Source organism: Zea mays, chromosome 4, assembly GCF_902167145.1.
Source record: "Zea mays cultivar B73 chromosome 4, Zm-B73-REFERENCE-NAM-5.0, whole genome shotgun sequence".
NCBI classification, from domain to species: domain Eukaryota; kingdom Viridiplantae; phylum Streptophyta; class Magnoliopsida; order Poales; family Poaceae; genus Zea; species Zea mays.
In genome coordinates, this window is record NC_050099.1 from 247,442,539 (window position 1) to 247,511,480 (window position 68,942).

General features: G+C 51.7%; 5 protein-coding genes and 1 pseudogene across 8 annotated transcripts; 3 read left to right on the plus strand and 3 right to left on the minus strand.

Moving 5' to 3' along the window:
- The first annotated feature begins 19,549 nt into the window (after positions 1 to 19,549).
- LOC100279826 (Bax inhibitor 1) lies at positions 19,550 to 21,731 on the plus strand. The gene is made up of 6 exons (NM_001152780.1): positions 19,550 to 19,791; positions 20,080 to 20,223; positions 20,429 to 20,520; positions 20,890 to 21,076; positions 21,180 to 21,335; positions 21,429 to 21,731. Exons 1-6 carry the CDS (start codon positions 19,648 to 19,650, stop codon positions 21,483 to 21,485), a joined length of 780 nt encoding a protein of 259 aa, NP_001146252.1. The 5' UTR covers positions 19,550 to 19,647; the 3' UTR covers positions 21,486 to 21,731.
- Positions 21,732 to 24,815: 3,084 nt separating this feature from the next.
- Positions 24,816 to 26,275, plus strand: LOC103654948 (light-harvesting complex-like protein 3 isotype 2, chloroplastic). The gene is made up of 3 exons (XM_008681752.4): positions 24,816 to 25,461; positions 25,573 to 25,710; positions 25,819 to 26,275. Exons 1-3 carry the CDS (start codon positions 24,984 to 24,986, stop codon positions 26,064 to 26,066), a joined length of 864 nt encoding a protein of 287 aa, XP_008679974.1. The 5' UTR covers positions 24,816 to 24,983; the 3' UTR covers positions 26,067 to 26,275.
- Positions 26,228 to 37,876, minus strand: LOC100192494 (RNA polymerase II transcription factor B subunit 4). Of its 2 annotated transcripts, none has more exons than NM_001137714.3 (11): positions 37,528 to 37,876; positions 37,337 to 37,425; positions 36,916 to 37,186; positions 36,785 to 36,831; positions 36,606 to 36,643; positions 36,482 to 36,527; positions 36,020 to 36,073; positions 35,860 to 35,928; positions 30,300 to 30,376; positions 30,024 to 30,119; positions 26,228 to 26,467 (listed from the first exon to the last, which is right to left on the minus strand). In NM_001137714.3, exons 1-11 carry the CDS (start codon positions 37,556 to 37,558, stop codon positions 26,410 to 26,412), a joined length of 876 nt encoding a protein of 291 aa, NP_001131186.1. In that variant the 5' UTR covers positions 37,559 to 37,876; the 3' UTR covers positions 26,228 to 26,409. The 2 variants fall into 2 exon arrangements, with proteins under 2 accessions (NP_001131186.1, NP_001352354.1); NM_001365425.1 differs by having other exon boundaries at positions 26,239 to 26,467; positions 36,785 to 36,840; positions 37,528 to 37,764.
- LOC103654947 (nucleobase-ascorbate transporter pseudogene) lies at positions 30,396 to 34,966 on the plus strand (annotated as a pseudogene). The gene is made up of 8 exons (NR_163862.1): positions 30,396 to 31,829; positions 31,913 to 32,083; positions 32,976 to 33,076; positions 33,162 to 33,297; positions 33,606 to 33,893; positions 33,997 to 34,206; positions 34,293 to 34,573; positions 34,657 to 34,966. The product of NR_163862.1 is annotated as a nucleobase-ascorbate transporter pseudogene (transcript).
- Positions 37,877 to 39,400: 1,524 nt separating the features above from the next.
- Positions 39,401 to 42,636, minus strand: LOC100381554 (65-kDa microtubule-associated protein 3). 2 transcript variants are annotated; one of them, XM_008679266.4, is made up of 10 exons: positions 42,222 to 42,636; positions 41,923 to 42,147; positions 41,578 to 41,838; positions 41,280 to 41,483; positions 41,041 to 41,196; positions 40,766 to 40,919; positions 40,538 to 40,686; positions 40,374 to 40,461; positions 40,223 to 40,280; positions 39,401 to 40,101 (listed from the first exon to the last, which is right to left on the minus strand). In XM_008679266.4, the coding sequence occupies exons 1-10, from the start codon at positions 42,258 to 42,260 to the stop codon at positions 39,915 to 39,917; spliced, it is 1,521 nt and encodes a 506-aa protein (XP_008677488.1). In that variant the 5' UTR covers positions 42,261 to 42,636; the 3' UTR covers positions 39,401 to 39,914. The 2 variants fall into 2 exon arrangements, with proteins under 2 accessions (XP_008677488.1, NP_001167852.1); NM_001174381.1 differs by having other exon boundaries at positions 39,658 to 40,101; positions 40,207 to 40,280; positions 42,222 to 42,526.
- A 1,140-nt stretch (positions 42,637 to 43,776) lies between these two features.
- Positions 43,777 to 48,811, minus strand: LOC100283421 (phosphatidate cytidylyltransferase). The gene is made up of 6 exons (NM_001156322.2): positions 48,274 to 48,811; positions 46,651 to 46,841; positions 46,344 to 46,468; positions 44,838 to 44,971; positions 44,424 to 44,539; positions 43,777 to 44,290 (listed from the first exon to the last, which is right to left on the minus strand). Exons 1-6 carry the CDS (start codon positions 48,723 to 48,725, stop codon positions 44,199 to 44,201), a joined length of 1,110 nt encoding a protein of 369 aa, NP_001149794.1. The 5' UTR covers positions 48,726 to 48,811; the 3' UTR covers positions 43,777 to 44,198.
- Between the last annotated feature and the right edge of the window lie 20,131 nt (positions 48,812 to 68,942).

Genomic DNA, 68,942 nt, shown 5'->3' on the forward strand with positions numbered 1-68,942 from the left:
ACGCGATCTGTCCCGCCGAGCGGCAGCCTTGTCGCTGCGCGTCGGAGCTCCGAGGGTCGGCGCCAGTTGCTCCGGTTCCGGACCCGCGGGGCCTTGGATCCCTTCTTCGTTCTCGACGATGAGCGGGAGGAGCAGTCCTGGGACGAGCTCCGCGAGTGTGCCGAAGCAACGGTGGGGTCGCTCCGGTCGTCGCTGGAGGTTTTCTGTAGGGACGTCCCCAAAATCCTCCAAGTAATGGTTTCAGGCATACCTTTTCTTTTTTGTGGCCAAGGCGTCTTTCGTGACGCCCCGCTTCCTTTCCTCAGGATCTGACGGATCTGAGCGCCGCCAAGTCGTCGTTCATCCGCCGCGAGGTCGACGTCTGGGGCTCGCTACGATCCCTGAGGACCTCGCTCGCCGGGGCTACTGCGCGCCTCTCTCAGCAGGGTGCCGAGGCGGCGGACCTTCGGTTGCTCTGCACCGATCTGAGAGCCGAGGCGGCAGCGGCACGCGCGGAGGCGGCCGCGGCGCGCGCAGAAGTGCAACGACAGCAGTTGGAGTTCGACCGGATCGTCAATGAGCAGGACCAATCTCGGGGCTGGGCTGCCGAGGCCGAAAGCCGGGCTGAAGCCCTTGCAGCCGACCTAGCCGTAGCCCAGGTCGCAGCCTCGGAGCAGCGTGCCCGAGCCGGAGGTACGCCTTGGCCATCTTCGGTTTTTGTTTCTGCTTGTTTCCTCCGCTTGTGTTTGAGATCTTTCTTCTGGCTGTTCGCAGAGCTCGAGTCCGCCCTTGATGAGTCCGCCAAGGCGCTTGCCGGGGTGGCCGAGCAGAGGGAGGCCGACCACGCGGCCATGTCCGAGGCCGTCTCGGACTTTTGCCGGGTCCTTGGCTCCGGCGACGTCCCCTCAGGAAGCTCCCCTCAAAGTCGCCTGCAGGTCTTGGGGGATCATGTGCGCGGCAGACTCCGCGAGGCGCTTCACCACGGCGTCAGGCAGGCCTTCGCCGTGCTCGCTTCCCACTACGTCATGGACCTGGAGCGGGTCAGCGAGGGGTATTGCCTTCCTGACGAAGATGAAGCCGCCCTGGCAGAAGTCCAGAGGCTCGATGCGGCAGCCGCGGGTCCGAGCGTAGTGCTGGCGACCACCTTTGAGGCAGAGATCCTCCCGCCTGCGCCGTCGTCCGAAGCCGGGATGGACTTTGCCGAGGGCGGGGACGAAGCCGAAGGCGCGGCTCCTTCCCGGGGCGACGCCTAACTCTGTCGGAGCAGTTTCTGTTGGATGCACGTGTGTCTTTCTACGGCCGCTGAGGCCTTAACACTTTGTTACCGTTGCATGAAGTCATACTCCTTTCCCTTTCATTTTGCGTGTCCGGCCCCGCCTGTCAGTAGCAGGGTGGCTTCCCCAAGTAGGGGTCACTTTTCGTGGTGGGTGACGAGTGAGGTGTCCGTAACCCGGAGGCGTAGGAGTCCCTCGGCTCAGTCTGCCTTGCCACTTACATGCACCCGCGTTCGCTCCTTGGGGTCCTGCTTCCGACATAGCCGGGGAACGCAAAAGCCTTTTCGATTGAAAATTTTGACGCAGAGGGGTTCCCCCCTTTTTAGCCCCCGAGGGAGGGTCGGGCTCTGCCGAGGCAAGGCTGACCCTTCCTTGACGACTAAAACTAGCGTGGGGGCAAGGTAAGGGGACAACTTGAAAGCATCTTAAGGGTAGAAGCAACGTAGCTGTTAGACTTTCGAAGTGTTGGTGTAGGCCTCGCCTTGACTGTCGGCCAGTTCGTTTGTCCAGGGCTTCAGAACTTTGGCGATGACAAGCGGCCCTTCCCAGGGGTGCGTGTAGCCCCCGGGTGTCTCCAATAAGGGCTTGGGGTGCTGCGTGATGGCTGCGATCTTCTCCGGGTTGGCTTCGATGCCCCGCTTGGAGACAATGAACCCCAAGAGCATGCCTCGGGGCACCCCGAAGACACACTTTTCGGGATTGAGCTTGACACCTTTCGCCTTGAGACATCGGAATGTCACTTCAAGGTCGGAAAGGAGGTCAGAGGCTTTCCTCGTCTTGACTACGTTGTCATCGATGTAGGCCCCGACCATCCGGCCAATGTGTTCGCCGAACACATGATTCATGCACCGCTGGTACGTCGCGCCCGCATTCCTCAAGCCGAACGGCATGGTGACATAGCAGTACATGCCGAAGGGTGTGATGAAAGAAGTCGCGAGCTGGTCGGACTCTTTCATCCTGATTTGGTGATACCCTGAGTAGGCATCGAGGAAAGACAGGGTTTCGCACCCAGCAGTGGAATCCACGATTTGATCGATGCGAGGCAGAGGGTAGGGAACCTTCGGACATGCTTTGTTGAGACCAGTGTAGTCTACACACATCCGCCATTTTCCCCCTTTCTTTCTCACAAGCACAGGGTTGGCAAGCAATTCGGGATGGAATACCTCTTTGATGAACCCTGCCACCATTAGCTTGTGGATCTCCTCGCCAATGGTTCTGCTCTTCTCCTCGTCGAATCGGCGCAGAGGCTGCTTGACGGGTCGGGCTCCGGCTCGGATGTCCAGCGAGTGCTCGGCGACATCCCTCGGTATGCCGGGCATGTCCGAGGGACTCCACGCGAAGACGTCGGCGTCCGCGCGGAGAAAGTCGACGAGCATTGCTTCCTATTTGGGATCGAGCTCGGAGCCGATCCGGACTTGCTTGAAGGCGTCACTGCTGGGATCGAGGGGGACGAACTTAACCGTCTCCGCTGGCTCGAAGTTGCCGGCATGACGCTTCATGTCTGGCACCTCCTTAGAGAGGCTCCCCAGGTCGGCAATGAGGGCCTCGGACTCGGCGAGGGCCTCGGCGTACTCCACGCACTCCACGTCGCATTCGAACGCGTGTTTGTACGTGGGGCCGACGGTGATGACCCCGTTGGGGCCCGGCTTATTGAGCTTCAGGTAGGTGTAGTTGGGGACGGCCATGAACTTCGCGTAGCATGGCCTCCCCAGTACCGCGTGGTAGGTTCCTCGGAACCCGACCACCTCGAACGTCAGGGTCTCCCTTCGGAAGTTGGAGGGTGTTCCGAAGCAGACGGGAAGGTCGAGTTGTCCGAGGGGCTGGACGCGCTTCCCGGGAATGATCCCATGGAAAGGCGCAGCGCCTGCCCGGACCGAGGACAGATCGACACGCAGGAGCCCGAGGGTCTCGACGTAGATGATGTTGAGGCTGCTGCCTCCGTCCATGAGGACCTTGGTGAGCCTGACGTCGCCGATGACGGGGTCGACGACGAGTGGGTATTTCCCCGGGCTCGGCACGTGGTCGGGGTGGTCGGCTTGGTCGAAGGTGATGGGCTTGTCGGACCAGTCTAGGTAGACTGGTGCCGCCACCTTCACCGAACAGACCTCCCGACACTCTTGCTTGCGGTGCCGAGCCGAGGCATTCGCCGCTTGCCCACCGTAGATCATGAAGCAGTCGCGGACCTCGGGGAACTCTCCTGCCTGGTGGTCTTCCTTCTTGTCGTCGTCGTGGGCCCTGCCACCCTCCGCGGGTGGCCCGGCCCTGTGGAAGTGGCGCCGAAGCATGACGCACTCCTCAAGGGTGTGCTTGACGGGCCCCTGGTGGTAGGGGCATGGCTCCTTGAGCATCTTGTCGAAGAGGTTGGCACCTCCGGGGGGTTTCCGAGGGTTCTTGTACTCGGCGGCGGCGACAAGGTCCGCGTCGGCGGCGTCGCGTTTCGCTTGCGACTTCTTCTTGCCCTTCTTCTTGGCGCCGCGCTGAGTTGACGCCTCGGGGGCATCTTCCGAAGGGCGGCCCTGGGGCTGCTTGTCCTTCCGGAAGATAGCCTCGACCGCCTCCTGGACGGAGGCGAACTTGGTGGCGATGTCCATCAGCTCGCTCGCCCTGGTGGGGGTCTTGCGACCCAGCTGGCTCACCAGGTCGCGGCAAGTGGTGCCGGCGAGGAACGCGCTGATGACATCCGAGTCGGTGATGTTGGGCAGCTCGGTGCGCTGCTTTGAGAATCGTCGGATGTAGTCTCGGAGAGACTCTCCCGGCTGCTGTCGGCATGTTCGAAGGTCCCAGGAATTCCCAGGGCGCACGTACGTGCCCTAGAAATTTCTGGCAAAAGCTTGGACCAGGTCGTCCCAGTTGGAGATCTGCCCCGGAGGCAGGTGCTCCAGCCAGGCGCGAGCGGTGTCGGAGAGGAACAGGGGGAGGTTGCGGATGATGAGGTTGTTGAAAGGGAATTAGGCTTACACCTAGTTCCTATATAATTTTGGTGGTTGAATTGCCCAACACAAATCTTTGGACTAACTTGTTTGCCCAAGTGTATAGTATATACAGGTGTAAAAGGTTCACACTTAGCCAATAAAAAGACCAAGTTTTGGATTCAACAAAGGAGCAAAGGGGCAACCGAAGGCACCCCTGGTCTGGCGCACCGGACTGTCCGGTGTGCCACCGGACAGTGAACAGTACCTGTCCGGTGCACCAGGGGACTCAGACTCCAACTCGCCACCTTCGGGAAATTCCAAGGCGACTCGGCTATAATTCACCGGACTGTCCGGTGTACACCGGACAGTGTCCGGTGCGCCAAGGGAAGTCGGCCTCAGGAACTCGCCAGCCTCGGGTTCGCGCGGCAGCCGCTCCGCTAAAATTCACCGGACTGTCCGGTGTGCACCGGACTGTCCGGTGTGCCAGCGGAGCAACGGCTCTCTGCGGCGCCAACGGCTCCCTGCGGTGCATTTATTGCGCGCGCAGCGCGCGCAGACGTCAGGCACGCCCATGCCGGTGCACCGGACATCAAACAGTACATGTCCGGTGTGCACCGGACACTCAGGAGGGCCCACAAGTCAGAAGCTCCAACGGCTAGAATCCAACGGCAGTGATGACGTGGCAGGGGCACCGGACTGTCCGGTATGCACCGGACTGTCCGGTGCGCCATCGAGCAGACGCCTCCAGCCAACGGTCAAGTTTGGTGGTTGGGGCTATAAATACCCCAACCACCCCACCATTCATTGCATCCAAGTTTTCCACTTCTCAACTACTACAAGAGCTCTAGCATTCAATTCTAGACACACTAAAGAGATCAAATCCTCTCCAATTCCACACAAAGCCCTAGTGACTAGTGAGAGTGATTTGTCGTGTTCATTTGAGCTCTTGCGCTTGGATTGCTTCTTTTCTTTCTCACTTGTTCTTGAGATCACACTCCATTGTAATCAAGGCAAGAGGCACCAATTGTGTGGTGGCCCTTGCGGGGAAGTTTTGTTCCCGGCTTTGATTTGAGAAGAGAAGCTCACTCGGTCCGAGGGACCGTTTGAGAGAGGGAAGGGTTGAAAGAGACCCGGCCTTTGTGGCCTCCTCAACGGGGAGTAGGTTTGCAAGAACCGAACCTCGGTAAAACAAATCTCCGTGTCTCACTTGCTTATTCGCTTGGGATTTGTTTTGCGCCCTCTCTCGCGGACTCGTTTATATTTCTAACGCTAACCCGGCTTGTAGTTGTGTTTATATTTGTAAATTTCAGTTTCGCCCTATTCACCCCCCCTCTAGGCGACTATCAATTGGTATCGGAGCCCGGTGCTTCATTAGAGCCTAACCGCTCGAAGTGATGTCGGGAGATCACGCCAAGAAGGAAATGGAGACCGGCGAAAAGCCCACTACAAGCCACGGGAGCACTTCATCGAAAGAGTCCCGCACCAAAAGGAGGGAGAAGAAGAAGAGCTCCTCCAACAAAGGGAAGGAGAAGAAATCTTCTTCTCATCACAAAGAGAAGAAGGAAAAATCTTCTTCCCATAAGCCGCATCGGAAAGGCGACAAGCACAAGAGGATGAGGAAGGTGGTCTACTACGAGACCGACACTTCATCAACATCGACCTCCGACTCCGATGCGCCCTCCGTCACTTCTAAGCGCCAAGAGCGCAAGAAGTATAGTAAGATCCCCCTACGCTACCCTCGCATTTCCAAACATACACCTTTACTTTCCGTCCCATTAGGCAAACCACCAACTTTTGATGGTGAAGATTACGCTAGGTGGAGCGATTTAATGCGATTTCATCTAATCTCGCTCCACAAAAGCATATGGGATGTTGTTGAGTTTGGTGCGCAGGTACCATCCGTAGGGGATGAGAACTATGATGAGGATGAGGTAGCCCAAATCGAGCACTTCAACTCACAAGCCACAACAATTCTCCTCGCCTCACTAAGTAAAGAGGAATATAACAAAGTACAAGGGTTGAAGAACGCCAAGGAGGTTTGGGATGTACTCAAAACCGCGCACGAGGGAGACGAGCTCACCAAGATCACCAAGCGGGAAACGATCGAGGGGGAGCTCGGTCGGTTTCGGCTTCACAAAGGGGAGGAGCCACAACACATGTACAACCGGCTCAAGACTTTGGTGAACCAAGTGCGCAACCTCGGGAGCAAGAAGTGGGACGATCACGAAGTGGTAAATGTTATTTTAAGATCTCTCATTTTTCTTAATCCCACTCAAGTTCAATTGATTCGTGGTAATCCTAGATACACTAAAATGACCCCCGAGGAAGTTATCGGGCATTTTGTAAGTTTTGAGTGCATGATAGAAGGCTCGAGGAAAATCAACGAGCTTGGCGACTCATCCGAAGCCCAACCCGTTGCATTCAAGGCAACGGAGGAGAAGAAGGAGGAGGCTACACCAAGTCGACAACCAATCGACGCCTCCAAGCTCGACAATGAGGAAATGGCGCTCGTCATCAAGAGCTTCCGCCAAATCCTCAAACAAAGGAGGGGGAAAGACTACAAGTCCCGCTCCAAGAAGGTTTGCTACAAGTGTGGTAAGCCCGGTCATTTTATTGCTAAATGTCCTATATCTAGTGACAGTGACCGAGGCGACGACAAGAAGGGGAGAAGAAAGGAAAAGAAAAGATACTACAAGAAGAAGGGCGGCGATGCCCATGTTTGTCGGGAATGGGATTCCGACGAAAGCTCAAGCGACTCCTCCGACGACGAGGACGCCGCCAACATCGCCGTCACCAAGGGACTCCTCTTCCCCAACGTCGGCCACAAGTGCCTCATGGCAAAGGACGGCAAAAAGAAGAAGGTTAAATCCAACTCCTCCACTAAATATGAATCTTCTAGTGATGATAATGCTAGTGATGAGGAGGATAATTTGCGTTCCCTTTTTGCCAACCTCAACATAGCTCAAAAAGAAAAATTAAATGAATTAGTTAGTGCTATTCATGAAAAGGATGACCTTTTGGACTCCCAAGAGGATTGTCTAATTAAAGAAAACAAGAAACATGTTAAGGTTAAAAAGGCTTATGCTCTAGAGGTAGAAAAATGTGAAAAATTATCTAGTGAGCTAAGCACTTGCCGTGAGATGATTGACAACCTTAGAAATGAAAATACTAGTTTAAATGCTAAGGTTGATTCTCATGTTTGTAATGTTTCAATTCCCAATCCTAGAGATAATAATGATGATTTGCTTGCTAGGATTGAAGAATTAAACATTTCCCTTGCTAGCCTTAGATTAGAGAATGAAAGTTTGATTGCTAAGGCTAAAGATTTTGATGTTTGCAAAGTTACCATTGCCAATCTTAGAGATAAAAATGATATTCTTCATGCTAAGATTGTTGAACTTAATTCTTGCAAACCATCTACATCTATTGTTGAGCATGTATCTGTTTGTACTAGATGTAGAAATGTTGATATTGATGCTATTCATGATCATATGGCTTTAATTAAACAACAAAATGATCATATAGCAAAACTAGATGCTAAAATTGCCGAGCATAACTTAGAAAATGAAAAATTTAAATTTGCTAGAAGTATGCTCTATAATGGGAGACGCCCTGGCATCAAGGATGGCATTGGCTTCCAAAGGGGAGACAATGTCAAACTTAATGCCCCTCCTAAAAATTTGTCTAACTTTGTTAAGGGCAAAGCTCCCATGCCTCAGGATAACGAGGGTTACATTTTGTACCCTGCCGGTTATCCTGAGAGCAAAATTAGGAGAATTCACTCTAGGAAGTCTCACTCTGGCCCCAATCATGCTTTCATGTATAAGGGTGAGACATCTAGTTCTAGGCAACCAACCCGTGCCAAGTTGCCTAAGAAGAAAATTCCTAATGCATCAAATGAACATAGCATTTCATTTAAGACTTTTGATGCATCATATGTTTTGACTAACAAATCCGGCAAGGTCGTTGCCAAGTTTGTTGGGGGCAAACACAAGGGCTCCAAGGCTTGTGTTTGGGTACCCAAAGTTCTTGTATCTAATGCCAAAGGACCCAAAACAGTTTGGGTACCTAAAGTCAAGAACTAAATTTGTTTTGTAGGTTTATGCATCCGGGGGCTCAAGTTGGATACTCGACAGCGGGTGCACAAACCACATGACCGGGGAGAAAAGGATGTTCTCCTCATATGAGAAAAACAAAGATCCCCAACGAGCTATCACATTCGGGGATGGAAATCAAGGTTTGGTCAAAGGACTTGGTAAAATTGCTATATCTCCTGACCATTCTATTTCCAATGTTTTTCTTGTTGATTCCTTAGACTACAACTTGCTCTCAGTTTCCCAATTATGTCAAATGGGCTACAACTGTCTTTTTACTGATATAGGTGTCACTGTCTTTAGAAGAAGTGATGATTCAATAGCATTTAAGGGTGTGTTAGAGGGTCAGCTATACTTAGTGGATTTTGATAGAGCTGAACTCGACACATGCTTAATTGCTAAGACTAACATGGGTTGGCTCTGGCACCGCCGACTAGCCCATGTTGGAATGAAGAATCTTCACAAGCTTCTAAAGGGAGAGCACATTTTAGGATTAACAAATGTTCATTTTGAGAAAGACAGGATTTGTAGCGCATGCCAGGCGGGGAAGCAAGTTGGAGTCCATCATCCACACAAGAACATCATGACGACCAACAGGCCGCTTGAGCTACTCCACATGGATCTATTCGGCCCGATTGCTTACATAAGCATCGGCGGGAGTAAGTATTGTCTTGTAATAGTGGATGATTATTCTCGCTTCACTTGGGTATTCTTTTTACAGGAAAAATCTCAAACCCAAGAGACCTTAAAAGGATTCTTGAGACGGGCTCAAAATGAGTTCGCCTTAAGGATCAAGAAAATAAGAAGTGACAACGGGACGGAGTTCAAGAACTCTCAAATTGAAGGCTTCCTTGAGGAGGAGGGCATCAAGCATGAGTTCTCCTCTCCCTACACGCCACAACAAAATGGTGTAGTGGAGAGGAAGAATCGAACTCTATTGGACATGGCAAGAACCATGCTTGATGAGTACAAGACACCGGACCGGTTTTGGGCCGAAGCGGTCAACACCGCCTGCTACGCCATCAACCGGTTATATCTTCACCGAATCCTCAAGAAGACATCATATGAACTCCTAACCGGTAAAAAGCCCAACATTTCATATTTTAGAGTTTTTGGTAGCAAATGCTTCATTCTTATTAAAAGAGGTAGAAAATCTAAATTTGCTCCTAAAACTGTAGAAGGCTTTTTACTTGGTTATGACTCAAACACAAGGGCATATAGGGTCTTTAACAAGTCCACTGGACTAGTTGAAGTCTCTTGTGACGTTGTGTTTGATGAAACTAACGGCTCTCAAGTAGAGCAAGTTGATCTTGATGAGATAGGTGAAGAACAGGCTCCATGCATCGCGCTAAGGAACATGTCCATCGGGGATGTATGTCCTAAGGAATCCAAAGAGCCTCCAAGTACACAAGATCAACCATCCTCCTCCATGCAAGAATCTCCACCAACTCAAAATAAGGATGAGGCTCAAAATGATGAAGAGCAAAATCAAGAAGACGAGCCACCTCAAGATGATAGCAATGATCAAGGGGGAGATACAAATGATCAAGAAAAGGAGGATGAGGAAGAACCAAGACCGCCACACCCAAGAGTCCACCAAGCAATCCAACGAGATCACCCCGTCGACACCATCCTCGGCGACATTCATAAGGGGGTAACTACTCGATCTCGGGTTGCTCATTTTTGTGAACATTACTCTTTTGTTTCCTCTATTGAGCCACACAGGGTAGAGGAAGCTCTCCAAGATTCGGATTGGGTGGTGGCGATGCAAGAGGAGCTCAACAATTTCACGAGGAATGAGGTCTGGCATTTAGTTCCACGTCCTAACCAAAATGTTGTAGGAACCAAATGGGTCTTCCGCAACAAGCAAGATGAGCATGGTGTGGTGACAAGGAACAAAGCTCGACTCGTGGCCAAAGGGTTTTCACAAGTCGAAGGTTTGGATTTTGGTGAAACCTATGCACCCGTAGCTAGGCTTGAGTCAATTCGCATATTATTGGCCTATGCTACTTACCATGGCTTTAAGCTCTATCAAATGGACGTGAAAAGTGCCTTCCTCAACGGACCAATCAAGGAAGAGGTCTATGTTGAGCAACCTCCCGGCTTTGAAGACAGTGAGTACCCTAACCATGTCTATAGGCTCTCTAAGGCGCTTTATGGGCTCAAGCAAGCCCCAAGAGCATGGTATGAATGCCTAAGAGATTTCCTTATTGCTAATGGCTTCAAAGTTGGCAAGGCCGATCCTACACTCTTTACTAAAACTCTTGAGAATGACTTGTTTGTATGCCAAATTTATGTTGATGATATTATATTTGGGTCTACTAACGAGTCTACATGTGAAGAGTTTAGTAGGATCATGACACAGAAATTCGAGATGTCGATGATGGGGGAGTTGAAGTATTTTCTAGGATTCCAAGTCAAGCAACTCCAAGAGGGCACCTTCATTTGCCAAACGAAGTACACTCAAGACATTCTAACCAAGTTTGGGATGAAGGATGCCAAACCCATCAAGACACCCATGGGAACTAATGGGCATCTCGACCTCGACACGGGAGGTAAGTCCGTGGATCAAAAGGTATACCGGTCGATGATTGGTTCATTGCTTTATTTATGTGCATCTCGACCGGACATTATGCTTTCCGTTTGCATGTGTGCAAGATTCCAATCCGACCCTAAGGAATCACACCTTACGGTCGTAAAACGAATTTTGAGATATTTGGCTTATACACCTAAGTTTGGGCTTTGGTACCCTCGGGGATCCACATTTGATTTGATTGGTTATTCGGATGCCGATTGGGCGGGGTGCAAAATTAATAGGAAGAGCACATCAGGGACTTGCCAGTTCTTGGGAAGATCCTTGGTGTCTTGGGCTTCAAAGAAGCAAAATTCGGTCGCTCTTTCCACCGCTGAAGCCGAGTACATTGCCGCAGGACATTGTTGCGCGCAATTGCTTTGGATGAGGCAAACCCTGCGGGACTACGGTTACAAATTAACCAAAGTCCCTTTGCTATGTGATAATGAGAGTGCAATCAAAATGGCCGACAATCCCGTCGAGCATAGCCGCACTAAGCACATAGCCATTCGGTATCATTTTCTTAGGGATCACCAACAAAAGGGGGATATCGAGATTTCTTACATTAATACTAAAGATCAATTAGCCGATATCTTTACCAAGCCACTTGATGAACAATCTTTTACCAGACTTAGGCATGAGCTCAATATTCTTGATTCTAGAAATTTCTTTTGCTAGCTTGCACACATAGCTCATTTAAATACCTTTGATCATATCTCTTTTATATGCTATGACTAATGTGTTTTCAAGTCTATTTCAAACCAAGTCATAGGTATATTGAAAGGGAATTGGAGTCTTCGGCGAAGACAAAGGCTTCCACTCCGTAACTCATGCTTCGCCATCACTCCGAGCAACTCTCTATTCCTTGGGGAGAAATGAGCATCAAAGAAAAGGACTTCATCCTTGGGGGAGAGAGTAAAAGCTCAAAAGCAAAAGGACCGGACTTCATCTTTGGTATAATCTTAACTCGTTACTTATGACCAAAGGGGAAGAAATTACTTCGAGGGCTCTAATGATTCCGTTTTTGGCGATTCATGCCAAAAAGGGGGAGAAATGAGCCCAAAGCAAAAGGACCGCACCACCACCAATTTCAAAAACTTAGTGCTTTCCAAAAGTATTTATCAATGGGTATCCTATTGTGTTCAAAAGGGGGAGAAAGTAGTATTTCAAAAATGGTATATCAAAACCCTCTTGAACACTAAGAGGTGGATCTCTTTTAGGGGAGTCTTGTTTAGTCAAAGGAAAAGCAGTTGAAACAGGGGGAGGAAATTTCAAATCTTGAAAATGCTTTTGCAAACTCTTATTTATTTACCTTTGACTATTTGCAAAAGATCTTTGAAATGGATTTGCAAAAGGTTTTGCAAAAACAAAACAAGTGGTGCAAACGTGGTCCAAAATGTTAAATAAGAAAGAAACATTCCATGCATATCTTGTAAGTAGTTTTATTGGCTCAATTCCAAGCAACCTTTACACTTACATTATGCAAACTAGTTCAATTATGCACTTCTATATTTGCTTTGGTTTGTGTTGGCATCAATCACCAAAAAGGGGGAGATTGAAAGGGAATTAGGCTTACACCTAGTTCCTATATAATTTTGGTGGTTGAATTGCCCAACACAAATCTTTGGACTAACTTGTTTGCCCAAGTGTATAGTATATACAGGTGTAAAAGGTTCACACTTAGCCAATAAAAAGACCAAGTTTTGGATTCAACAAAGGAGCAAAGGGGCAACCGAAGGCACCCCTGGTCTGGCGCACCGGACTGTCCGGTGTGCCACCGGACAGTGAACAGTACCTGTCCGGTGCACCAGGGGACTCAGACTCCAACTCGCCACCTTCGGGAAATTCCAAGGCGACTCGGCTATAATTCACCGGACTGTCCGGTGTACACCGGACAGTGTCCGGTGCGCCAAGGGAAGTCGGCCTCAGGAACTCGCCAGCCTCGGGTTCGCGCGGCAGCCGCTCCGCTAAAATTCACCGGACTGTCCGGTGTGCACCGGACTGTCCGGTGTGCCAGCGGAGCAACGGCTCTCTGCGGCGCCAACGGCTCCCTGCGGTGCATTTATTGCGCGCGCAGCGCGCGCAGACGTCAGGCACGCCCATGCCGGTGCACCGGACATCAAACAGTACATGTCCGGTGTGCACCGGACACTCAGGAGGGCCCACAAGTCAGAAGCTCCAACGGCTAGAATCCAACGGCAGTGATGACGTGGCAGGGGCACCGGACTGTCCGGTATGCACCGGACTGTCCGGTGCGCCATCGAGCAGACGCCTCCAGCCAACAGTCAAGTTTGGTGGTTGGGGCTATAAATACCCCAACCACCCCACCATTCATTGCATCCAAGTTTTCCACTTCTCAACTACTACAAGAGCTCTAGCATTCAATTCTAGACACACTAAAGAGATCAAATCCTCTCCAATTCCACACAAAGCCCTAGTGACTAGTGAGAGTGATTTGCCGTGTTCATTTGAGCTCTTGCACTTGGATTGCTTCTTTTCTTTCTCACTTGTTCTTGAGATCACACTCCATTGTAATCAAGGCAAGAGGCACCAATTGTGTGGTGGCCCTTGCGGGGAAGTTTTGTTCCCGGCTTTGATTTGAGAAGAGAAGCTCACTCGGTCCGAGGGACCGTTTGAGAGAGGGAAGGGTTGAAAGAGACCCGGCCTTTGTGGCCTCCTCAACGGGGAGTAGGTTTGCAAGAACCGAACCTCGGTAAAACAAATCTCCGTGTCTCACTTGCTTATTCGCTTGGGATTTGTTTTGCGCCCTCTCTCGCGGACTCGTTTATATTTCTAACGCTAACCCGGCTTGTAGTTGTGTTTATATTTGTAAATTTCAGTTTCGCCCTATTCACCCCCCCTCTAGGCGACTATCAGTTGTCATCGTCCGTTCCACCCAGTTGGCAGGCCAGACGGTAGTCCGCGAGCCACAGTTCCGGTCTCGTCTCCCCCGAGTACTTCGTGATAGTAGTCGGGGGTTGGAACCGGGTCGGGAACGGCGCCCGTCGTATGGCCCGGCTGAAGGCCTGCGGACCGGGTGGTTCGGGCGAGGGACTCCGATCCTCCCCGCTGTCGTAGCGTCCCCCACGCCTAGGGTGGTAGCCTCGGCGCACTCTCTCGTCGAGGTGGGCTCGACGGTCGCGGTGATGGTGCTCGTTGCCGAGGCGACCCGGGGCCGCAGGCGCTGTGTTGTGCGTGCGCCCGGTGTAGACCGAGGCTTCCCGCATGAATCGGGAAGTCGCGGCATGATGTTCCGAGGGGTACCCCTGCCTTCGGGAGGCGGAGCTCTCGGCCCGCCGGACCGCAGCGCCTTCCAGGAGATTCTTGAGCTTTCCCTGGATTCGCCGCCCCTCGGTGGTTGATGGCTCCGGCATCGCGCGGAGGAGCATTGCTGCTGCAGCCAGGTTCTGGCCAACCCCACTGGATGCGGGTGGCGGCCTGACCCTGACATCGTCGGCGATGCGGTGCTGGAAGCCCTGGGGTAGATGACGTATTTCTCCGGCCGGAGGTTGGCCCGCCCATGCCTGCCCGACGTCCCGGCGGATCGGCTCAAGCGCTCCTGCTCCCTCGTCGAGCCTGGCCTGCACCCCACGGATTTGCTCGAGCTGTGGGTTATGGCCCCCCGCCTGAACGGGGACCACAACTAGCTCCCGTGGGATGTCAACGCGAGGCACCGGCCTAGGGAGATCACCGTCCTCCGGCATGCCGAGATGGTTGCCTTCGGAGGGACCCCCTAGATCGACGTGGAAACATTCGCGGCTTGGGCCGCAGTCCTCGTCGCCGAGGCTACGGCTACCGTCGGAACAGCCGGAAAGACAGTAGTCGCATGCGGTCATGAAGTCCCGCATGGCACTGGGGTTGCCAAGTCCAGAGAAATCCCAACAGAAGCTGGGCTCGTCGTCTTCCTCGGACCCAGATGGCCCGTAGGTCGAGACGTCCGCCAGCCGGTCCCAAGGTGACCGCATACGAAACCCCAGAGGGTTTGGACTTGCCTCTACGAGAGCGCCCGCCAAAGCGAAGCCGCTAGGCGGGTCGAGGCTGAATCCGAAAGACGTGGGTTGGGAATCGATCGGTACCTCTTGGTCGACGGGCGGTGATGAAGTCACGTCGGGGACTGACTGCACCGTCGTCTCAGGTACGAGGGTGACGTCCAGCAAGCCTTTCGCGAGCGCGCTGGCGTCGTCCGTTTGCCCGGAATCGGCGCGTTGCGGGGAGACAGCGCTCGTCTTCGTCTCAAGCGCGAGGTCGATGCCCGGTGCGCCCCCCGTTGGGGTGCTGGCGCTATCGACTCGCTCGATAGCCGATGAGGCGCTGCCTCCTGCTTGGCCTTGGTTGCCCCGCCTCCCCCTCCGTCGGCGGGGGAGTGGGCGGGGTGAGCTCGAAGGTTGTTCTTCCACCACGCGGGGAAGACGTCGTCGATTCCGCCGCCGGCGGGCGGGCTGTCGGCCGCCATTGTCGCTGTCGCCCGGCGGTGGAATGAGTATCATGTCGTAGCTGCCGTCGAGGGACATGAACTCAAGACTCCCGAAATGGAGCACCGTCCCGGGTTGGAGAGGTTGCTGGAGACTGCCCATCTGGAGCTTGACGGGAAGCTGTTCGTCAACACGCAGCGTGCCCCTACCTGGCGCGCCAACTGTCGGCGTTTCGAGACTGGGGGGGTCCCTAAGCCGACGAGTGAATGTCGCCGCGTGCCTCAGCCCAGATGGGTCGACACGAGGCCGAGCGCGAAGGGGGGAAGTGAGGTGGCCGGAGACAGGCGTGAGAGAGGTGGAAATCCTGCGGCCTTCGTGTTCGTCCCGCGCCCAGGTCGGGTGCGCTTGCAGTAGGGGGTTACAAGCGTCCACGCGGGAGAGGGAGCGAGCGACTTCAAGCGAGCGCCTGTCTCGTCCTCGTCCCCACGCGGCCAACCCCCTCTAAGAGGGCCCTGGTCCTTCCTTTTATAGGCGTAAGGAGAGGATCCAGGTATACAATGGGGGATGTAGCAGAGTGCTACGTGTCTAGCGGGGGAGAGCTAGCGCCCTAAGTACACGCCATCGTGGCGGCCGGAGAGGTTTTGGCGCCCGGTTTGTGTGATGTCGTGGTCGTCGGAGGAGCGCTGGAGCCTGGCGGAGGGACAGCTGTCGGGGCTGTCGAGTCCTTGCTGACGTCCTCTTGCTTCCGTAAGGGGGCCGAGAGCCGCCGTCGTCACAGAGTATGCGGGGCGCCATCATTGCCTATCTGGTGGAGCGAGCCAGATGGGACGCCGGTCTTGTTCCCCGTGGCCCGAGTCAGCTTGGGGTAGGGTGATGATGGCGCCTCCTGTTGACGTGGCTGGTCTGCGCCCTAGGTTGGGCGATGTGGAAGCTCCTCCGAAGCCGAGGTCGAGTCTGTCTTCCGTGGCCGAGGTCGAGTCCGAGCCCCTGGGTCGGGCGAGGCGGAGACCGTCGGCTGAGGCCAGGGCAGAGTCCGAGCCCTGGGGTCGGGCGAAGCGGAGTTCGTCGTCTTCTGGGGCTGAGCCCAAGTCCGAGCCCTGGGTCGGGCGGAGCGGAGTTCGTCGTCTTTCGGGGCTTAGCCCGAGTCCGAGCCCTGGGTCGGGCGGAGCAGAGTTCGTCGTCTTCTGGGGCTGAGCCCAAGTCCGAGCCCTGGGTCGGGTGAAGCGGAGTTCGCCGTCTTCCGGGGCTTAGCCCGAGTTCGAGCCCTGGGTCGGGCGGAGCGGAGTTCGCCGTCTTCCGGGGGCCGGGGCTTAGCCCGAGTCCGAGCCCTGGGTCGGGCGGAGCGGAGCTTCCTATGGCGCCTGCGGCCGGGCCTGACTGCCTGTCAGCCTCACTCTATCAAGTGGCACCGTAGTCGGAGCGGCGCAGGCGGCGTTGTCTTTCTGTCAGGCTGGTCAGTGGAGCAGCGAAGTGACAGCAGTCACTTCGGCTCTGTCGACTGAAGGGCGCGCGTCAGGATAAAGGTGTCAGGCCACCTTTGCATTAAATGCTCCTGTGATTTGGTCGGTCGGTGCGGCGATTTGGTCAGGGTTGCTTCTTGGCGAAGACAGAGCCTCGGGCGAGCCGGGAATACGTTAGCCGCTGGAGGGGGGCCTCGGGCGAGGCGGAGATCCTCCGGGGTCGGCTGCCCTTGTCCGAGGCTAGGCTCGGGCGAGGCGTGATCGTGTCCCTCGAATGGATCGATCCCTGACTTAATCGCACCCATCAGGCCTTTGTAGCTTTATGCTGATGGGGGTTACCAGCTGAGAATTAGGAGCCTTGAGGGTACCCTTAATTATGGTCCCCGACAAATACCATCACATATTAATAGATTTTTCATATTTCGGATTATTAAGTCTATTCGGGTTTTAAAGGTTAGGAACCGAATCCGAACTCATACCCCGAAATATAGCACATATAGGAACCGAATTCGAACCCGAAAACCCGAATAGACCGACAATTCGGTCTATTCGGATTCGGTAAGTTTGGGTTCGGTTTTCGGTTTTAAAATGCCCACCCCTAGCCAGCAGTCAGCCCGTGGATGAATTCGTCCATCGGGTCCACCCACTCACTCGCGTTTGTATGCTGGTTTTGGCAGGCCACTGAAGCCCAACGACGCAGGGTCTCGACGGCCCGCTTTACGACACTGGCTGGCTGGAGCCTAATATGAACGAGGGTCAAATCGCAAATCACACCACCACCATGTATGTATGTGTTGCTATAGAATAATCTGTATGGTTTGACTTTACGTGACTAGAGACTAGACCAAATCATGACCGGGACCTTTTTCCACCTCTTGTGGGCTAGAAAAAAAGTATATATGGATGAAAATTATGTGTAGGTAGAAATCATACGTACGAAGATATACACCGATAGATCCTGGAAAACCAATGAAGGTACAATATAATTTAGGTCCCGTTTGTTTCCTTTTATTTTATGGAATTGGAATCTTACTATTAGAATAAGCTATTTTTTTAGAATGTGACATTCTACCACTTTCTAAAGTTATCATATAAGTCTATCTCAAATTCATGGGTTGAGAGATGGAAATTGATTCTATAGATTTACATACTATTTTTCCGATGTACAACTTATAGCACACTCTTCTACTTGCTTCGTTATAACATGAATGTAGTATATAACTATCTCTCTCATATTATTTAAGATAATATACAAATATATTATATAAATAAATATATAAACTTAATTAGTTTTGTCTAAATTATAATTATTAAAATGGAATTCAATTCCAACGAAACAAACGGGGCCTACTGGTTTACAATGTAGATTATCCAATTCTTTAATGGTGATGACATTTCTTGGCTGGCTTCGCCCCTACTAGCTTAATTGGAATGGAAAAGTACGTGTGGTTAATTACTACTCGATCGATGACTATCTTTAATGGTGATGACTAGCTAGCTCCCGAGCCACAGCGAATAGGGATGGCAATTCTGCTCGCGGGCACGAGTATTCGCAGGTTTCGTACCCGATGGACATGGATACGGGTAAGAAATCTCGCCCATGGGTAAGGATACGGGTAAGATTTCTCACTCGCGGGTAATTGACGGATATAAAATTTTGCCCGCGGGTATTACCCGTTACCCGCTTAATTTAATAGCCCTTCAAAATATCGCCCTATGTGTTCATTTTATCCTAAAACATTGTGTTGTAATAATTAATATCTTAAGAGTTTGAGACTTATGTTTGTGGATGATCGGTCATGTTTGTAGACTTTGAAGTTTGAACTATGTTCCTTGTCATTATATTATGTCTGTCAAGTTGTTGATGTTCTTGGTGAAATGAACATGACCACATACTCGTATGGTAATTTCTGGCGGGTAACGGGTTGCCCGATATCCTGCGGATACGGGCACGGGTCGAAAATTTTACCCGCAAGCTCTCGCGGGCACGGATAAACACTAGAGGCGCGGATATGTTGGCGGGCGAGTAAATGTCTTACCCGCACTTTACCCGACCCGCTGCCATGTCTAACAGCGAATCTTTGCGCCTGCCGTTGTTGTGGTATGCATGGCATGGCAGGCAAGTCGTGGTGGGAAGCTTCCTCCCGAGCTGGACCAGAACGCCAGCAAGAAGCCGGCCGCCGCCGCCGCCGCCAGCAGCGACCGTACGTCGGGTTCACCATCTCAGAATCTGTCGAGGCACTAAAGCATTGCCTGGACCTGGTCGGTCGATCGACACAAAGCAGCAGCATGCACCTTGGTTTTTCTGTTGGCGGCTGTGGCGCTCATACAACGAAATGAAGAAGGAAAGGAAACAACCTATCATATGCACTATCAGAACGCAGTTGAGTATGTAGTTGACACTTAGGGTCTGTTTGGTTTGTAGCTAACTGTGCCATACTTTGTTCTAGGTTAGTCGTCTGAATTGAAAAACTAACCTTAAACATAAAAATTAGATAAAATGTGGCAACTTAGTCATCAAACTAAACATGTCCTTAGTTCCCCCGCCCCCGCCGCCGATTCAGAGGCAACACCCGCCACCATCATCGAGGACGTACGAAGGGCGATCGAGAGGAAGCAGCCAGGCGATGCTTCACTTGAGTCAAGTGCACGCCAAGCAGAACCGGTATGCATGCTGTGTGTTGGTGGGGTGTTCCTTCGCGAGAAGTACCAGCCCAGTGCGCGGCCGCTTCCTTTCCTTTCCTTTCCTCGCGAATCCCACCCACCCAGTCGGCCACCCCCACCCCCACCACCGCACCCCACGTATATAAACCGCCTCGGCCCCCGCGGCATTCTCCCAGCCCAAAGCCATAGCCACCCACGACACGACTCGATTCCCAGATCCAAATCCATCCATCCATCCGCAGCGGGCAGGCACACACACACAGGCTTTGCGTTGGCAGGGATGGACGCGTTCTACTCGACCACCGCCTCCTCCACGTCGTCGGCGCCGTACGGCGGCTACGGCGGCGGCGGCGAAGGCTGGGGCTACGACTCGATGAAGAACTTCCGCCAGATCAGCCCCGCCGTCCAGACCCACCTCAAGCTCGTAATATACGCCCCCCCTCCTCCCGTATATTCCTTCCTTGCCGTTGAGAACTGCGAATGCCACCGGTTGGATTGGAATGGATGCATGATTCGTCGTAAGGACACGATTCGATTAGAATAATTACAATACGTGGCCGATATAATCGTTTTAGCAAGCCGATTCCATTCCATTCGTTGCGTTTCGGTCACGATTTAGTCTGCTCGAGAGACGACAATTTGATTCAATTATATTCTAATCTGATCTGACCTTGGCTGTTGGTTTCGATCGGTTCGCTTTTTTTTCCTGCAGGTTTACCTCACCCTATGCGTGGCGCTGGCCTCGTCGGCGGTGGGCGCGTACCTGCACGTCGTCTGGAACATCGGCGGGATGCTGACCATGCTCGGCTGCGTCGGCAGCATCGCCTGGCTCTTCTCGGTGCCCGTCTACGAGGAGGTCCGTCCGATTCGTCTCTCCTTCGTCATCAGTTCACCTACCTAGCTTCGCTCGCTAGCACATGCACAACCCGATGATGACGACCATTGCTCGGCATCCCCTGCGAGCCGTGCAGGCATGCGAGCGACGAATTTGACAAACGAAAAATGTCAATTCTCTCTATCTCACACGCTGTGTTGCCCTGATCGGTCGTGCGTGCGTGCAGAGGAAGAGGTACGGGCTGCTGATGGCGGCTGCCCTCCTGGAAGGGGCGTCGGTTGGACCCCTCATCAAGCTCGCCGTGGAATTTGACCCAAGGTAACGACGAAACGAACCTACCTAGCACCGTATACCTGTCTCTTCGGAAACTGTTTTAATCAAATCAAACACTGCGAGCTCGATCACGCATAAGCTGTACTAGTAAAGAAATGTGTGCCGTTATTGACCGCGCGCGACATACTGTTCCTATGGGATGTCAGATGTGTGCGTCGCTGTCCACTACTGTTCCTCCTGGCCGCAGTTTTTCTTCCGGTAGTAACTGGGATAGTTCAGAATGAGTGCTATAGAGGCAGAAATTCGTGATTGAACTGCTGTTGTTACTGCTCATCTCCAGCTAATTTTACATTTTCCCGTGTACTGACGGCAGTAGTTTTTATTTTCTCCCTGTTTCTCTGCTTGTGTTGGCAGCATCCTGGTGACAGCGTTCGTGGGGACTGCCATTGCGTTCGCGTGCTTCTCTTGCGCGGCCGTGGTGGCCAAGCGCAGGGAGTACCTCTACCTGGGCGGACTGCTATCTTCTGGCCTCTCCATCCTGCTCTGGCTGCAGTTCGCCGCCTCCATCTTCGGCCAATCCACTAGCAGCTTCATGTTTGAGGTGGGAGATCATATGGAACATATTCACTGATGGCATGCAGATCTGTGGAACGAATATATGCGCGCGGCGCGGCTTAATTAACTTGAGTACTTTGACGCTGCAGGTCTACTTTGGGCTGCTCATCTTCCTGGGCTACATGGTGTACGACACGCAGGAGGTCATCGAGAGGGCGCACCACGGCGACATGGACTACATCAAGCACGCCCTCACCCTCTTCACCGACTTCGTGGCTGTCCTTGTCCGCATCCTTGTCATCATGGTGAGAGCTATCTACTACTGAGCATTTCTTTTGGTGACATGAATTGGTGTACGGTGTCTGATTGACCGACTGAACTGCTGGTGTGCCATGCAGCTCAAGAACGCGGCTGACAAGTCGGAGGACAAGAGGAGGAAGAGGAGGAGGTGGTGAAAATCTGTGTGCGAACACAGCACTCAAGGGAAGGGAAGGCCACTGGTGCGTCTGAAATGAAGCTCCCACATAACTAGGTGTATACATACATATATAGGAGCGAGGAGTTACTTTGGGGTGGAACTGAACTGTGCAAGTGTCGTTCCTTTGTTTTCTCTTGCTCTGTCATCAGTGAGCCTGTTGATAGTTTTGTCCTGTCCTGTGAATGAATGTGACAAATCTCCACCAGTTTAGCGTCTGGCATTCTGACCAAATGGGAGGCACTGTTCCATCCTACTACTAGCAACACGGCTTCGTTTCAGTTTCTTTAGCTGCAGGACAACTACGTAGATCGAATCTCCACTGTGAGCGTTTCAGCGCGCCGCTACAATCTTCATCATCCATCCTCACCCAACAATTTTTTTTTTGCAATTTAGCTCTTTTCGGGTTTTTTTGCACAACTATACACTTTGCAGTTTAATTTCAAAAAATAAACCCCGAGCTCGGCGCCATTATAACTGATGCCGAGGTAATGTGTGACGGCGCCAACACAAATGGCGCTTGTCTGGCTGATGTGGATGGTGAGGTGGCGGGGACGTGTCAGGGGGTCGGCGCCAAGATCTATGGCGCCGACCCCTGGTGGCGGCGGCGGGTGTCAGGGGGGTCGGCGCCATAGATCTTAGCGTCGACCCCTGGCGGCGGCTGCGCACGTGTCAGGGGGTCGACGCTATAGATCTTGGCGACGACCCCCTTTATACCGCACTGGACAGCTTTCTTCTCCATTCTTCCTCAAGCAAGCTGCCACCGCCCCGGTTCCGCCCTGCCGCGCCGGCACCATGCCCCGCCGCTCCGTGCCTCGAGCCCCGCCGCGCCGCCCCTGTTGCCCGCGCCCCGTCGTGTCGCCGGCGTGCCCCGCGCCGCCCCGACGCCGCCGGCTCACCTCCTCTCGCCACCGTCCGACGCCGCTCCGCCGTCCCCGGCTAGGGATGAAAACGGGACGGATACAGCCGGATACAGGGTCATCCCGTATCCTACCCTAATGTATTTCTCTCGGATACGGGACCGGATACGGGTAGTTAAGATTCGGGACGGATATAGGACGGGATCGGGTAATAATCCGGACGGGTAAGAAACGGATAACGGATACTACTCGGGTAGGTACCGGATAATTGTCGGGTAGTTTATCCGATGATATTAATTGTCCAATCATCCATAAGTTAAGCAATACATAATCATGTATATGATAGATCAGATGTAAGAAAGGAAACCGGTAAAATTGACATCATGCAGTTCAAAGTTGCTTATCACAAGGACATTGTAGAACCAACACCGCAATATTTAAAATTCATAAATATTCTAGTTTCACTAAAAAATTGCAAATAAGTTACAAAAACTAATAAACATTTTATATGATGATAACTCAAGTCCTCGTATGAAAATGATAAAGTGAAGTACTGATTATGTTGAAACTTAGATACTTACACTAATTTCACATGTAACTCCTACAAATAAGCGAAAGTGAAAGGAAAGAAACGTGGACATCTTATAGATCTTATGATCCAAACATTTTTTATGGTTACATATGGACATATGTTGTATCTCCATAAAATTTCACGATTTTTTGAGGCTATTTATGTATTATTGATTTCTTGTCATAGAAAATCATCAAAATACAATTAAATCATTAAAATATTGTTTAAACAAAAAATTGATGTATTACAAAGTCATAGATCTCTTCAAGCTCTACAATTTTCATATAAACTTTATCTTCATCCGATTTCATATGTAAAAGTTATGATTTTATAACTATATTATGCAGAAAAAGAAAAAACGGGTACCCGAATTCCGGGTACCCGTATCCGACCCGGGATTTTCGGGTACTGACCGGGTATTAGTGATTCCGTATCCTACCCGTATCCGAGATTCAATATCCGGGTAATACCCGTATCCGTCCCGATAAACAAAATACCCGTATCCGTATCCGAAATTACGTCCCGTTTTGGTACCCGTATCCGATACCCGTTCCGGGTACCCGTCCCATTTTCATCCCTATCCCCGGCTCACCTCCCCACGCCGCCGTCGTCCGACCCCGCCCCCGCCCCCCGTCTAGGTAACTTTTTGAGTATTTAGTTAGTATTTTTAGTTAATGTGTTAGCATTTTTGTTAGGCATGTTAGATTTGTTGCTATAATTAGTTGTCTGTTGAATGTGAGTATCATGAAAATGAATGTGATAAATGCGAATTTGATCGAATATGATGAATGTGAGTTGAATGTGCAGGTTTTAGTATCCTCCCCATGCAGGGGAGGTGCTGTCAAAATTTATACTTAGTTATTTAGTACTTAATTATAAGGTGGTTAGTATTTTAGTGGGTTGTGGTTATAGTTATAGTTATGTAGCTAGTTATTAGTGGGTTGTGGTTAGGCAATAACCATCCATGGTGGATATTGACTGTTTAATTCGTGTTTGAAATAGATGGACAATTTTATGAGCTTATATCATGGAGGCAATGTGTAAGAAGATCTCTATGGAAATGCCAAGTTCATTGACATGCGACACGTGCATGTACTATTTGTTGGTAGACCCTCCTTGAGTGATGTGTTTCAAAGACTAAACAAAAGCTAGGTTACCATGAAGATGATGACATTGCGGTTGACAGAGTACTTAACATTGACCATCCACCAAATGTCATAAGACGAGTCATCCCAATTGATTCTCAACTGGATTGGGATAATTATGTTACTTCGGCTATGAAGACCCAGTTGCAACTCATGGAGGTTGTGGTACGACCGGTTGTAGTAGACCGCCCCCTGAAGACTATGATCATGTTGTGGATGACGTGCCAACTGTGACTGATGCTCAATCCGGTCACAATTTGATCCCATTAAGTCAGCCAGAAGATAGCCTGCAGACAGATTCTGCTGCGTGTATCCCTTTGGCACAAACCAATTACAGTAAGGGCCCGTTTGTTTCGTTGGAATTGAATTCTATTTTAATAATTATAATTTAGACAAAACTAATTAAGTTTATATATTTATATATGTAATATATTTGTATAGTATCCTAAATCATATGAGAAAGATAGTTATATAGTACATTTATGTTATAGAGGCGCAAGTAGAAGAATGTGCTATAAGTTGTACATCGAAAAATTAGCATGTAAATCTATAGAATCAATTTTCATCTCTCACCCCATGAATTTGAGATAGGCTTATATGATAACTTTGGAAAATGGTGGAATGTCATATTCTAAAAAAATAGCTTATTCCATTAGTAAGATTCCAATTCCTCGAAATGAAAGGAAACAAACGGGATCTAAGTTTCATTGGCATTACATTTTTATTTTGGACTATGAGCACTTTGCTTCTCATTGCTTTCTTTTTGCTCGGTTAACGTGATTTTGAAGTCCAAAAATTCTGTTTCTCTCCGCATCCACAGCCACACAGATTTTTTTTGTGTCCGGCCACAAACCAATGGACGCACAGCTCCGTCCACCTGGCCCGGACACGTCAGCGCGGCCATGCCACGTCACCCAAAAAGAGGGCTCGACCATGGCCCAAAGGCCAAAGCCCAACTGGCACCTGCCGGCCTGGCCGCACACTCTCCTCTCCTGTCTATCCACTTTCCACTCCTTCACTGCCCTCCGTCCCCCCCTTTGCTCGCCATGGCCATGGCGACCTCCACCTTCTCCCCGCGTCCCGCCAGCCTCAGGCCCCTGCGGGCGGGCGGAAAGCCCGTCGGACTCCTCCCCTTCCCGCGCCGCCTCGCCTGCGCCACCGCCTCCGGGGAGGCGCCGCCCGTGGAGCAGCGGGACGAGGCGGAGCCGGCCCTTGCCGCGGCCTCCAACGGGGCCGCCGTCAAGTCCGAGGCCCCGCCGCCGCCGCCCGCGCCAGCGCCGGTCCCGGCCTTCCGGGACGCCAGGTGGGTCAACGGCACCTGGGACCTCGCCAAGTTCGACAAGGGCAGCGGCGTCGACTGGGACGCCGTCATCGACGCCGGTGAGGGGGCTCAGGACATGCTTTGTGTAAACTCGGTCAGACATTTGTTGTTTTGCTGCAACGAGTGGGACGGACCGCTGATGCCAGTCATCTTTATTTTTCTGATTCCAGAGGCCAGGAGAAGGAGATGGCTCGAAGACTATCCGGAGGCGACTAACACAGACGAGGCTGTCGTCTTCGCCACTTCCATTATTCCATGGTGGGCTTGGATGAAACGCTTCCACCTTCCCGAAGCCGAGAAGCTAAATGGTATGAAAAAACAGTTGAAATATGATGCGGGTGCATATGGCGTTTCTTTGCCCAGTGATCTTGCTTGCATTCAGAACCGGCGGCTCTTCTCCTCGTCTAATAATGCAGGTCGCGCCGCCATGGTCGGCTTCTTCATGGCCTATTTCGTGGACAGCTTGACGGGCGCGGGCCTCGTCGACCAGATGGGCAACTTCTTCTGCAAGACGCTGCTGTTCGCCGCCGTCGCCGGCGTGCTGCTGGTCAGGAAAAACGAGGACGTCGAGTCGCTGAAGAAGCTCGTCGACGAGACCACGTTCTATGACAGGCAGTGGCAGGCGACCTGGCAAGATGACTCCGCTGGGGGACCAAACAACTAGTTCAGCGTTGTGGTACAAAAAAAATGCAAAACGCTTTCTTGTTACGTAGCTTATCTATTTCCTCGGCCTTCTTGTTTTCCCTGTGTAGTGAGAATTTTTTTGTTTTTGTTTTTGACAAACGCAATGATCTACGTCATGTTGTAAAATTGTATGGAAAATAATTCTGCAGTTTCAGTTTTTTTTAAAAAAAAACCGATAATATTCAGACATGGAAATTGATTCACATATCGACCAAAGAAACGTCTCGTACACACTGCACACGTGAAGGTGCTAGTCCGAAAGGAACCTGTGAGACGCATAGAGAAAAGCGTTGTCTGTTGATGGGTTAACTTCGCACTGGACACTACTTGCTTTGATCCGGCACGGAGTTCAAATCAGGCATGGCACGACTGAATTCTGACCTGCAACCAAAGCAGGCAAATGAAGTCCCGTGACTAGATCTATTGTACCAGAGGAAAACAACAGCTTATACAAGTATCTTCATAGAATCGTTTTGCAAGCAGCAACACAAAATCACTAGTAGTCTAGTATAAAAGACAAATGCTAACATATGCTAAAAACTAAATTAGTTGTAGAAACTGCTGGACAAGACACTTTTGTGGTCTGCTTATATAAACTGCAAAGGATAACTGAAATTGAGATTTTCTAAATTATACACAAGGTTTGTACAAAACATAAGGGAAAATGACACTGCAAGTCAGAGTAAAATTATTCAGACATGAAAGGAAAATCAGGAGAAAACTTGTTAAGCATCTTCTTGTTTCTTTCCTAACCAAATTTTGCTGGCCAAAACCAAATTGCAGGAATTGTGGGAAACCCTAACCCTAACTCAGGGTTAGGTGATGTATTAATAGACCAAGGTTATTGGGTCTGGCCCATTACACATGGGTGTGACGGTAATTATAAGGGGCTAACCCCAAAATCCTAAACAGGTACTCTAACACCCCCTCTCACGCAGTCTCAACTCTATCATGTACAGATGTTCAGACTGGATCGAAAATCGGTGAATACACTCGACAGTAGCCCCTTGGTGAAGATGTTGGCGAACTGCAGCGTGATGAGGACGCTGAGAACCCGAACGTTACCGACAACGACATAGCCGCGTACGAAGTGCAGGTCGATCTCCACATGCTTCGTGTGTTGATGCTGCACAGGATTGGTGGAGAGATAGACCGCGCTGATGTTGTAGCCTAGGAGTGGTAATGGATCGCGATCCAAATACTTCTTCACAAAGTGGTAGGGACCTAAATAAATTTTAATTCAAAAAATTAATACAAATAGGGCGTGATCCTAATCGTATCCGATCCTTAAATCTTATAGTGTAAAATTTAGAGCCCATTGTCACCCACAAGGGTGGCACGCTGGAAGGGGCGGTGGAGCTCCTGGAGCAGTTGAAGCGTAGCCAGGAGGCCTCTGTCACGCTGTTGGCCACAGCGCGGTACTCAGCCTCAGCGCCGAAGCGGTAGACGACGGGCTCTCGCTTGGCGGCCCAGGAGACGAGATTGGCGCCCAGGAACATGGTGTAACCAGAAGTGGACTGGCGCGTGTTGGGACAGCCAGCCCAATCAGCGTCGGTGTAGACCACGAGCTCCAAAGTTGGGGAGGGTCGAAGTAGAAGGTCGTAGTCGAGGGAGACACGGAGATAACGCAGGATCCGCTTGAGAGTGGTGAGATGCGGCTCTTGTGGGGTGTGCATGTGCAGGCACACCTGCTGAACGTCATAGGCGATGTCGGGCCTAGAGAAGGTCATGTACTGGAGGGCTCCGGTCAGGCTTCGGTAGGACGTCGCGTCGGCGACTGGAGGCCCGTCAGTGTCGACAGGCGTGGAGCAGGGCTTGCAGCCGGACATGCCAACCCGCTCCAGGATGTCGATGGTGTACTGCGCTGGTGGAGGAAGAGACCCTTAGGCCGGCGCTCGGCGGTGATGCCGAGGAAGTGGTGAAAAGGCCCCAGATCTTTAATCGCGAACTCTAGCTGAAGGGCGTCGATCATGCGTTGTAAAAGGTCGGCGATGGATGTCGTGAGCACAATGTCGTCGACGTAGAGCAGGAGGTAGACGATGTCGTCCACGCCGGTAGATGAACAAGGACGTGTCCGACTTGGCCTCGCCGAAGCCGATGGAGGCCAAGTAGGAAGCGAAGCGACTGTACCATGCCCACGACGTCTGTTTGAGGTCGTACAGGGAGCGGTTCAGCCGGCAAACCAGATCTGAACAAGCGGAGTCAACGAAGCCGGTGGGTTGGCTGTAGTAGACAGTCTCCGTCAGAGTGTCGTGGAGGAAGGCATTCTTGACATCGAGCTGATGAATCGCGCAGTCCCAGGAGCAGGCGAGGGTGAGAACGATCCGAACGGTCGCGAACTTGATGACGGGGCTGAAGGTCTCGTCGTAGTCGACTTCGGTGCGCTGGGTGAAGCCCCGAAGGACCCAACGGGGCTTGTAGTGGTCGAGAGAGCCATCCAAGGTCAGCTTGTGGCGAAAAATCCACTTGCTGGTGACCACGTTGGTGCCTGGTAGATGCGAGACCGGGTCCCAGGTGTGGTTGGCCAACAGGGCCGTGTACTCCTCCATAGCTAGAGATGGCAATGGGTACCCGTAAACCACGACGGGTTTTACCAGATATGTTGGCAGGTATGGGATGGTTTCTCTGCACGTGGGTACATTAGTGGGTAATAATCTCTACTCGTTGGGTAGACGGGTACGAGTATGGGTGCGTACTACCCATACCCATGTAACCGTGGGTAAAATATACCCGCATCATACTATTATTGTCAATAATAAAGCATATCTTAGCTAAAAGAAAATCATTCTCCAGATATTATTTGTTTAACTATTAATTTATGTAATCACATGGTTTGATATATTTTAAGATACTTATATTTGTGTCTTTATTTAACATTCTAAGTGATAAGAATATTAGAATGAGACCTTCCGCGGGTACGGGTTACCTGACGGGTAAAATTACCCGCGCGGGTACGAGTATGGGTAAGATTCTATGCCCGCGAGTGTATATGGGTAACCCGACGGGTATAATTTTTATTGATGGGTATGGGTATCGAATGGTACTACCCGATGGGTATATACCCGTTGACATCCCTATCCATGGCGCGACAATAGTGGGGGTCGGCGAGGGCGGCGCGAACGGAGGAGGGGACTGAGGAGGAGTCCGGAGGAGCGTTAGCCGTCAGGATCAACCGATCGACGGCGCGGAGAACGCCGGTTGCGTGACGAGTCACCATCGGGTGGACGTGCCCGGGGTGGCAGTGGATGGCGACCGGATGGTACACGGGAGGCTCGGTGGGGGCAAGCGGGTCGTCAGGAGCGGAGGAAGGGGCCATCTCGCAGCGGTGGTAGACGAGGGCGGGTCGTTGAAGCGAGTCGCGCTCGTCAACGGTGCTGGTTCGACGGGGGCTAAGAGAGTGGCCTGCCCATGGCGGTGGTAGACGAGAGCGGGGTCGACGAAGCGGGCGCGCTCTTCGATGGGGCCGCGCGTGGCGCTGGCGAGGTCAACGAGGCCGCACGTGGCGTAGGCGGGGCCGCGCGTGGCGTTGGAAGAGACGCGAGCGAGGGCGTCGAGGTCGCGCGTGGCGCGGGTAACGGCGCGAGGCAAGGCGTCTAGGCCGCACATGGGGCGGGTAGAGGCGCGAGCGTTGGCGTCTGAGCCTACGGAAAAGCAGGCAAGAGCAACTGGGGTGGAGGGGGAACCAGATCGGACTCAAGGAGAGAGAAGTGGAAAAAGAAACCTAGCTCTATACCATATGGGAAACCCTAATCCTAACTCAGGGTTAGGTGATGTATTAATGGACCAAGGTTATTGGGCCTGGCCCATTACACAAGGGTGTGACGGTAATTACAAGGGACTAACCCCAAAACCCTAAACGGGTACTCTAATAGGAACAAATAAAGGTACCAAAAAAGACTCTCATCAGACAGGAAACACACTTGAACATAAAACTTACCCGCAGGTTGAACACTTCTTCTGATTCTTGCAGAATATTGACAAACAAATTGAACAGACATATCCCATGTCAATAGTCTTCTTATGGCAGAAACACCTGCAAATCAGTAAAACAATGCTGAGTGCATTGATGTGCCACCAATACTAGACACGGAAAGAAATAAAACAGAACTAGAGTTGCTAATGTGGACCAGCCTTTGACCTGATTGTAAAATTACAGAAAAAGAAAAGGAAGATAAGTCTAGTCTAGTGTTGATGGTTAATAGAGGAAACGTACGAAGCACGGAAGTCCACTCCAAGAGTTTTTGGAAGGCGCAGAAAAGCTCTAGAGTGTAAATCAGTTGCAAATACAGCCTACATTATTGTTGAAATGTGTCAATGAGCTCGAGGAACTAAAAGAGAAATAAATTATTTCAAATAATCAAATAAGCCCACACAAAGTTATGTATACAAACAAAAGAAGATGGTATCAAAATAATATGGTATTCAAATAACAAATTTCGCTAGTAAGACACCGTATTGCCATACTAAAGTGAAGAAAGTCATCTGCACAACAACTAGATCTTGGTTCCGTCAATCAGACATGGCTAATCTCTTAGACATATGTAAAAATAAAAAGAAGTGACTAAGATATAATCTGATTAATGTTTGCAGCACTTATTGTGAAACAACAAACAAGAACAAAGATCTGAACTGCAAAGGATACAGAAGTGACCAATAAACTTCTACAGCTCTTAGTCTAATTCACAGTTCAGGAAAGCACAAAAGGCAAAAGATCTCAGATTTATTAATTATAATAGCAAACCAAACATGAGGAAAATAAATGCAAATAAAATTTTCAATTGGTATGATAACAAAATGGTAATAATGTCATCACGTTTTAGAGGGTAGTAGATTTAGTGTGATCGAAGTTCTAGGATAATCCCTTTCGCTATTGTGTGAAAATATAGAGCACAATACAACTATAAAATATATTATTCTATCAAAAAGACCATAAAAATAATAATATCATAATAATAAGTACTAGGTATATGTCTGTGCGTTGCCACGAGGCGGGTAGCGTGGGGGCGGCGCCTAGGCTGTAAATATAATTATTGTTTATTTCTAAACACTAAAATACATGTAGTCTGGTGGTTAGCCCCAAATTATTAGAGCAGAGGGGTGTGGGTTCGAGTGCTTGCTTTGCACTATTTTTTACGGGTGCTGGGTGTGGGGAGTGTGAAGCCATGGTAGTATAGGTGCCAACATTAGCTTCTTAATAGATTAGTATAGAAGTATAGATATAGATTCCCGTATCATCATCTGCCATCTTGTGACTCCTAGTCCTAGGAAATAAAAGAACTAAGGCCTAGAGCCTAGCGGTGTGGAGTCCTTTTACCTGTCATCCCATCACTGCCTGATTTAAGGTCAGGGCCTAGGATTTAAAAACACATCTTAGGTTTGCTGATAACTTCACATCACTTTACTTTGGCGAAGGATGAAACAGAACATCACACTTTTGTTAATGTAGCGGTTGAGAGAACCCATTCCTTGTTGTCATGATCCCTCTTATGAGGGAAAAGTTTGGTAGGAAGGCTTCCGTAGTTTACCAACTAAGGGAAAATAATTATCCGTATTTGATATGTGATTCTTTGACTTTTTGATTTGATGTCAATCCAATTATAACTGCTGTGATAACTATTGACATATTTTTCTTTTTCCAATTGCAGCACTACTAATATTTTATGGCATGCAACATTACCTGTCAATAGCTGGTTCACTTGTCTTTGTTCCTTTGATACTCGTACCTGCAATGGGTGGTTCTGATGTATGAAGCTTTCCTTCTTTTCTTAATTGCACTTATTTACACTGAAAACCACCTTCGAATGATGAATTCATTTAATGTGGCAGGAGGATACCGCAACAGTCATATCCACCATGTTATTAGTCTCTGGTCTTACTACAATACTACATACTTTTTTGGGTTCTCGGCTTCCACTGATTCAAGGAAGCTCCTTTGTATATTTGGCTCCAGCGTTGGTAATTGCGAACTCCGAGGAGTTCAGAAATCTTAGTGACAATGTATGATTCATCCCAGAGCCCATGTTACTTTACCTGCACCTTTTGTCCTGCATCATATGGGATTTCTGAGAGATTCAAATGGGGTGACATCATGTAGTATGTCAAGCTCAACTTATTGTTGGATATAAATGCCAGTGCATTCAGGATCCAATTTGGGGTCTGTTTGAAAAGGGGAGATCCATCGGAGCTAAATCACTTGGAGGATTCCTGGGACAATCTCTTCTTTTTGTCTACCAGGTGTTCAGATAATGGTGCAGAGTGCAGACAATGGAACTTGAGATAACTTTGGTGTCTGGCCTTAGAAGTTGATAGTAATTTCTTATAAACCTTGCAAATTGACATGATAGCTCTGAAGGAAGTAAACAAAAGAGCTCTTTCATAAAGTATATGTGCTGTGAGCTAAATTAGTAAATTTTGACATATATTCCAAGCTCTTTTGTACCCATGAATGGAGTCAATTGGCGGTTGAATTTGCCTGCCCTCATCTATTGTCAGGGTGACACTCACCTCATGTGTATGCAGACTACCAAATACCCATGAACCACTGTCTCTCACAGAAGGGCATCAGTTTAGGAACTTTTTTCATCTTTACTCCCTAAATCCCTAATGATCCTGGTTCTGTTATAAGGATACAAAGGAGATCTGCTTTGACCTACATAGCAGCCAAGATCTTCATGTAATGATGTGTTGATGTTGATCCAATTCCCGTTGATATTTCCTTCGTAGTACGCGAGGTTTTGTTCTGGAATGGCCTGAGCTTGCATTGAACTATGTTTAACATTCAGTCAAAACTGTCATCAGGATTTAGCATTGTAGGTTGTGGGAAAGCTTTCCACTTTTATTAATACAAACATTCCTCAGTTAACTTAAATGTGTTTGGTTTGATATGCAGAAATTCAAGCACATAATGAGGGAACTACAGGGGGCTATACTTGTTGGTTCAGTATTCCAGATAATATTAGGATACACTGGTCTTATGTCACTGTTTCTGAGGTATGTCCAGAAACACAAATGCAGAAGTCTACAATCTAGAATACACCTCACAGAAACTGAATATGTTCAATGCCTGACTTCACAGGTTAATAAATCCAGTAGTGGTGGCACCAACTATTGCTGCAGTGGGTTTGGCATTTTTTAGTTATGGTTTCCCTCAGGCTGGCAGCTGTGTAGAAATCAGCATGCCCCTCATTCTGTTGGTTCTTCTGTGCACTCTGGTATATCCTTGCAGCTCTCTTTTGATGAACAAAACTTAATCGGATCTTGCCGTTTTGTCTCCTTGCCTGTGTTTTCTTAATACCTATTTGTATTTAAATAATTTTGACTGGGCATGTCCCCCCTGACTTGTATCGCTCTATATCTTACTAACTAATGTGCTTATCCATTTCTGTACATGAGAAAAATATCCTTGTTTGGCAACCATATCTTCCTTGTCTATGCGGTACTTCTCTAATCCTCTCCCTTTACACCCTTAGTGCGGGTAGCTGATTGTGTGCTGACTACACTGGGATGTATGTATTGGCAGGTGCCCCTCAGTGTTGCAATTGTATGGGCTTATGCATTCTTTCTAACTGCTGGTGGAGCATATAACTTCAAAGGCTGCCGCTCAAACATACCCAGTTCAAACATATTGTTGGATTCATGCAGAAGGCATTTAGAGACCATGAGGCGCTGCCGTACCGATGTTTCTACTGCGTGGAAAACTGCTGCCTGGGTGAGGGTTCCCTATCCGTTCCAATGGGGCCCTCCAACATTCCATTTCAAGACAGGTATCATCATGATAATAGTTTCTCTGGTTGCTCCAGTTGATTCGGTGTGTAGTTTCTCTCAGCAGAACAGACACTCATCTGCAAGTGTAAAAAAATGCTTTGGATGCTTGATGGCTAGCGTGCCTTGACATGGTTGTGCATATGCAGCTTTCATCGTACCATGCCGCTTCACTGCTGGTAAATCTAAGCCCACCAACACGTGGAGTTGTCAGCAGAGCGATTGGGCTTGAAGGGGTTTCAACGTTTATTGCTGGAGAACGTTAACAGAGAACATACACACCCTCGAAACAACCAAAATGGGCAGCAGGAGGGCTTTGCAGCTTGGGGCAGCCGTGTTAGTCATCTTCTCCTTCTTTGGTATGATGCGGCTTCTATACTGCAATTATGTCCCATCATTTTTTTATGAAGTACGGACTTCCTAAAGCTGAGCTCCTTGGCTGTAGGTAAAATCGGAGCTCTCCTAGCCTCTATACCTCTTGCCTTGGCCGCCTCTGTTCTGTGCTTCACCTGGGCGCTAATTGTCGCGCTTGGTTTGTCCACATTGCGATACACCCAAGCAGCACGCTCCAGGAACATGATAATAGTTGGATTTACCCTGTTCATCTCCTTGTCGATACCCGCATACTTTCAGCAGTATGAACCCAGCTGCAACCTAATCTTGCCCAGCTATCTTCTTCCATATGCTGCAGCGTCAAGTGGGCCAGTTCGCACAGCCAGCAGCGGGGTGAGCTCTGCTGCCTTCCTTACCCGTGCAGCTAGAATGTGTTCCCGTCAATCGAATTACTGACAGTCTAAATTGTCCTGCAGCTGAACTATGCAGTGAACGTGCTCCTATCCATCAACGTTGTGGTGGCTCTCCTTGTCGCGTTGATCCTTGACAACACAGTGCCAGGCAGCAGACAAGAGCGCGGTGTGTACATTTGGACAGATCCCAAATCCCTCGAGGTGGATCCTGCGACATTGGAACCCTACCGATTGCCGGAGAAGGTTTCGTGCTGGCTCAGGTGGGCAAAGTGTGACAAGGTTTTGCTCTTTCTCACACAACATTGAATTATCTCAAACTCATAGCAGGGTACTTTATTCGCCACTTTATTCACCTCATAACCATTAGTGTTCATCCAAAAAATAAAAAAATAGGGGAACACACACCTGAAAGCTGTCGATCTGGGGTAGCCGACCGAACCGAGGAGGTTGGAGATGCGATGTGTTTGCTTGCCCGTGGTTTGAGCTTGGATCGAGGCACAGACGGTCAAAGGCGTTTACAGATGCTGATCTTGGGCCGAAGGGAAGGTGGTGTTGGTCGTCGGTGCCCGCGACAGTCGACGGCGACGTCTGCTGCTACCTTTGCGGATGGAAACCGACAGATGCGAGCTGGCGTCCCTGGACCAGCCCGACTGCCCACGCCTGCTGCCTAGCTTCGCTGACGAAGCCGACCAAGCTCGCGCGAGACCGTGGTTGTGGGGGAGGGTCGCTAGAGAATCGGAGAAGGTCTAGTGCTCATCGACCCCGGATCGACATCTTATCCAACGAGACCTAGGCGGCACGGGAGGGGGAGGCGGGGGATAATGGGCCTTGAGCGCCACGAAGGACTCAGAGGTGGAAGCGGCGGCGTTGGCTAACGGCTTCTCGAGTGCGTCGGAGTGGGAGGAGGGCGAGGGCGGGGCCGGAGGGAACGGGGTTTCGAGGGGGGGCAGGGCGGGGATGACACGACAGAGCTCTGGGAGGGGTGCAGAGCGGGGTTCCATGGGAAGGGCGGGGATCTCGCGGTGGACGCGAAGGCGGCTGCCACAGCGGGGAGGCGGGACGGGCATCACGAGCGGGGGCGCGCAGGAGCGGGACGCGCGGGCAGGCGGGCGTCGAGAGGCAGAACATGACGCACATGTGGACGCCTACAATGAGGACTTATAGAGTAGTAGGGATATAAATACATTCTCAAAAGCCCCCAAAAGGAAAAATAGAACTATATGAGCTGATATATTAATATCAGCAGAGGGAGCCTGGATAACTTACGGCAAGGTATTGAAACAGGCCATTTAGTTCTTGTGGCTTCAAATAAACTCCTCCTGTTATGTACGAAGCCTGCATAATGAAATATCGGTAACTAGTCAGCAAGAGGATGTTGTGACAGTATAACATGTGGATGAATTTGATGAGTACTAAAGAGCATTACCTGCTGCAAGAAAGCAGAATCCTGGGTTCCCACAATACAAGAGTCAATTGGTACCTAAGAGATTAGTAAGAATGTTGCCAGTCATTAAGCCACCGTAGCTAAAGTTTTGGAACAATTATGGATGCATATCTACATAGGCACATTCCAATGTCTTGCTCTTTCTGAACCCACTACATGTGTCAAATTTGGATATTAAGTACTTACTCTATCTTAGTGTATAAGGTGTAACTACTTTTTATTCTAGTCCCATAATACAAGGCGTATTATCTCTAGACATGCGTACATCGATGCAAAAGTATAGAGAGAATTAAATACATTTCTTGGTCTTTGAGCCAGAGGTGGTTACGCCTTATATACTGGGACAGAAGGAGTAATAAGTAACAACATAGTGACTGGCTGGTGAAACGAAAAGATCAATAAATCTCAATGGGACTAAAATGGATTAAGCAATTGATGTGATACCATGGAACGTTGAGCAGAAAATATTGAATTCATCACTGCCACATATCTGCACATAAATTTGATGAAGTGAAAACTAGGTCCTGAAAAAAAACTAGAAACTGCATTGATGACGATGCGTGCATACTGTTCAGGTCCGTCTGGAGATCCCTGCAGGCACAAAATCTGTATCTCGTGTTAGTATCAACTGCCGTGGCATTATAATAAGTATGAGAATACTGACTACAACAAATTATGGGCCAAACAAAGCATTATTTGTTGATCACAAATGATGAAATTAAACATTACTCAGAACTCTACACTCACCCGAGGTTGTGGATGCCGAGACCCAGACCGGAAAATCCTCTGTATATCTAAATAACCTCAATGTTAAGCAACACGAGCACAAATAAGATAGGTGAATGTGCAATAGTCAAGGAATTCAAGCGACTGGATACAGCACAAAGAGATGGACAGCGCCCCAGAGAGCAGCGACGCGGCATTGGCAGAAGCAACGGAACCGTTGCCTGCAGTGGCGCGCGCATCTTGTGCAATGAACTCCTCCGCCTTGCGGCTTGCCTTGTCGAAGGTGTCCGAGACGGCCACACCACCGGAGGGGCTGGCATCGCTGGAATCCAGGATGTAGGCACACGAGCTGACTCCCGCCGCGATGACGACCACACGGTTGAGGTGGTTCAGCAGCAGGAGGGAGTTCACGAAGTGGATCAGCTGCACGGGCATGGATATCACATCAAGCCAAGGCCCAATGGACGGATCAGGGCACCGCTACCAACGAGTCATCTAACGCACAAAATCGCCAGTGAAGATCGAACAAGGAAGCAGGCGCAGGGAAGCAAATGGAGGGTTAGGGTTGCATACGTGCGCGAAGAAGTCGGCGAAGGGGAGCGCCGCGGCGGCCCAGAAGAAGGGGTTCGTGTCGACGACGACCACGACGAGGCTGACGTCATCTGCACGCGCCGACGGGTGGCACCAGATGGGTTGAGCGCGTGTGTGTTAGGACCATGAGGGCATCGCGGAGTACGGGGATGCAAGAGTGGCGCGTGGCTCACCGGAGTAGAGCTTGGAGTGAGCGGAGGTCATGGCCGGCGAGGGGGGTTGCTGCTGCTCGCGGCCCGGCGGCAGAGGCCGGTCGCGCGCCCAGCCAATTCAAAGCTCCGAGGCGCCGGCGGGGGTGCTCGCCTCTCTGCTGGGGCGGCGGCGTGGCAGACTGGCAGCTCCGAAGCCCAGCAGGGAAGAGCCGCCGTGTGTTACCTGGCCGGCTGGGGAGGCGGTGTGGCGGCTCGAGAACGAGGGACAGGGAGGCGGCGCGACAACGAGGGAGAGGGAGGCGGTGCGGCGAGCGTCGGCGCGAGAACGAGGGAGGCGGCGTGTGAGCGGCGTGTGGGGATGGCAACGGGCATACCCGTCCGGTAGGACCGGGCGTTCGGTTATTCGGTTCGGTTCATCGGTTCTTGTAGAAATTCGGTCCTTTAAAAACTAGAACCGAAATAGTAAGATAAAAAAAACTATAATCGACTAATTTGGTTCTCGGTTCTTCAGTTCGGTTCCTCGGTTCTAACCGAACTATAACAGTCACTCTAAAATTCTGAATAACGACAACTTTTGTGACAAATTTCAGCAACATCTCCCCATAAACAACCACAAGTGCGCAATGACCATAATTTCATAAATAATACATGGATGATTAGAGGTTCAACATAAGTTGATAACACAACATCCGAAGTTACAAACACATGTAACAAATTGAATCTAATACTTTTGAGTTTTTCGGTTCTTTGGAGTGCAGAACCGAAAATGTCTCATTTATTTCGGTTCTTAGAAAAACAGAACCAAATTTCATAACGGTTCCTCGGTTCGGTTAGTTCGGTTTCGGTTCCTCGGTTCCGATTCTTTTTGCCCAGTCCAACCGTCCGATAGTATCATTTCATACCCGTATCTATCAAAAAAAATCTACCTGTCGGATTACCCATATATGTTTGCGGGTATAAAATCTTACCCATACACGTACCCGCGCGGGTATTTTTACCCGTCGCGCAACCCGAACCCGATAGGAAAGTCTTAAATTTCAATATACCAATCACTCAAAATATTAAATAAACATGCAAAAAAAATCAACTTCACATATAACAAATCATATAATCACATAACTTGGTATCTAGACAAATGATAGTAAAAGAAGAGTTTTATTTTAGCTAGGATGAGCTCTATTAGATGGTTATAGTGGTATTGATGCGGGCATATTTTACCCATGGGTAGACGGGTACGGGTAGTACCAACTCGTACCCATACCCGTCTACCCAACGGGTAGAGGTTTTACCCATTAACATATCTGCGGGTAGAGAAATCATCCCGTACCCGCCTTCATATCGGGTAAAACCCGTCGAGTATTCAGGTTTCGGGTATCCATTACCATCTCTACGTGTGAGCGACTGAGCGTTTAGCCGTTTAGGACTTTAGGTTTAGGGTTGCGGCGGTCGGCGGGTTGTCTAGTTTTGCCGTTTTGGTGACTTGCGTTTGGGCCTTGGGGAATCCGGAAATGCACCAAATGGTGGGGAAATGGTCGAATGGCTAGTGGTCGTTGGATGGCGGCGCCGCCATACTATCGGACGGATAGAATTGCTAGTAGGCTTTAGTGTACCTTAGTTAAATGGGTCGTGTCAGGCCGGTCTGTGTGCTTAAGTTGAGGCCCAGGCACGGTCCATGCATTATCTCAGGCCGGCCCGAGCCTATAGATAGGTTGAGCTGTGAAGGACTGAGTCATAACTAGAATTGTGGGCTTTGGGCCAACCTGTTATGCATAACCCAAATGTAGTGGGAGTGTGCGTGGCTCTCGTACTGGAGAGTGGAGACTGATGACTGGTGATTCCTGGTCTCCTGGACTATACGTGGGCCTGGCCCAATATTCTGTGCTTGGGCTTAACAGTTTTTCGGCCTGGACTACGCCCGTGCTTCCTTCCTTATAAAATTGGAGTTTACAGCTGGTTGTCTTTTGGTGTCTGTTTGATTTTTGTTTAGTTTTTATTCGGACCGAACTTGTGTTTCAAACTTGGTTCTGTTCATTTTAAAAATGAAATCCGTACGATTTCCAATTTTTTTGCCATTCGAAAGCATTCGCTCTGCATGCACTCCAACCCTCGGAGAACTTTTTTACAGCAAAAGGTTTCAGTTCAACGGAGGATCCATCCAGAATTTGGGCGTTGCAGATCGACGATATCCCTGTCCATTCCAGCGTGCTGAATGCTGACTGCAACTGCAAGCAGAAGAGGTCACTCGAAGGAGTCCGGCGACAGCATCTGCGCCCCCTCGTCGCCCCCGCCCCGGCGCGCCGACAAGGGCGACTTGAGGAAGCTGGGCGTGCCGGGCCTGGACGACGCCGGCGCCGCCTTCCTGGGGCTGCCACCGCCACCGGCGGCGGCGGCGGCGGCGGCGTTGCGCCCTATGGACAGAGACCTCGTGACGTTCTTGATGGCCTTGGGCGGCGGGCGGGCCACCGGCGACGACACGTCCCGGTCCGCCGCCGCCGCGCCCTGCACCAGCCGCCGCTGGTCCCGCTGCCGCTTCCGTTCCTGCTCCTTCTCCTTCCTCGCGTTGCCGTAGTCCTCCAGCAGGTCCAGCAGCACCTCCTGCGCATGCATGAACGTTTATTGCACTGAGGTGCAGTGCAGACGTGCAGTGCAGTGCAGCCGTTATAGCCCCATAGGCCATGTATAGGTGATGGAGGGGCGTACACCGTCGTACTCGAACCTGGCGCCTCTCTCCTTCTCCCAAGCAACAACCTTCGCCACCAGAGCTTCCGCCATTGCTGCACGAACACAAACACGTCAGTTCCTTGTTACTCCTACAAGGGTTCAGAGAACGCGCCATGGCTGAAGCAGAACAAAGGCTAGCTACGTACCCGGCATTTTGCAGACAAGGGAGCGGGCTTTCTCCGCGCGCTTGAGCACGAGGTGCGTCCCTTTGCCGGTGTTGTATCTGTTCTCGTTCTGCGACAAGAAGCAAGCGGATCGGATTATGCAGCAAGGGATAGAGATGATGAGTCTGACGATCGAGACGACGCACTCTGCTGTACTCCTCGAGCCAGGACTCCTCCTCCAGCGCCGCCTGCCACCTGTCCATCTTCTCCAGCACGTCCTTCCGGCTGAACTCCAGGTCCTTGGCCTTGGAGATCTGCAATTCCAGCCGCTCCAGGATCATAGCACGCTCAGCATCTGCAGTAGTGGACAAACATCCACTCCGTGTCAGTCGTACGCGCACTCGCATTACTCCACCAGCAGCACCATATCATACCGCTGTCCATGGCGTCGAACACCATGACGGTAGTGTCGTCCTCGGGCAGACGCGCGCGGCGGCGGATCTCCTTGAGCTCCTCGTGCTTCTTCACGACGAGTTCTCTCATCCGGCACTCCTTGAGGTTCTCCAGCCTCATCACCTCCGCCTCCACCTGCACGCATGGACGATGATGCACCGGTCGGTGGAGCTCCGGTCAGATCCCACGGCAGCGGCGCGCCTAGTTTGCCCCGACCCCAAGCGCTACAGAGTACTGACGGTACGCACGTACGTACGTTGCGTATGAAGGCCATGGACAGCGCGCCGGGCTCCGTGATCTCGTCCTCGGACGCGGCGATGTTGCAGGCCACTCCCTGGAACCGCCGCTGCTCCTCCGCCGGCGTGTCCATCAGGTTCCACAGCTCCAGCATGCTGCCCAGCAGGTCTTGCAGCTGCCATGCATGCCATTGCCAAAGCGTCATTCAATTCAACGGCGCGCGGCGACCGGCGAGAGTTATACGACGTCGACGCATACCTTCTCCATTCGACTCCGTTTGATCTCTCTCAGCCTCTCGATGCCCCCAGCCAGCCCCGAGATGGCGCTGTCGCTGATACCGCTGGCCTGCGTCTGCACGCCGCCATGGACGACGCTGTTCGTCTCTCTGGGATCCATGCCGAGAACCAAGGACGACGAGTGCAGCGTAGCCATGAGCTCCGCCACCTTCTTGGTGCGACTTTCCTGCGTGTACGTACATGCGTCGTCGGGATCTCGCTCGAACCAAAGCAATTCAGAACAGCGCGAGTAAGCAATAGCATGCATGCACGGCTTAGACCTTTTCCTGCTGCAGGCGCCGCAGATAGGCTCTGAGCTCGTCGAGCTTGGTCGTCGTCAGGTCGGAGCCGTCGACGGCGACATGAGCATGAGGCTGGCCCTGGCCTCCGCCGCCGCCTAGCTGCAGGTCCATCTCCTGCTGGATCTTGTTGACCCGCTGGGCGACGTCCGCGAACTGGCGCCGCCTCTCGTCCCTCCGCCGCCTCATCTCCGCCAGCTCCGGCGCGATCAGGCCCAGCTCCTCCTTCAGGCTCCCTGTGCCCTGGTCCCGATCCGCCGTCACGGTCGACATCATAACCGCCGCGGAAGACTGTATACGTGCGCGCGTGCATTGGTTTGCGTTTACCTGGAGCGAGGAGCAGGCCGTGTGCACGGTGGAGGGCGGCTCGCCGATGGTGGCGCAGATGGCGGCGACCTCGGCGACGGAGTCGGCGATCTCCCGCTTGAGCTGCGCCCGGTGCTGGCGGACCTTCTCCAGCTTGGCGCGGTACACGTTGAGGCACTCCTCCTCCAGCGCCTGCAGCATCCCCCGCCGGTCCTCCTCCGCTTCCCCGATCTCGTCCCACATGCCCTGCATGCGACCATGCATCCATGAGAGGACAGGATGAGGTCCGTCCAACAGATCGAGGACGACGACGGACGGACCCCTAGCTCATGCAGCAGCTCCTCGCGCCGGGGATCCATCTGGAAGGGGCCGGCCGGGAACAGGGATGGGCGCCCTCAGCTTGAGCCTTCAGGGAGAGCATTGAGCTCCGCCGCGACCTCCTCGCCCCATGCTGGCTTTAATTTCTCCCCCTCCTCCGTCCTCCGACCGACTCGCCAATAATGGCGGCGGCAGATCTGGACGGAATGATGAATGGTACCTGAACAACACCAGGTGAGATGCAGACAGCAACGGCTCACGGGCTCACGGCCGATCGACGAGGTTGCATGCGTGCATTGCATCGGCCATGGCCGGGGCAGAAGACGACGACGACGACGACTGCCCTCTTATTACACGAGGGACGGATTCCGCCCCCGGACGACAGCGTGCGCGCGGAGCGAGAGGGGGGAAGGATTGCTAAATAAAAGGTGGCGCATGCACCGACCGTGTATGCAAATGCAAGGAGAGAAGAGAAGCTGCGCACGTGTGTGAATGTGATGAGCTCGACAGAATCCCTTTGTGTGGCCTTAAAAAGATGGTCGATCGACCTGTATTTGCTAGTATTTAAAAAGCACATTATTAAAATATAATTATAGTCATATGTAAGATAAATATAATCAAACACATTTTTGTTCTGTTGCAGTTTCAGTATGCCACAGCTGATTACCTCTTGCGCTGGTATGAAAGAGACCAATCAAGAGCGTAGAGGAATACTAGGTTGCTAGGAGCGTTTGCAATGCAGCTCAATAATATTTGCACCGTGCCAACGTCTGTCTATACATTTGTTCAGAGCTCTGTCTCTGGCACAAGGAGTCAAGTTCTCTTTTTTTCTCCCTTTTTGCCTCGATTTCTGATCGACGAGGTGATTATGGCCAAGCTCAAAGCACAAGAGCAGCTCTTTCCAATCAGAGGGTGTTTGGAGATGCTGAAGCAAAAGTGAAACAGCTCGACGAAAAGTTCCCGATATAATCATAGATCTGTTCTGTTTTAATATCATAGATACTATCTGACAGTAGATCTAACTTTTACGTTTTATGCTGCATTATCTTTTTCATGCCTATCCGGCTATCCGTGCGTTCTCGCAGGCACATCTTTTTCATTGTTTACTGGCTTTCGGAATGATGGGATCTCACCTGGAAGGAACTTCCTAGATCTCACATGGTTCCTGGTCCAGATAGTGTATCGTTTGTCACACTGAGAAAGACGGAACGAGAGACCAGTTTCTTCAGCTTTCGTTTGTTTGCCAGTTTTTTTTTTCTTCGACGTCTATTTGTACCTTGTGTCAGATTCCACATATGTAGAGAACTTTTGCTGGTTTGAGTATATAGACACACAGACACACAGGGTAACATTCAACTGATGCTTTCTGTCAAAAAACTGCTGTTCCAAAGATTAGCATTAACCGTAATAAATGAAAATTTGTGACTTTTCTCTGTTCAGATCCTGCACATTTCAAATTAATTAATTAGTTGTAAAGATGGCGTGGAATCCAATCCATCAAGACTACCAATTATAACCCCTCCTCTCCTCAACCATCAAAACCTGAGCAACTGATATGAGTAGGGAACTTAGTTACCAATCAAATGCATTGGATCATTAAAACAATCGATACCAACAGGTATAGTACATATTGACATAAGCTGCCTCAATACACAGTTAACAGCTTTTGCGACGGATAATTACGCTTTCCTTTCTACCCTATGAAAAAAAAGATAAACTATGTACACCCAAAGCTACAAGTCTGCAACAGACTGGTTGAGCTGGAAAGGCCATCTCAAGCCCCAAGTCCGTAACACTGTCGACGTTGATCTTCGGTTCTATCTTCAACAGTCAGAAACTCGGACGCCCAATTTGCTTGGATAGGAGGATCACATTGTCTGTCTAGGGCATTCTAAGCAATACTCAACATTATGTTAAAATACGGTTACCGCATTGCTGATGGCAGGAGAGACAAACCAGCAAACATCCAGGTGCTTTATTCAGACCCCATACGAGGGTAGAGCTACTCTGACAAAAGAGTAACAGAGTGCCCCTGTGAACACGTAGCTGTCAACTCGGTCGAGAATCCCACCTGCAATGTACGCGGCATTTCTGTCATAGTCATGCGTGGAGTATGAGACGCTGGTAGAACATGAATACAGTGCGGATTTATTTATCCCCTTCTGTGAAATGTATCTTCCTCGAAGGATTACTCCGTTGCTTACCGTGACCAGGAATGAGTGATCCAGAGTCCTTGACACCAGCGTCACGCTTGATCAGAGACTCGACAAGATCCCCAAACAATGAACCCAGAAAGATCAGGATTCCATAAGCTGTGGCACTGATATCAATGGAATAGGTATTAGGCAATGAAACGAAATGCAGCGCATATTTTTTTTTCCCATTGGCAAACAAGGGAATGCGGTAGCACAATCTATACGCTGCAACTTCGGAGAAAACGGTAGCAATTACGGCAGGCTGCAAGTCCTTTTTAGGATAATCAAGTCCAAAGTCTAATATGCACATAATATAGTTTGTCGTTTTGGTTTTTTCTCTTTAATGTGCGAGATAGCACTTCCCTAGAGGAAGGTACTGTTCCATTGCTAACACAATAATAGTAGAAATTCCAGAATTCACACCTCAACAGTGATCTTGGCCAGCGTAAGGCAGTTGACAGCAGCACAGTGGTCAGCACACAGCCAGCTAGGCCAGCTAAAGCACCCTCCAAGGTTTTCTTAGGGCTTATGTTAGTCAAAGGGGTACGACCAAATGCCTGAAACAGAGAATAAATAACAAGGTCAAGGTCACATGGTACTCCTTTCAACTACTAATCTGCAAACTTAACTGGCCAGATTATACAGATAGATTAACTGAGTGCAGCTAGTCTTAAGGTGAAGCTTCGATGGTTCACCATACACCATGAACCACGTGGTTTATTTGGCATAATAATTCATGAGCAACAGGCCTCATTTCAAAAACTGTCTTAACGAATACAGATAACAGATATTTGCTATAATTTAAATAATGAGCTACAAGACCCCAAACAACTATACATGTTTCTTAGTTCAATATAACACTGGTGCATTGGTAAAAAAAGCCCATGGTGTTATGCAAGACGCAACAAATATCAATATAACATCAACAGAGCCTTTAGTCCCATGCAAGTTGAGTAGTCTAAGACGAAACTCAACAATAGAAAGAAATAATAACAAAGCCTTTTAGTCGCAAGCAAGTTACGATAGACTAGAATTGAAACATAACAGAAGCCATAAGTCAAGATTCAGGCACGTGGATAGTTGTTTTCCATGCACTCTTATTATGTTCGTTCAAGAAAATCAAATCAAGTAGTAGTGCCAACCATCTCAGGCTAAATCTTTGGGTATATTCCATACTTTTAGGTCTCCTTTTACTGCCTTTTCCCATGTCAACTTTTGTCTTACCCTGCCTCTCTTTCTACTACTGTTGCATCTTAGGATCCCACTATGGATTGATGCCTCTGGAGGTCTCCATTAGACATGTCCAAACCATTTCAACCGGTCTTAGACAAGCTTTTCTTCAATTGGTGCTACCCCTAACCTACCACGTATATCATTGTTCCATACTCAATCCTTTCTTGTATAGCCACAAATCCAATGCAACAAGCTACACACACATTTTCGCAACACTTATCTATTGAACATGTCGTCTTTTTGTAGGCCAACATTTTGCACCATACAACATAACAGGTTTAATCATTGTCCTATAAAAGTTGCCTTTTTAGCTTCATTGGTACCCTCTTGTGATCTTGTCACATGCAACATGAGATACTTGATGGCACCTCATCCACCATACATTGATTCTATGGATAACATCTTCATTAATATCCTTGTCTCTCTATAACATTGGCCCTAAATACCTAAATTATCCTTCCTAGACACTACTTGATCTTCCAAACTAACATTTCCTTCCTCATGTGTAGTAGTATCGAAGTTACATCTCATATATTCAGTTTTAATCCTATTGAGTCTAAAACATTTGGATTCTAGAGTCCCCGCCATAACTCTAGTTTTCTATTAATTCCTACCCGACTTTCATCAAATAGAACTACATCATCCGCAAAAGGAAATAAATAAAGAAAACAAAACATTACTGATTATAGAGTGTACCCTTCCACAAAGGAAAGCAGATGTATCAGCAGCAATGATGCTACTAATAGCCATCAAGGTTGCTACAAGTCCAACTGTCCAGTGAGCTTGTCCACCGAGAAGAATTGGCCAACGGTATGCTATACCTGGCAAAACACACTGTATATCAGGGAGGGTCCTACAGGTAGCAAAGAAATAGAAAGCACTAGAATGACATGACCTTGTAAGGCCAATCCATTTAATACACACATTATCTATATCAACAGTAGCAAATTAAACAGCACATTAGCACAAGAGCAAAAAAAGACGATCCAACCAAGCAACTTACTTGTATTTAAGGCAGGGGCAGCTAATCCTGACCGGAGCTTAACCCAGAAAGAAGGTAGATAGCCACAGTAAAACAACCCAAAAACTGAACTAGTTAGCTGAGCAAAACGAGGATTTCCTCTTTGTAAAAGCAATGCTATGGCAATAACGAATGCAGAAAATGCCACAGTAACATCCATGCGTCCATAGTACCTAGGCAAATTGAAACATCAGAAATCAGAGGTGTAGTCATATTCACATGAAATGACAGTTGAATATGTAAAATCTTTTTAGATACATGCATGGGGCCAGGGGCGTCCCTAGGGCCGTGCCACATGTGCGACCGCACAAGCCCCCTAAAATTATAGGGCTCCAAAATTTTAGATCGATATATATACTACAACTGAAAGGTATTAATTTGCATGAATATAAGTCAAAACATGATCTAAACCATAAATAAATCGAAATCGCTACCGAGTCGTATTCCTGATTGTACTTATATAAGAGATGAACTGGCCGCCGTGGCAAAAGAATTTGTGGAGTTAAATTTTCTACAAGATTTTATTCCATAGAAAAATATGGGTCCAATTCGAATTCTAATTTTTTGAAGCAATATTATTATTTCCCCAATGCAACAGTCCATATAGAGTTATACTCAATATTAGTTTACTGTTGCATCGACAAAGCAAAGTTTTTCTAACTGAATCCATTAAAGTCCTACTTACGTTCTACAATGACACAAAAAAGACTTAATGTATTGATTATAATAGTGATTGAGTCTAGAATGCTAGATAAGATTGGCTATGAAAACATTATTAAAGATTTCGTTTCTTATATATACACACACACACACATATATTGAAAATTTTGCACAGCCCCCCCCCCCCCCCCCCCCCCAAAATTTCCGGGACGCCTCTGATGGGGCCCATGTTTGCTCTCAGATTGAGATTGTGAATCCTTAGCAAGTATCGCTGTCATATATCTACAATCACCTATTCCCCTGCCTATCTTGTTGAAGGCTAACTAATGAACTTTAAAGTGTTTTCGTGTTGTTGATGTTAGAAATCCCAAGCAATTTCTACGCTCCAAAGTCACCTAAACTCATCTATATTGTGGGGATGTTAGAACAAGCAATGTTTCAAGTTCTTCCTTACTGCATTCAGGAATACGAATATACTGACGAGGGACTGAACCCTGCAGTCTCACTATCCCACAAGCCAAAATCTTAATAATCAAACCAGCAGATTAGTCAATTTCACAGACTGAAAAGTTCTGAGGCTAAAATTTATTTGATGTAGTTGAATAGCTGATGAACTAGCTTCAGGTCATTTTCATCTTCTATTTGTCAGAACACTTTTGCACTGCAACCAAGTTCATCAAACTGTCATCACAAATCACATTTGAATAGGATGAAGCAATTTTATGCACAGCTGCCTTTCCTGGAACACTCAGATGTCAGATCCACTCTATGGCCTAGGTAGTAGTAGCTAGTAGACAGCCCACCCACAATCACATTACGCTAAAAGATGAAGGCTTCATTGAAATCGTAGCTAAATTGCACCTCCGCTCGAAGCAAATTTCAGCTATGAGAGAGACAGAGCGATAAAAGATAAGCAACGCAAGAAGAAACGTGATGCGCCCTTACAGCGTAAGGATGGGCATGAGAGCGCAGATGGCGGAGCACGCGCGGGACACGTATCGCGGCGGCGGGGTCCCGCCTCCGCTGGCAGTGCTGCGGACGAGCTCGAAGTACTCCCGGGAGCCGGCAAGGACAGCAGCTGCGACGGCGGCTGCGAACACCCAGCCGCCGGCGACCACGATGCCGCCTGCGCCCACCCCGATGGCGACGCCCACGAGGACCCGCTTCTGCAGCTGCCTGGCCTTATCGGCCTTCCTGCCGGCGGCTTCCTCCCCTCCACCGCCGCCGCCGGCGGAGACGGCGGCGGCAGCGAGCAGCGGGAAGCGGCGGCGGAGGCGGAGAGGCGGCGGGGACGGCAGGAGGAAGCGGAGCCGGAGTGGAGGATGGGGTCGCGGCGGGGAAGGAAGCAGGAGGAACGGGGGGTGGAGGCGGGTGGCCCCCGGCGCCGGCGCCGCCATGGGAGGCGGGAAGTTGTGCGGATGGGGAGCGCGTGCAGTACAGGATTGTAGGCGGAGCGTTCGATGTGAAATGAGCAGAGATTTTCGACCCTGTTTCTCAAGGGGTGTTTGGTTAGAGGGACTAAAGATTAGTCTCTAGTTTTTAGTCTTATTTAGTCTCTTTTTTGTCAAACACTAGGACTAAAATATGGACTAAAATGATTTAGTCTTTAGTCCTTCACATATGTGCTAAAAGGGACTAAACCATATTAATTCCATATTTACCTCTCATTTAGTTCAATTGTACTAATAGCAAGAGAATGTTAAAAACCATTTTAGTCTTCTTATAAGTTATTTAGTATATTCTTACTATCTTTAGCCCTTAGAACCAAACATGTTAGGGACTAAACTTTAGTCCCCTAACTAAACTTTAGTCCTTACACTAAAGAAATCAAACATAGCCTCAGTTGAGTACAAACAATGGGAAAACAGAAACTTTCTGCTTAAAAAAAAGAGCTCGCACGCAGACGCACACGCAGCCTTGAAGGCTTGAACATATACTACCTCCGTTCCGATATATACGTCGCTGCACAGTTCAATTTTATACTAAACAGCATCATCTAAAAAATCGGAGTGAGTACACGCAAAATCGCAAATCCTACTCCTTTTCACAATGCAAGGATGATTACGTGAAGAAGTGTTCTTTAAAACTTGTGTCAATACGGGTCGGTAAGAGCAGTGCTAACCCTCCGTACCATTCAGTTTCTATAGCGTTAATTCAGGTGATATATAAACTAAAAATGATATGGCAAGCTATTAAACAGTAAAAATGAAAGACTTGGTTTTAACATGATATCCAAGACACAACGAGAGAATAGAAATATTAAATTCGGTTAAGTAATATAATATGGTTGTCGGGGACTATAATTAGGGGTACCCTCAAGACTCATAAATCTCAGCTGGTAACCCCCATCAGCACAAAGCTGCAAAGGCCTGATGAGTGCGATTAAGTCAAGGATCGGTCCATTCAAGGGACGCGATCGCGTCTCGCCCGAGCCCAGCCTCGGGCAAGGGCAGCCGACCCCGGAGGGTTTACGTCTCGCCCGAGGACCCCCTACGGCAACGGACACACCTTCGGCTCGCCCGAGGCCAGTCTTCACCAAGAAGCAACCTTGGCCAAGTCGTCACGCCAACCGACCGAATCGCAGGAGCATTTAATGCAAAGGTGGTCTGACACCTTTATCCTGACGCACGCCCTCCAGTCGACAGAGCCGAAGTGACCGTTATCACTTCGTCGCTCCACTGACAGGCCTGACAAGAGGACAGCACCGCCTGCGCCGTTCCGACTGTCGTGCCACTCGACAGAGTGAGGCTGACAGCAGCCAAGCCCGGCCTCAGGCGCCATAGGAAACTCCGCTTCGCCCGACCCAGGGCTCGGACTCGGGCTCAGCCCCGGAAGACGACGAACTCCGCTTCGCCCGACCCCAGGGCTCGGACTCGTGCTCAGCCCCGGAAGACGACGAACTCTGCATCGCCCGACCTCAGGGCTCGGACTCGGGCTCAGCCCCGGAAGACGACGAACTCCGCTTCGCCCGACCCCAGGGCTCGGACTCAGCCCTGGCCTCAGCCGACGGTCTCCGCCTCGCCCGACCCAGAGGCTCGGACTCGACCTCGGCCTCGAAAGACAGACTCGACCTCGACCTCGGAGGAGCCTCCACCTCGCCCAACCTAGGGCTCGGACCGACCACGTCACAGGAGGCGCCATCATTACCCTACCCCAAGCTGACTCAGGCTACGGGGAACAAGACCGGCGTCCCATCTGGCTTGCTCCGCCAAACAAGTAATGATGGCGCCCCGCACGCTCTATGACGACGGTGGCTCTCAGCCCCCTTACGGAAGCAAGAGGACGTCAGCAAGGACCTGACAACCCCGACAGCTGTCCTTCCGCTAGGCTCCAGCGCTCCTCCGACGGCCACGACACCACACGAACTGGGTGCCAAAACCTCTCCGGCTGCCATGATGGCATGTACTTAGGGCGCTAGCTCTCCTCCGCTAGACACGTTAGCACACTGCTACACCCCCCATTGTACACCTGGATCCTTTCCTTACGCCTATAAAAGGAAGGTCCAGAGCCCTCTTACGGAGGGTTGGCCGCGCGGAGAAGGACGGGACGGCGCTCGCGCAAGGCCGCTCGCTCCCTCCCGCGTGGACGCTTGTAACCCCCTACTGCAAGCGCACCCGACCTGGGCGCGGGACAAACACGAAGGCCGCGGGATTTCACCTCTCACGCCTGTCTCCCTCCGGCTTCTTCCCCCCTTCGCGCTCCGTCTCGCGCCGACCCATCTGGGCTGGGCACGCGGCGATAATTTACTCGTCGGTCCAGGGACCCCCCGGGTTCGAAACGCCGACAGTTGGCGCGTCAGGTAGGGGCCTGCTGCGTGTTGACGAACAGCTTCCCGTCAAGCTCCAGATGGGCAGTCTCCAGCAACCTTTCCAGCCCGGGACGGTGCTCCGTTTCGGGAGTCTTGAGTTTATGTCCCTCGACGGCAGCTACGACATGATACTCCTTCCCCCGCCGCGCGACAGCGACAATGGTGGCCGACAACCCGCCCGTCGGCGGCGGAATCGACGACGTCTTCCCCGCGTGGTGGAAGAACAACATTCGAGCTCGCCCCGTCCCCTCCCCCGCCGACGGAGGAGGAGGCGGGGCAACCAAGGCCAAGCAGGAGGCGGCACCTCATCGGCTGTCGAGCGAGTCGAGGACGCCAGCGCCCCAATAGGGGGCACGTCGGGCATCGACCTCGCGTCTGAGACGAAGACGAGCGTCGTCTCCCTGCAACACGCCAACCCCAAGCAAACGGACGACGCCAGCACGCTCGCGAAGGACTTGCTGGGCGTCACCCTCGTACCTGAGACAACGGTGCAGTCTGCTCCGGACGTGACTTCGTCACCGCCCGTCGACCAAGAGGTACCGACCGATTCCCATCTCACGCCTTTTGGATTCAGCCTCGACCCTCCAAGCGACTTCGCTCTGGTGGACGCTCTCATAGAGGCGAGTCCAAACCCTCTGGGGTATCGTATGCGGTCACCCTGGGACCGGCTGACGGTCGTCTCGACCTACGGGCCCTCGGGGTCCGAGGAAGATGACGAGCCCGACTTCTGTTGGGATTTCTCCGGACTTGGTAACCCCAGTGCCATGCGGGACTTCATGACCGCATGCGACTACTGCCTTTCTGATTGTTCCGACGGTAGCCGCAGCCTCGGCGACGAGGACTGCGGCCCAAGTCGTGAATGTTTCCACGTCGATCTAGGGGGTCCCGACGAAGGCAACCATCTTGGTATGCCGGAGAACGGTGACCTCCCTAGGCCTGTGCCTCGCGTTGACATCCTTCGGGAGCTAGTTGTGGTCCTCGTCCCGGCGGGGGGTAATGACCCACAGCTCAAGCAAATCCGCGAGATGCAGACCAGGCTCGAAGAGGGAGCAGGAACACTTGAGCCGTTCCGCCAGGACAATGGGCAAGAATGGGCGGGCCAACCTCTAGTCGGAGAAGTGCGTCATCTACCCTAGGGCATCCAGCACCGCGTCGCCGACGATGTCATGGTAAGGCCGCCACCGGTTTCCAGTGGGGTCGGCCAGAACCTGGCTGCAGCGGCAATACTTCTCCGCGCGATGCCGGAGCCATCAACCACTGAGGGGCGGCGTATCCAGGGAGAGCTCAAGAATCTCCCGGAGGACGCCGCGGTCCGACGGGCCGAAAGCTCCGCCTCCCGAAGGCAGGGGTACCCCTCGAAACATCGCGCCGCGACTTCCCGATTCATGCGGGAAGCCTCGGTCCACACCGGGCGCACGCGCAACACAGCGCCTGCGGCCCCGGGTCGCCTCGGTAACAAGCACCATCACCGCAACCGTCGGGCCCACCTCGACGAGAGGGTGCGCCGAGGCTACCACCCCAGGCGTGGGGGACGCTATGACAGTGGGGAGGATCGGAGCCCCTCGCCCGAACCACCCGGTCTGCAGGCTTTCAGCCGCGCCATACAACGGGCGTCGTTCCTGACTCGGTTTCGAACCCCGACTACTATCACAAAGTACTCGGGGGAGACGAGACCGGAACTGTGGCTCGCGGACTACCGGCTGGCCTGCCAACTGGGTGGAACGGACGATGACAACCTCATCATCCGCAACCTCCCCCTGTTCCTTTCCGATACCGCTCGGGCCTGGCTGGAGCACCTGCCTCCGGGGCAGATCTCCAACTGGGACGACCTGGTCCAGGCCTTCGCCGACAATTTCCAAGGCACGTACGTGCGCCCTAGAAACTCCTGAGATCTCCGAAGCTGCCGACAGCAGTCGGGAGAGTCTCTCCGGGACTACATCCGGCGATTCTCGAAGCAGCGCACTGAGCTGCCCAACATCACTGATTCGGATGTCATCGGCGCGTTCCTCGTCGACACCACCTGCCGCGACCTGGTGAGCAAGCTGGGACGCAAGACCCCCACCAGGGCGAGCGAGCTGATGGACATCGCCACCAAGTTCGCCTCTGGCCAGGAGGCGGTTGAGGCCATCTTCCGGAAGGACAAGCAGCCCCAGGGCCGCCCACCGGAAGATGTCCCTGAGGCGTCAACTCAGTGCGGCGCCAAGAAGAAAGGCAAGAAGAAGTCGCAAGCGAAACGCAACGCCGCCGACGCGGACCTTGTCGCCGCCGCCGAGTACAAGAACCCTCGGAAACCTCCCGCAGGAGCCAACCTCTTCGACAAGATGCTCAAGGAGTCGTGCCCCTATCATCAGGGGCCCGTCAAGCACACCCTTGAGGAGTGCGCCATGCTTCGGCGCCATTTTCACAAGGCCGGGCCACCCGCGGAGGGTGGCAGGGCTCGCGACGACGATAAGAAGGAAGATCACCAGGCAGGAGAGTTCCCCAAGGTCCGCGACTGCTTCATGATCTACGGGGGGCAAGTGGCGAACGCCTCGGTTCGGCACCGCAAGCAAGAGCGTCGGGAGGTCTGTTCGGTAAAGGTGGCGGCGCCAGTCTACCTAGACTGGTCCGACAAGCCCATCACCTTCGACCAAGACGACCACCCCGACCGCGTGCTGAGCCCGGGGAAATACCCGCTCGTGGTCGACCCCGTCATCGGCAACGTCAGGCTCACCAAGGTCCTCATGGACGGAGGCGGCAGCCTCAACATCATCTACGCCGAGACCCTCGGGCTCCTGCGGATGGATCTGTCCTCGGTCCGGGCAGGCGCTGCGCCTTTCCACGGGATCATCCCCGGAAAACGCGTCCAGCCCCTCGGACAACTCGATCTACCCGTATGCTTTGGGACGCCCTCCAACTTCCGAAGGGAGACCCTCACGTTCGAGGTGGTCGGGTTCCGAGGAACCTACCACGCAGTACTGGGGAGGCCATGCTACGCTAAGTTCATGGTCGTCCCCAACTACACCTACCTCAAGCTCAAGATGTCGGACCCCAACGGGGTCATCACCGTCGGCCCCACGTACCGACACGTGTACGAATGCGACGTGGAGTGCGTGGAGTACGCCGAAGCCCTCGCCGAATCTGAGGCCCTCATCGCCGACCTAGAGCCTCTCTAAGGAGGCGCCAGACGTGAAGCGCCACGCCGGCAACTTCGAGCCAGCGGAGACGGTTAAATCCGTCCCTCTCGACCCCAGCAACGACGCCTCCAAGCAGATCCGGATCGGCTCCGAGCTCGATCCCAAATAGGAAGTAGTGCTCGTCGACTTTCTCCACGCAAACGCCAACGTTTTCGCGTGGAGTCCCTCGGACATGCCCGACATACCGAGGGATGTCGCCGAGCACTCGCTGGATATCCGAGCTGGAGCCCGACCCGTGAAGCAGCCTCTGCGTTGATTCGACGAAGAAAAGTGTAGAGCCATAGGCGAGGAGATCCACAAGCTAATGGCGACAGGGTTCATCAAAGAGGTATTCCGTCCCAAATGGCTTGCCAACCCTGTGCTTGTGAGAAAGAAAGGAGGGAAATGGCGGATGTGTGTAGACTACACTGGTCTAAACAAAGCATGTCCGAAGGTTCCCTACCCTCTGCCTCGCATCGATCAAATCGTGGATTCCACTACCGGGTGCGAAACCCTGTCTTTCCTCGATGCCTACTCAGGGTATCACCAAATTAGGATGAAAGAGTCCGACCAGCTTGCGACTTCTTTCATCACACCTTTCGGCATGTACTGCTATGTCACCATGCCGTTTGGTTTGAGGAATGCGGGTGCAACGTACCAACGGTGCATGAATCACGTGTTCGGCGAACACATTGGCTGAACGGTCGAGGCCTACGTCGATGACATCGTAGTCAAGACGAGGAAAGCCTCCGACCTCCTTTCCGACCTTGAAGCGACATTCCGATGTCTCAAGGCGAAAGGCGTGAAGCTCAATCCCGAGAAGTGTGTCTTCGGGGTTCCCCAAGGCATGCTCTTGGGGTTCATCGTCTCCGAGCGGGGCATCAAGGCCAACCCGGAGAAGATCGCGGCCATCACCAGCATTGTGTCCATCAAGGACTTGAAAGGCGTACAGAGAGTCATGGGATGCCTTGCGGCTCTGAGCCGCTTCATCTCGCGCCTCGGCGAAAGAGGCCTACCTCTGTACCGCCTCTTAAGGAAGGCCGAGTGCTTCACTTGGACCCCTGAGGCCGAGGAAGCCCTCAGGAACCTGAAGGCGCTCCTCACGAACGCGCCCATCTTGGTGCCCCCCGCTGCCGGAGAAGCCCTCTTGATCTACGTCGTCGCGACCACTCAGCTGGTTAGCGCCGCGATCGTAGTTGAGAGACGAGAAGAGGGGCATGCATTGCCCGTCCAGAGGCCAGTCTACTTCATCAGCGAAGTACTGTCCGAGACCAAGATCTGCTACCCACAAATTCAGAAGCTGCTGTACGCGGTGATCCTGACGCGGCGGAAGCTGCGACACTACTTCAAGTCTCATCCGGTAACTGTGGTGTCATCCTTCCCCCTGGGGGAGATCATTCAGTGCCGAGAGGCCTCGGGTAGAATTGCAAAGTGGGCGGTGAAAATCATGGGCGAAACGATCTCGTTCGCCCCTCGGAAGGCCATCAAGTCCCAGGTCTTGGCGGACTTCGTGGCTGAATGGGTCGACACCCAGCTCCCAACAGCTCCGATCCAACCGGAACTCTGGACCATGTTCTTCGACGGGTCGCTGATGAAGACAGGAGCAGGCGCAGACCTGCTCTTCATCTCGCCCCTCGGGAAGCACCTACGCTACGTGCTACGCCTCCACTTCCCGACGTCCAACAATGTGGCTGAGTACGAGGCTCTGGTCAACGGGTTGCGCATCGCCATCGACCTGGGGGTCCGACGCCTCGACGCTCGCGGTGACTCGCAGCTCGTCATCGACCAAGTCATGTAGAACTCCCACTGCCGCGACCCAAAGATGGAAGCCTACTGCGATGAGGCTCAGCGCCTGGAAGACAAATTCTACGGGCATGAGCTCAACCACATCGCCCGACGCTACAACGAGACTGCGGGCGAGCTGGCTAAAATAGCCTCGGGGCGAACAACGGTTCCCCCGGACGCCTTCTCCCGAGACCTGCATCAACCCTCCGTCAAGACCGACGACACGCCCGAGCCCGAGAAGGCCTCGGCCCAGCCCGAGGCACCCTCGGCTCAGTCCGAGATACCCTCGGCTCGGCCCGAGGCACCCTCGGCTCAACCCGAGGCACCCTCGATTCGGCCCGAGACACCCTCGGGCCCCGAGGGTGAGGCACTGCGCATAGAGGAGGAGCGGAGCGGGGTCATGCCTAATCGAAACTGGCAGACCCCGTACCTGCAATATCTCCACCGAGGAAAGCTACCCCTCGACCGAGCCAAAGCTCGGCGGTTGGCGCGGCGCGCCAAGTCGTTCGTCTTGCTGGGAGACGAGAAGGAGCTCTACCACCGCAGCCCCTCGGGCATCCTCCAGCGATGCATTTTCATCGCCGAAGGCCAGGAGCTCCTACAAGAGATACACTCGGGGGCTTGCGGCCATCACGCAGCACCTCGAGCCCTTGTTGGAAACGCCTTCCGACAAGGTTTCTACTGGCCGACGGCGGTGGCCGACGCCACTAGAATTGTCCGCACCTGCGAAGGGTGTCAGTTCTACGCAAGGCAGACCCACCTGCCCGCTCAGGCCCTGCAGACTATACCCATCACCTGGCCGTTTGCTGTGTGGGGTCTGGACCTAGTCGGCCCCTTGCAGAAGGCACCCGGGGGCTACACGCACCTGTTGGTCGTCATCGACAAATTCTCCAAGTGGATCGAGGTCCGACCCCTAAACAGCATCAGGTCCGAACAGGCGGTGGCGTTCTTCACCAACATCATCCATCGCTTTGGGGTCCCAAACTCCATCATCACCGACTACGGCACCCAGTTCACCGGCAGAAAGTTCCTAGACTTCTGCGAGGATCACCACATCCGGGTGGACTGGGCCGCCGTGGCTCACCCCATGACGAATGGGCAAGTAGAGCGTGCCAACGGCATGATTCTACAAGGACTCAAGCCTCGGATCTACAACGACCTCAACAAGTTCGGCAAGCGGTGGATGAAGGAACTCCCCTCGACGGTCTAGAGTCTGAGGACGACGCCGAGCCGAGCCACGGGCTTCACACCGTTTTTTCTAGTCTATGGGGCCGAGGCCGTCTTGCCCACAGACTTAGAATACGGTTCCCCGAGGACGAGGGCCTACGCCGACCAAAGAAATCAAGCTAATCGAGAAGACTCACTGGACCAGCTGGAAGAGGCTCGGGACATAGCCTTACTACACTCGGTGCGGTACCAGCAGTCCCTGCGACGCTACCACGCCCGAGGGGTTCGGTCTCGAGACCTCCAGGTGGGCGACCTGGTGCTTCGGCTGCGACAAGACGCCCGAGGGCGGCACAAGCTCACGCCTCCCTGGGAAGGGCCGTTCGTCATCGCCAAAGTTCTGAAGCCCGGGACGTACAAGCTGGCCAACAGTCAAGGCGAGATCTACAGCAACGCTTGGAACATCCGACAGCTACATCGCTTCTACCCTTAAGATGCTTTCAAGTTGTTCGTATACCTCGTTCACACACAAACTTTAGTCATCAAGGAAGGGTCAGCCTTGCCTCGGCAAAGCCCGACCCTCCCCCGGGGGCTAAAAGGGGGGAACCCCCTCTGCGTCAAAATTTTCCTCGGAAAAAGATCTTTTCTGCCAGAATATCTTTCGTGCTTTTCGACTACTTCGAAAGTGGATCCTGAAAACTACGGAGTACACGTAGGCAGCCAAGACTGACCGAGCCGAGGGACTCCTACGCCTCCGGGATACGGATACCTCACTCATCACCTTCTGCGATAAGTAACTCACGCTCGGATAAGTGACTCCACGGACTGAACAAGTCTTCACGCTCGAGAACACCTCTGCCGAAACGATTTTTCAAGCCTTCTCGACTGCGTCGGTGACAGAACCCTATGGACGAGTAAGAGTGCATGTAAGCGGCAAGGCTGACCGAGCCGAGGGATTCCTATGCCTCCGGGATACGGATACCTCACTCATCACCTTCCGTGAAAAGTAACTCTCGCTCGCACAAACAATTTTGTTACCGACAAATAAGTCCAGATACTCGAAACAAGGGGAAAAGAAACGCAACTTTACAACATGACGATGGTGTGTTTGGGCCTCGGCGGCCGCAGAAAACATATACACACTACAAGATAATCCGATCCTGCAGGCTCAGATCTTGACAGCTGAAGGGAGCAGCGGCACCCTCGGCGTCAACTACGCCTTCGGCGAGGTCCGACCTAGCCTCGGACGGCGACGCGGTCGGAGGATCTCCACTCTGAAGGACGACATCAGCACCACACCCGGGCCATCGCTGCCAGGGCCTCCTCCAGGAATCCGGCTCGAGCAGACGGCTCAGGCCGGTCACCCCGAAGCCTCAGCCAGCTGTCCCCCGAGGACATCGGTTCGGTTTGTGGCCTCGGCAACTCAACTCCAGCGTCGGTCCCGCCAGTGGACGACCCGGCCAGGCTCCGGTCGACCAAATCTTCTTTTCAAAGCCAACTTTGCCTCTGTTCATGCTGACACCGCTACCTCTGGCTTTGGCTCATCGAAGAGCGGCCGAAGGTTTCCTTTAACCAAGCAAGAGAAGCCTCGGACGGCAAGGCCGACCGAGCCGAGGGACTCCTACGCCTCCGGGATACGGATACCTCACTCGTCACCTTTGCACGAGGCGACTCACGCTTGGTGAAGCGGTTCAGATAGTCGACAGGCGAGTCTTAGTGCTCGAAATGAAGAAAAAACACGGCTCCGTGCCGAAAATACATACATGTTCAGGCCCCGACAGCCGCAATGAACAAGACACCGGCACTCAAGGTGCCATTACAAACGGAACCCCGGTTCCACCTCCGCAGGTACGAACAACCCCACACGATTGGGGGGCCTGCGGAGCAACGGAAGGCCGACGGATGGCTCGCCGTCGCCCGCTCCAGCAGCAGCGACGACGACGACTTCTGCTCCGGGGGGGCCGAACAACAGCAGCGATGACCTCAAGGCGGATGCTGCTGCCATAAGGCCCTCACCCATGCCCTCACTCGAGAGGCAAGGACGGGCAGAAGGTCGTAGAGTTGGAGGTCAGTCCGTGGGCGGCACTGGCTATCTCGTCGGCGGAGAAACCTCTTCCGGCTGCCGTGGCGGAAGGCGGCGCCGGAAGCGGCTCCGAAGCCACTCGGGTCAGAGAGCCAGGCACGCGGCAGCTGCCAGCGCCACGAACGACGAACGCCCTCCCCCCCGATCACTGAGGGAAGGAGCGGGCCGCCGCCCGCGCAGGGACCGACCCCAACTCGGCGCACTCCCCTCCCCAGCACTGATGATGAACATCCTTGAAGCTGAGGGAGGGGCAGAGGCCGCAGCCTGGCTTGCTTCTCCCCACCTAGGGGCTGGTGGTCACCGTCTTGGGTGACCACCGGCGAGGGGATGCAGCCAGGCTGCATGATGAAAATCCTTGAAGCCGAACGATGGCTGAAAGGTACCAACTTCCGCGAAGATGCGTTCCTCCAACGACAAGGCGGAAGGATTGCGGGAGTTCCCCATCCGGGGCTTGGAAGGTGGAAAGACGCGATGCATAAGGGGGCGCAAAGACATGGTTGCCTTTCAAGGGGATCACCCTCCTTTTAAAGGCGACTTTCCCCACTTGCGTCCTCAGCCATCGCGGGCTGAGTCTTCTCCAACACGCTCCAAGGTCCTCCCCCTACGGCACGGGGGCTAGGTCTCGTGCGTCATGCAAGCTGGCCCAGGGCAGAAGAAGCCAAACCGCCGCGCGCGGTGCATGCAACTACCCAACAGTTAGAAGCATTCCTCCACTATCGCCCAGACCAGCGGGTGAAAGGGCGGACAACCATGCGGGCGGCATGCAACCGCGCCAAGTGGGCGCACCCCTCCGACTCCAACGCGCCCAGCATGGAGGCCCAGGCCCACACGTCATGCAACCAGCGCGCCGGTTGCTACGTGCGAGCGACTGCACCGCCACTCGCGCCACTACCGCGCCTCCTCGACTGCGGAACCAGTACCGCGACTTGAGGCGACCCTGCGTATGACCCAACAGTGCCAGCCAGGCGCATCGGTCACGGGCCAGTCAGCCGCGGGAGAAGGCGCGTCGGTCGATGCGGCCAAAAATGGGCCGGCAGTAATGGCGGTGGCAGGCGGGCGGAAGCAGCGGTCACGTTGTCAGCCAAGCTTACGTCCCATCCAGGGATAGCAAGGGAACCCTCTACCACGGCGTGAAGACGGCGCGCCCGTGTTCCGTTCCTCGAACGGCTCGCGCACGCGCAACGACCGCCCCGCGAACCACTCGTCCCTTCGCATTAACTCTGCAGCGGGACAGGCGGCATCTTTGGCAAGAGAAGCGGGCGACGCTTCACCTTCGCCATAATGACCGCGTCAAAAAAGGTGTGCCACGTTATCTCGATTTCGTATTCTTTCCCTTTTTCCTCTTTCTCTCTCTTACCACAGGGACCGGGAAAGGGGGATACCCCGAAAGGGATCCTTCTCCGCGAAGGAAACGGGCCCCGAGCCCCCCTACTGATCAGAGGTTCGAAGGCTGGCCCCTCGGAGGGGTTCAACAGCCGCCTCAGAGCGCTCGGGTTCCGCGCCCACTACTGGTCAGAGGTTCGAGGGCCGGCCCCTTGGAAGGGTTCAACGGCCGCCTCAGGCCACTCGGGCTCCGCGCCCACTACTGATCAGGGGTTCGTAGGCTGGCCCACGAAGGGTTCACAGCCGCCTCAGACACAGAGCGAGGGATGACCCTGAGTACGTTCGATACATAACCAAGGCTCGGGCTACGCTCCCGAGGTACCCTAGGACATTTCCGAGACCAGCGGGAACGATCTTGTAACGGAATCCAATTAGAGGGAGGCATCGAGCCCTCGGACCCCGTCAAAAGGGGACCGGGTCCAGCAGATCACCCGCAGGTACTTTTGGAGCGCGCCTCCGGGCCTCTAGCCGACCCCTAACAAATGGGGCACAGGCGTCCACTCGGATTACCCGTCAGCAGCTCACTGGAGACACCATGTTCGGCGCCCTCCAAGGGCAACATGGCGCTTTTCCCCCCTCCTCCTTGCGAAAAGGCGACACAGGGGCGTATGTAAAAAAGTCGAGTCTGTCCTTGACCGTCCTCTCGCCCTGTGTGGAGGCTCGGGGGCTGCTCTCGCAAACCCGGCTCCGGCCAAACCGTTGACGGCGTCAACATACCAGCCCGAGAACTTGGGACCCGACCGTGCACCCGGGCTATGGCCAGCTCGCATGAGGGAACGACCAGACCGACCAAAACATTGCGAAATACATTAAGACCTCGAAGGAGTCAAACCACTCCTCCGAGGCCTCGGGGGCTACACCCGGCGGGTGCGCTCGCGCGCACCCACCGGAACAAGACGCAACCGAGAAAGGCTGGTCCCCTTGCAAAAAAGTGCGATAAAAGCCTCCAAGCGAGTATTAACACTCCCTTCGAGGCTCGGGGGCTACTGTCGGGGACCATAATTAGGGGTACCCTCAAGACTCCTAAATCTCAGCTGGTAACCCCCATCAGCACAAAGCTGCAAAGGCCTGATGGGTGCGATTAAGTCAAGGATCGGTCCATTCAAGGGACGCGATCACGCCTCGCCCGAGCCCAGCCTCGGGCAAGGGCAGCCGACCCCGGAGGGTTTACGTCTCGCCCGAGGACCCCCTACGGCAACGGACACACCTTCGGCTCGCCCGAGGCCCAGTCTTCACAAAGAAGCAACCTTGGCCAAGTCGCCACGCCAACCGACCGAATCGCAGGGGCATTTAATGCAAAGGTGGCCTGACACCTTTATCCTGACGCACGCCCTCCAGTCGACAGAGCCGAAGTGACTGTTGTCACTTCGCCGCTCCACTGACAGGCCTGACAAGAGGACAGCGCCGCCTCCGCCGCTTCGACTGCCGTGCCACTCGACAGAGTGAGGCTGACAGCAGCCAAGCCCGGCCTCAGGCGCCATAGGAAACTCCGCTTCGCCCGACCCCAGGGCTCGGACTCGGGCTCAGCCCCGGAAGATGACGAACTCCGCTTCGCCCGACCCCAGGGCTCGGACTCGGGCTCAGCCCCGGAAGACGACGAACTCCGCATCGCCCGACCCCAGAGCTCGGACTCGGGCTAAGCCCCGGAAGACGACGAACTCCGCATCGCCCGACCCCAGGGCTCGGACTCGGGCTCAGCCCCGGAAGACGACGAACTCCGCTTCGCCCGACCCCAGGGCTCGGACTCGGGCTCAGCCCCGGAAGACGACGAACTCCGCTTCGCCCGACCCCAGGGCTCGGACTCAGCCCTGGCCTCAGCCGACGGTATCCGCCTCGCCCGACCCAGGGGCTCGGACTCGACCTCAGCCTCGGAAGACAGACTCGACCTCGACCTCGGAGGAGCCTCCACCTCGCCCAACCTAGGGCTCGGACTCGACCTCGGCCTCGGAAGACAGACTCGACCTCGATCTCGGAGGAGCCTCTACCTCGCCCAACTTAGGGCTCGGACCGACCACGTCACAGGAGGCGCCATCATTACCCTACCCCAAGCTGACTCTGGCTACGGGGAACAAGACCGGCGTCCCATCTGGCTCGCTCCGCCAAACAAGTAATGATGGCGCCCCACACGCTCTATGACGACGGTGGCTCTCAGCCCCCTTACGGAAGCAAGAGGACGTCAGCAAGGACCTGAGAGCACCTAGAGGGGGGGTGAATAGGTGATCATGTAAATCTTAAAAACTTAAGCCACAAAACTTCGTTAAGAGTTAGCACAATTAATGCCAAGTGGCTAGAGAGGAGATCTTGCACAATACGATAACCACAAAGAGTTCAACACAGAGAAGACACAGTGGTTTATCCCGTGGTTCGGCCAAGTACAAAAACTTGCCTACTCCACGTTGTGGCGTCCCAACGGACGAGAGTTGCACTCAACTCCTCTCAAGTGATCCAATGATCAACTTGAATACCACAGTGTTATGCTTTTCTTTTCTTTTCCCGTTTGCGAGGAATCTCCACAACTTGGAGTCTCTCGCCCTTACACTTTTGATGTTCACAAAGAAGCACGGAGTAAGGGAGGGAAGCAACACACACAAATCCACAGCAAAAAGCGCACACACACGGCCAAGAATCGAGCTCAAAAGACTATCTCAAAGTTCTCACTAGAACGGAGCTCGAATCACTTAGAATGACAAGCGAATGCGCAAGAACTGAGTGTGGATGATCAAGAATGCTCTAAGGTTGCTTGGGTATCTCCTTCATGCGCCTAGGGGTCCCTTTTATAGCCCCAAGGCAGCTAGGAGCCGTTGAGAGCAAACTGGGAAGGCAGATCTTGCCTTCTGTCGACTGGCGCACCGGACAGTCCGGTGCACACCGGACAGTGTCCGGTGCCCGATCTCCTTCCTTAAATGGCGAAACCGACCGTTGCAGATCTGGGCGCCGTTGACGCACCGGACATGTCCGGTGCACACCGGACAGTCCGGTGCCCCCTTCCGACCGTTGGCTCGGCCACGTGTCGCGCGTGGATCGCGCGGCCGACCGTTGGCCCCGCCGACCGTTGGCTCACCGGACAGTCCGGTGCACACCGGACAGTCCGGTGAATTTTAGCCGTACGTCGTCGGCGAATTCCCGAGAACGACCACTTCGGCCGAGGCAGCCTGGCGCACCGGACACTGTCCGGTGCACCACCGGACAGTCCGGTGCCTCAGACCGAAACAGCCTCTTGGCTGTACATAGCCAACTCTTTTCTTTTCTTTTTCTTCCTGTTTCCAATACTTAGACAAGTATATTAGTACACAAAACCAATGTACTAAGACTTAGAAACATACCTTTGCTCTTGATTTGCACTTTATTCATCCATGGCATAAATTCACATTTAAGCACTTGAGTTGGCACTCAATCACCAAAATACTTAGAAATGGCCCAAGGGCACATTTCCCTTTCAATCTCCCCCTTTTTGGTGATTTATGCCAACACAACATAAAGCAACTAGAACAAGTGCAAAATCACTTCAAATAAAATAATTTTGAGTTTTATTCAATTTTGGCATATATGGATCATCCTTTGCCACCACTTGGTTTGTTTTTGCAAATCAAACTCAAATCTCTATCTCTAAGTCAAACACACATGTTGAAGCATATAGAGAGTCATTTCAAGAGATATTGATCAAAGATTTCAAAACTCCCCCAATTTCCCATAATTAACACTTCTCCCCACAAGAAGCCAACTTTCAACAAGAGGCACAATAGAAGAGTTTTGACAAAACAAAAAGCTCTATTCTACTATTTTCAAAATCTCTCAAGTGGTAGCTGATCCATTTATTGCTTTGGCCTTTATTTTCTCCCCCTTTGGCATCAAGCACCAAAATGGGATCAATCTTGGCCCTCTAACCCCATTGCCTCACCAAAATTTTCAATTAAGAGTACAAAGGCAATAAGATCATAGAGATGAACTTGGAATAAGTTACCCTCTCATCGGAGTGCAGTGGAAGTCTTGCATGGTCCAAGTTCACCTTTTCCCTTTCAATCCACCTTCGAGACTAAATCAAGCATACTCAAGCAAATGGTTAGTCTCAAAGGGTCAAGTTGTAACACAACTCCCCCTAAATATGTGCATCACTTACACAAGGACTTGTGAGGTCCGGGGAATGTTTGTACAACTTGAGCACCACAATAAGCAACAATATGCAGAATGAACATGATCAAAGGCATAAACACATGTATGCTTCAATCCAAGTTCCGCGAATCTAAGACATTTAGCTCACTACGCAGCCTGCAAAAGGTCTTCTCATCTAGAGGCTTGGTAAAGATATCGGCTAGCTGGTTCTCGGTGCTAACATGAAACACTTCGATATCTCCCTTTTGCTGGTGGTCTCTCAAAAAGTGATGCCGGATGTCTATGTGCTTTGTGCGGCTGTGTTCAACAGGATTCTCCGCCATGCGGATAGCACTCTCATTATCACATAGGAGTGGGACTTTGCTCAGATTGTAGCCAAAGTCCCTGAGGGTTTGCCTCATCCAAAGTAGTTGCGCGCAACACTGTCCTGCGGCAACATACTCGGCCTCAGCGGTGGATAGGGCAACGGAGGTTTGTTTCTTAGAGTTCCACGACACCAGGGACCTTCCTAAGAATTGGCACGTCCCTGATGTACTCTTCCTATCGACCTTACATCCAGCATAGTCGGAGTCTGAGTATCCAACCAAGTCAAAGGTAGACCCCTTTGGATACCAGAGCCCGAAGCAAGGCGTAGCGACTAAATATCTCAAAATTCGCTTCACCGCCACTAAGTGACACTCCTTAGGATCGGATTGAAATCTAGCACACATGCATACGCTAAGCATAATATCCGGTCTACTAGCACATAAATAAAGTAATGACCCTATCATTGACCGGTATGCTTTTTGATCAACGGACTTACCTCCTTTGTTGAGGTCGGTGTGTCCGTCAGTCCCCATCGGCGTCTTTGCGGGCTTGGCGTCCTTCATCCCAAACCTCTTTAGCAAATCTTGCGTGTACTTCGTTTGGGAGATGAAGGTACCGTCCTTGAGTTGCTTCACTTGGAACCCAAGGAAGTAGTTCAACTCGCCCATCATCGACATCTCGAATTTCTGCGTCATCACCCTGCTAAACTCTTCACAAGACTTTTGGTTAGTAGAACCAAATATTATGTCATCGACATAAATTTGGCACACAAACAAATCACCATTACAAGTCTTAGTAAAAAGAGTTGGATCGGCTTTCCCAACCTTGAAAGCATTAGCAATTAAGAAATCTCTAAGGCATTCATACCATGCTCTTGGGGCTTGCTTAAGTCCATAGAGCGCCTTAGAGAGCTTACACACGTGGTCGGGGTACCGTTCATCCTCGAAGCCAGGGGGTTGCTCCACGTACACCTCCTCCTTGATTGGCCCGTTGAGGAAAGCACTCTTCACATCCATTTGGTACAACCTGAAAGAATGGTGAGCGGCATATGCTAGTAAGATACGAATAGATTCTAGCCTAGCCACAGGAGCAAAAGTCTCCTCGAAATCCAAACCTGCGACTTGGGCATAACCTTTTGCCACAAGTCGAGCCTTGTTTCTCGTCACCACTCCGTGCTCATCCTGTTTGTTGCGGAACACCCACTTGGTTCCCACAACATTTTGCTTTGGACGAGGCACCAGCGTCCAAACTTCATTTCTCTTGAAGTTGTTGAGCTCCTCCTGCATGGCCAACACCCAGTCTGGATCTAGCAAGGCCTCCTCTACCCTGAAAGGCTCAATAGAAGAGACAAAGGAGTAATGCTCACAAAAATTAACTAATCTTGAACGAGTAGTTACTCCCTTGCTGATGTCACCCAGAATTTGGTCGACGGGATGATCCCTTTGAATCATCGCTCGAACTTGGGTTGGAGGTGCCGGTTGCTCTTCTTCCTCCATCACATGATCATCTTGTGCTCCCCCTTGATCACATGCCTCCTTTTGATGAACCTGTTCATCGTCTTGAGTTGGGGGATGCACCATGGTTGAGGAAGAAGGTTGATCTCGTTCATCTTGTTCCTGTGGCCGAACTTCTCCAATCGCCATGGTTCGAATAGCGGCCGTCGGAACATCTTCTTCATCTACATCATCACAATCAACAACTTGCTCTCTTGGAGAGCCATTAGTCTCATCAAATACAACGTCGCTAGAGACTTCAACCAAACCCGATGATTTGTTGAAGACCCTATACGCCTTTGTATTTGAATCATAACCTAACAAAAACCCTTCTACAGCTTTGGGAGCAAATTTAGAATTTCTACCCTTCTTCACTAGAATGTAGCACTTGCTCCCAAATACACGAAAGTACGATACATTGGGTTTGTTACCGGTTAGAAGCTCATATGACGTCTTCTTGAGGAGGCGGTGAAGGTAGACCCTGTTGATGGCGTGGCAAGCCGTGTTCACGGCTTCCGACCAAAAACGCTCGGGGGTCTTGAATTCTCCAAGCATAGTTCTCGCCATGTCGATTAGCGTCCTGTTCTTCCTATCTACCACACCATTTTGCTGTGGTGTGTAGGGAGCGGAGAACTCGTGCTTGATTCCTTCCTCCTCAAGGAACTCCTCCACTTGAAGGTTCTTGAACTCGGACCCGTTGTCGCTCCTTATCTTCTTCACCTTGAGCTCAAACTCATTTTGAGCTCTCCTGAGGAAGCGCTTGAGGGTCCCTTGGGTTTCAGACTTATCCTGCAAAAAGAACACCCAAGTGAAGCGGGAAAAGTCATCAACAATAACTAACCCATACTTACTTCCTCCTATGCTCAGATAGGCGACGGGTCCGAAGAGGTCCATATGCAGCAACTCCAGAGGTCTTGAAGTGGTCATCACATTCTTGCTGTGATGTGTTCCTCCCACCTGTTTACCTGCTTGACAAGCTGCACAAGGTCTATCTTTTTCGAATTGAACATTGGTTAGACCTATCACGTGTTCTCCTTTTAGAAGCTTGTGGAGGTTCTTCATCCCCACATGTGCTAAGCGGCGATGCCACAGCCAGCCCATGCTAGTCTTAGCTATTAAACAAGCATCTAGACCGGCCTCCTCTTTTGCAAAATCAACTAAGTAAAGTTTGCCGTCTAGAACACCTTTAAAAGCTAGTGAACCATCACTTCTTCTAAAGACAGACACATCTACATTTGTAAAAAGACAATTATATCCCATATTGCATAATTGACTTACAGATAGTAAATTATATCCCAAGGACTCAACTAAAAACACATTAGAAATTGAGTGCTCATTTGAGATTGCAATTTTACCTAACCCTTTTACCTTGCCTTGATTCCCATCACCGAATATAATTGAATCTTGGGAATCCTTGTTCTTGACGTAGGAAGAGAACATCCTCTTTTCCCCCGTCATGTGGTTTGTGCATCCGCTGTCGATAATCCAGCTTGAACCCCCGGATGCATAAACCTGCAAGGCAAATTCAGGCCTGGGTTTTAGGTACCCAACTCTTGTTGGGTCCTACAAGGTTAGTTACAATGGTTTTAGGGACCCAAATGCAAGTTTTATCACCTTTGCATTTTGCCCCTAATTTCCTAGCAATTGTCTTTCTATCCTTTCTACAAATAGCAAAGGAAGCATTCAAAGCATGATATATTGTAGAAGGTTCATTCACTACTTTCCTAGGAGCATGAATAACATTCTTTCTAGGCACATAATGAAAAGCATTTCTCCTACCAATATTTCTATCATGCACATATGAAGAACTAGAAGCAGTCATAGCATAGGAATCATAAGCATGTGAATCAAAAGCATCATAACTTCTAAAAGCATTTCTAGAATTTCTCCTATCATGATACAAAAAGGCATGGTTCCTTTTAGCACTAGTAGCCATAGGGGCCTTCCCTTTCTCCTTAGCGGGAATGGGAGCCTTATGGCTTGTTAAGTTCTTGGCTTCCCTCTTGAAGCCAAGTCCATCCTTAATTGAGGGGTGTCTACCAACCGTGTAGGCATCCCTAGCAAATTTTAGTTTCTCAAAATCACTTTTGCTAGTCTTAAGTTGGGCATTAAGACTAGCTACCTCTTCGTTTAATTTAGAAATGCAAGCTAGGTGTTCACTATGAGCATCAATGTTAATATCTTTACACCTAGTGCACGCTGCAACATTTTCTATACAAGAGGTGGATTTACTAGCAATCTCTAACTTAGCATTCAAATCGTCATTGATGCTCCTTAATTTAGAAATTGTGTCATGGCAAGAAGATAATTCACAAGAAAGCATTTCA

Bases quoted from the DNA above. Each gene is read 5' to 3' on its own strand.
- LOC100279826 (NM_001152780.1), top strand. From the start codon at position 19,648: ATGGACGCGTTCTACTCGACCACCGCCTCCTCCACGTCGTCGGCGCCG. The intron at 19,792-20,079 runs GTAATATACGCC...TTTTTCCTGCAG, and splicing joins TCCAGACCCACCTCAAGCTC to GTTTACCTCACCCTATGCGT. The intron at 20,521-20,889 runs GTAACGACGAAA...TTGTGTTGGCAG, and splicing joins GCCGTGGAATTTGACCCAAG to CATCCTGGTGACAGCGTTCG.
- LOC103654948 (XM_008681752.4), top strand. From the start codon at position 24,984: ATGCCACGTCACCCAAAAAGAGGGCTCGACCATGGCCCAAAGGCCAAA. The intron at 25,462-25,572 runs GTGAGGGGGCTC...TTCTGATTCCAG, and splicing joins GGACGCCGTCATCGACGCCG to AGGCCAGGAGAAGGAGATGG. The intron at 25,711-25,818 runs GTATGAAAAAAC...CTAATAATGCAG, and splicing joins CGAAGCCGAGAAGCTAAATG to GTCGCGCCGCCATGGTCGGC.
- LOC100192494 (NM_001365425.1), bottom strand. From the start codon at position 37,558: ATGACCTCCGCTCACTCCAAGCTCTACTCCG. The intron at 37,426-37,527 runs GTGAGCCACGCG...CGGCGCGTGCAG, and splicing joins TCACTCCAAGCTCTACTCCG to ATGACGTCAGCCTCGTCGTG. The intron at 37,187-37,336 runs GTATGCAACCCT...ATGCCCGTGCAG, and splicing joins TCGCCGACTTCTTCGCGCAC to CTGATCCACTTCGTGAACTC.
- LOC100381554 (NM_001174381.1), bottom strand. From the start codon at position 42,260: ATGGATCCCCGGCGCGAGGAGCTGCTGCATGAGCTAGGG. The intron at 42,148-42,221 runs GTCCGTCCGTCG...GGTCGCATGCAG, and splicing joins AGCTGCTGCATGAGCTAGGG to GGCATGTGGGACGAGATCGG. The intron at 40,462-40,537 runs GTGCGTCGTCTC...TTCTTGTCGCAG, and splicing joins GGCTCGAGGAGTACAGCAGA to AACGAGAACAGATACAACAC.
- LOC100283421 (NM_001156322.2), bottom strand. From the start codon at position 48,725: ATGGCGGCGCCGGCGCCGGGGGCCACCCGCCTCCACCCCCCGTTCCTC. The intron at 46,469-46,650 runs GTAAGTTGCTTG...GTGTTTTGCCAG, and splicing joins TGCCCCTGCCTTAAATACAA to GTATAGCATACCGTTGGCCA. The intron at 44,972-46,343 runs GTACACTCTATA...TCTCTGTTTCAG, and splicing joins CTGCTTTCCTTTGTGGAAGG to GCATTTGGTCGTACCCCTTT.